Source organism: Colletes latitarsis, chromosome 6, assembly GCF_051014445.1.
Source record: "Colletes latitarsis isolate SP2378_abdomen chromosome 6, iyColLati1, whole genome shotgun sequence".
Lineage (NCBI taxonomy): Eukaryota > Metazoa > Arthropoda > Insecta > Hymenoptera > Colletidae > Colletes > Colletes latitarsis.
This window is the reverse complement of record NC_135139.1, coordinates 6,219,074-6,291,162: the sequence shown is the minus strand read 5'-3', so window position 1 is coordinate 6,291,162 and position 72,089 is coordinate 6,219,074. Positions and strand designations below refer to the sequence as shown.

The 72,089-nt window shown below is 35.3% G+C and overlaps 1 long non-coding RNA gene across 1 annotated transcript; it reads right to left on the bottom strand.

The window, feature by feature from the left end:
* Window positions 1-19,187: 19,187 nt before the first annotated feature.
* LOC143342766 (uncharacterized) lies at window positions 19,188-70,636 on the bottom strand. Its single transcript, XR_013079858.1, has 4 exons — window positions 70,382-70,636; window positions 68,398-68,768; window positions 68,121-68,204; window positions 19,188-19,619 (listed from the first exon to the last, which is right to left on the bottom strand). It is a non-coding gene; the product is annotated as an uncharacterized LOC143342766 (long non-coding RNA).
* Window positions 70,637-72,089: the final 1,453 nt, after the last annotated feature.

Here is a 72,089-nt window from a genome sequence, read left to right as displayed (position 1 = left end):
GTGCTCATGGGTACTTACACAAAAGTATTAGACAACATTTCCGTACAGTGTCAAATAAATTTATTAAAAATGGAAAACGAATTTTTAAGAATAATCGACAGGGGTAAGTGCCTAAAATTTCTGGCGAAAGTGAAAAGTTTCAAATCGTTCTGGAAAAATTATTTCCGGTTGCAGGGGTCAATTATAATTATTTTTGGTTAATAGAGATACTCCTGAAATTCTACGCACTTTTGAGAAAAAAATTCCTTACCGAAAATATAATGTCTGACCATGCATTGATATATTTCACTCAAATTTCATGCGTATCTTTAAACAATCATAACTTCTGGACGGATTGAAGGATTTTAATGATTCAGAATTCAAATACTGCGTATTAATAGAGTTCTAGAGCCCTAGAAAAATGGGCTTAAAAAATACATTGAATGTAAGGTCTATTTTTACTTTAACGTTAATTTTTAACTTTACTTTTAAATTGAACTTAACTTTTGATTGAAGCCTCAATCAACAAATTAGTATTCTTGATTTTCGTCTTATTTTGGCTTCTAGAATCTCCCATTAAAATTTTTCCCGTGGGTGGTCGAACACTCTGTATAACAATGATGAAAGTAGAGAATTTTGAGTTTTCACTGTCTTAGAACAGTCTAACATCACGCATAAAAAGTCAATTTTTATACGGTTGCATTTCCGACACTACTAGCCTTTTCTTCATAATTGATTCACTGTTAGAAGTAGCAAGGCTTCCCTTTTGGAATAGTGTTTGTTTTATAACGATTCGACTTACCGTTTTGGAAATATCGTAATTTAAATGAAGGGGTAATTTTTAAAATTCTAGTCTCTATCTTACAAAAGACTATTAACGCGTGTTAAAAGTACTAAAACTTTAGATGCATGCAGTTCCAAAATTACTAGTATTTCTTCATAATGTATCCACTGTTAAAAGCGGTAAAGTATTCTTTTTGAAATAGTTTTTGGTTTATTTCGATATGACTTTCCGTTTTGGAGATATCGTAATTTAAATGAAGTTTAAATGAAAGTTAAATGACGTAGTATATACTATTTACTACGAATACGTGCAGTCAACGACCTTTCCGAAAGCGTAGTAAGTAAGTTCATTGACCTCGTGACGTAAAGAATGAAAAGTAAACAAATGCTTCGAATCCTTATACCTCCTGAACAAACCATGCGATCGACTTGAAAGAAGTTTCATTTAAAAGGACTTTTCATCCTCTATCATATGAATATAGCACCTATTTTAATTTATGCTGCCTCCTGTGTTTATTTTTATATTTACTTTGAAATTTACAAAGAAATTTATAAAGAAGTTTCAGTAATTCTTAATAACTATACGTCTGGCGTGCAATAAAACTGGTTTATAAATTATTTATTTCATTGAAAATGAATTTAGATTTGTATACAAGATGTTTGCATAATTATTAGCCAGCATTTTTTCTTAAGTAATTGTTTTCCCTGGAATTAACTACAGTATCGACTTGAAACAAAATTCGTTTTCAAGCGCGTTTTGTCTTGTATCCGATGAAAATTAAAAAATTTCGATGTAGTTTGTAAATGAAGTTAAAGTACTGTGCACATTCACAGTAAAATTATTGAATATTTTTTAATATGCGACAGAAAAGAGAAAGATATTTTACTAATAAATCTTAAAGCACAATATTCTATCATATAATGCAAACATTAGGACGATTCTTCTTCCTCCTTGTGTTGTTTAGTTTGTAGATAATATATTATCTTGTCTCCCAGTAGTACATTCCACCAATTTCAATGACCATGAAATATGTTGTTTGGACGACGTATGTTCATTGTAGAGAGACACAAAATAGAATGTTCTCATTCCACAAATGGAACAGAACAGCCAAACAAGTAGACTTAAGCAATATTTGATCAGGCAAGTAGAATAGAACGCTGTATAGGGAAACAAGTGGAATCGCACAGTTCTTAGAAGGGGGTGGATACCTGTTGAAATAGAAGCAATTGTTTCGTGTTTACGGGGCTTGTTTTACAAATGCATCGTAAAAGAGCAAACGGAAGACTGGTCATTTGACCGGTCATAGTAGAAATGGGTGTTCATGAAGTGTCGATAGGTTTAGTATTAACACTAGGTTTACGAAATACGTCAATTTGACGCATTAAGATTCTAAACCTAACGTTACAGAACTCATAAATATTATTTGTTAGCAATTTATATTGGATTTAATTGATGTAATGATATGAATATACATTCTAATTAAAAGAAAAATTGCATCTTAATGTAACTATTAACAGAGCGAATTACAATAAAAATATACGCAACGAGTGTCCGTAAACCTAGTGTTAAGTAAAGTAGTTTAAAGTATATCTATGTTAAAATAAAATACAGTTTCTTTAAATTCTTAATATCCAGTTTTCATGACACTAAAATTAATGATATTATTTGGATTTTGATGTCTCTATAAACTCTTAATAGATTATAAAATCATAAGTAATGGCGCTAAAATGTTATAATTATGTGTATTTAAGTTAGCTTAATGTTCTTTACTGTAAAGTTGCCGCTTGTAGTAAACTTCTGGAAGTATCTCTTGCAATGTTCCAACAACTGTCTGCTAAAATTGCAAGACTCTTGTTATCTCTTTTTGCGATGGTAATGCCTTGGTGAAAATGTTCACCGTCTTCGTCACTTGCAGCTCTACAATTTTCAGGAAAGTAATCCAAATGAGAATGTAGAAAATTAAGTTATGATGAGATTTTGCGCTTCAGTTTTTGAGAGTTAGTAAATTAATTAAAAACTATTAAGTTCCGTGCTCTTTTGTTGTCCAAAAAATTTGTACGCGATATTTTAAAACTTTCCCATACCGCTTATTCATCACCTTGTACGATATTGTCAAATTCTTCGTCTTTTAAAAGTTTTAGAATCTGAGGATCGATAAAGACATCCTCCTTAATGTTGCTGTCACTCAAAACAGGAAACTTCTATTTTAAATAGCTAAAGGCTTCTTCATTAAGATTTGTGGCCTTTAGAAAATTCTTCGTTATCTCCAACTTTATACAGAAAGAGGAGAGTAAAATGTTTTTCAAATCTAGCAATGGAACATTTAGCATGCTTTCGACTCTTGGAAACATCAGAACTTTGTAAATTAAAGCTGCATTTCTAATAAAATAGTTTGCTATCTACACTATGATATCTTCAGTATATTTCTTTCATATCAGTAGAATAACTGATCAGTATCGAAGGGAGCATGCTGTCAATGTATAATACAAATTTTTGAATTAAACGTTGAACAATCTACAAATAACATCCACATTTCAGATTTGTGCTTAAATGCAACTTGATTAATCCATTTATAACTGCGCAGACCACTAAATTGTTTTTAATCGTGAAAAATGCAGTTCACTTTTCTATGTCAACGGTAAATATATAGAAACATTGACATCATTTTTTAAAAGATTCTTGAAATCTGGATCCTTTCGAAGAATTAGTTTGAGAATTCGTGTTAATTAAACTCTTTTTATTCAACTTAATATGTGTGCTACAAGACTATAAATTTCGAGGTTGGTCGAGCGCTTGTGAGAGCGCGATCCCTCTGGTGGTGAGCATGGGAGGTGGCACTACATATTTTAATTTTATATCGATGTAGCCGTGTTATATCATTCATAAATCTAATGATATATTGTTTCCAGTCGATTCCATGTTACAATATTTCAAATAAATTTAAAAATGTTTTCAAATAAATTTAAATCTTGTGGCGCTGCGTCGCTGCGGTGTGGAAACTCGCGAGAATCGTAGGAGGACAGAAAAGGAAAGGAGTGGGATATTGGGAAGTCGATTGAGGAATGTATATATAGCAACCGAGGGGTCGGTCGAGCGCTTGTGAGAGCGCGGTCCCTCTGGTGGCGAGCATGGGAGGCGACGACACATTAACCCCCTGCCAGTGCAAACGATACCGGATTAAGTCTACTATTTACAGGACTTATCGAATACTATGTACATTTTTCCTATTTACAATGTTTCGTTCCTCTTGGACTTGTTTTCGTCGTGTCTTGGTCTAGCACCTCTATCTAAATTGACGATCTCGGGAGATTTTTGATCCTGGCTAGAACTTCGATTCTATTACGCAGTAGGATATGCGTGCTTCTGCTGCCGCGTGGTCGTTCTCTGATCGTCTGGCGTTATTAAGCTGCGGCGAGTCTTCCTCGTGCTTTACATTGCTGGAGCCATCAAGCGTATATGCTGTGATCCCACTATGCGTGCTTACTTCTTCTGCTGCTGCTCCAAATCCTGCGAATCTATGTTCTCCTGGAGACGACGGCCTCGACAGATAGATTTAATCAGGGCGAGCGATTGAGTGAACGAAAGGCCACCTTAGGAGAGGGATTACGAAAGAACTATTGCTAGTACGATTAGATACACGTTGTTTGGCGCTGCTTGGAAGCTGCGTTTCCTGAAAATTCTTGAGCTTGCTTCCTAGTTGTGCTGTTCACCGTCCGGGTCACCAATTGTGGCGTTGCGTCGCTGCGGTGTGGAAACTCGCGAGAATCGTAGGAGGACAGAAAAGGAAAGGAGAGGGCGCGTTTCATCCGGACCTGTTAGTGGACTCACCAGTAAGGCATCTAGCAGGCCCTGCCTTAGACGACTGGAATATTAGGAAGTCGATCGAGAAATGTATATATAGCAACCGAGGGGTCGGTCGATCGCTTGTGAGAGCGCGGCCCCTCTGGTGGCGAGCTTGGGAGGAGACGCCACAACCTAAAGGGGTTAAATTACTTACAAAGTAAAAATCCTTATCGTCCCATCGGACGCTTTTCATGACGCGTCTCTAACGAACGATGCGGTTGTCGAATTTTCACGTGAAATCTCCGGTTACCAACGGAATCTTCGATGCCCGTGTCATGTAGGACACATGCTCTAAACACGAAATACTTAGGCAGATTCCCGACGCAAGCTCCTGTTTCGAAAGCTGTGAGATAACCTGCAACGCGAGCAAGAAGCGAGCGTCTATAAGGTGTACGGTATGCGAGTAACGCGCTTTTTGCAAATTCTTTTTCGAATCTCGCCGGCGCTCCACTCCCTTTCACGCGTCCCCGTTCCTTGCCAGCCGGCGTGTTCTCTGTTTGCCTTCTGTCGTTCGTTCGACGAAGACGAGATGCAAGCCTGCAATTCGACGCTTGTCGAACGGAACGCTTCGCTTCTCTTTTGGCGCGACATCAACGTCTAGGCTGGCTCCAAGCGCCACTGAAATATTACTCCCTGGCTCGCACTCGTCGCGAACACGATACTCTTCGTACTTCTACCGCGATTTTTCAAAGATTCTCGCACGAAAACGATGTCACCTTCCCTTCTACGATTCTTTGTTCCTATAGATTGTTGGATTGGCGCAGAGATTCTGCACGATAACAACTTGCTTCGTACAATATCCTTCGTATAATAGCCGTTTCGAAAAGTAATTTAACGATCATCATATGCGGCCAAATTATAGCCCACTTAACATTTTTGCTTATAATTGGATATATTGGTTAGGCAACTATGTTATTATGGATTTCACTGATAGTTGGCTTTAGTTGAATTGTTACCTATGTTGGGAATTCCAAAATTTTATATTATCGGACACTTCATTTATTTCCCATATTACTTAAAATGCTTAATTTGGTCATCTAGTAATAGTACCTTTTTGACAATAGGAATTTCCGTACCCTAAAGCCATTCAGCACACTTAATTAGTTTCACTGTAACTTGGGCCCATTTACCTGCTGTTTGGGACCGTGGACGCCCACCGTCGTACAACCTTTAGTGGGTGGGATTTCGAGTGTCGGGAGGACTGGCCCACGAGGGTTGGCTAAACTTCAGATTTGTTAATAGAATCTCCTCCAATTTTTAAAAATCAGTATGTAATCACGGAGCAGAAACGTACGAGGTCAGAATATTGAAAAGTTATAGAACAGAACTAAGTTATAGAATAGAACTCAGTGACAGTCAGAACATTGAAAGGTTACAGCCAGAACACTTATAAGTTACAGTCAGAATACTTGCAAAGTTATAATAGAACAGAGAACAGTTACAGATACATAGTATACAAGAGTCTAATAGAACAAATTTTGAACGGATTAGAAGTCAAGAAATTTACGAACAATTGTTAACATATTATCTTGTATATATATTTTTGTTAATACATTTAAGGTGTTTGTAAATAGTTATTGTACTTATCTATTTACCAAATAACTCGGCTCCATAAACATTGTGGGAGCCAACAACCTATTTATATACAGGGTGTTTGGCCACCCCTGGGAAAAATTTTAATAAGGGATTCTAGAGGTCAAAATAAGACGAAAATCAAGAATACCAATTTCTTGATGGAGGTTTCGTTAAAAAGTTATTAACGTTTAAAGTTCCGTCGTTTGCATTTTGAAACATTAAAATCGTCCAATCCTTTCAGGAGTTATAATGTTTTAAAGATATGCATGAAATTTCGAGGTGACATTTTTGGCCTAAAATTATATTTTCGGTATGAAATTTTTTTCTCAAAAGTGCATAGGAATTCGAGGGCATGTGTAATGACAAAAAATGTTTGCAACTGACCCCCGCAATCGAAAATAATTTGTCCAGAACGATTTGAAATTTTTTAATTTTGTCGAGAAATTTCACACCTTTTCAAATTTTTTTCTAGAAAGTGGATAGGATTTCGGTTGTATGTCTATTCACGAAATATGATTGTAATTGACCCCTGCAAGTGAAAATAATTTTTCCAGAACAATTTGAAATTTTTTTTTTCGTCGAATTTAGGCATCTAATTAGATTTTCGGTAGGGAATTTTTTTCTCGAAAGTGCGTAGGAATTCGGGGTATGTGTATTCACCAAAAATGATTGTAATTGACCCCCGCAATCGAAAATAATTTTTCCAGAGTGATTTGAAATTTTTGAATTTAATTGTTAATAAGTTCAATTTGTCAGTTCAATTTACGTAGCGAGTTACGTATAATTTACACTGTGAGTGAATGCAATGGGTCAGAGTTTCGGGCATTTATTATGAGTATCTTTCAGAAGAAAATAACGTTGTCATTTTAATAGAGAAAGAAAATTTAAATCAGATAAATATTTTAAAAAACATTGAACATGCAGAAAAATCTTTCAAACAAAATTCATGCATTTTTTCACGTAGAATATGATTCCGAAATAAAAAATATAGGTTTACGAAACCAAAAACAAAATGACCTTGAAACAACCTTGAAAATGCCTACATATTAAAAAACTATTAGTGCTATTTGAATACCTACTCAAAATACTAAAACATATGTGCCAGCTTATTTTTTTAAAATCACGTGTTTACGAGTTTCTTCACAATGTATACTATATTGCACGTTCTATTTCATGTAAATACACTGCAAATTGCTTTGATGGAATATGCTTTACCTTTAAAATGATGGAAAGGGACGTAGAATGGAGTTAAATCAGATAGGATAAAATGATATCTCATGTAAAATATATTTGTATAATGAATAAGTTATTTATTAATATTTTGTAATTCCACCTTTTTCTGTAGAGTTTTGAGTTGACGTTTTATTATTGAGACTAAACCTCTGAAAAAATATTGAAATTGAAAGACCAAAAAGGGAAAGACAATAATCGATTGACCAAACATCTAATGAAAAACGGCAGACGCGGCAGCTTGATCGAATTATTGCAGAAATTAGTAATCGCTTTAGACGAATTGAATCCGTCCACAACTTTAATTGAAATGTTGATGTTCGATAGAAGATGGAGGAAGTTTCCCGGCAGAAGTATGGCCATCCAATGAGTTTGCAGAGGCGAACGTTGCAAGCGAATTATTTTTATCTTCAGCATTCAGAAGTTTCATAACTATTCACAGGGACAGAAGTGCTAAACTCGCGATACGAGAAACTTTGCAACCTTCGTTTGCATTCTCCCTGCTTTATACTGGAAGAATTCAATTTCATTTCATATTCTGCAATTAATATTACTTTTGTTAATTTTCGACATATCTGTATTAATTGCTTTGGTATCGATGAGTAATGTTAGAAGAGGATTGAATCGAATTTGCTTGCAAAAGCAGAAGGAAACTTTGTAAAAGTTTTCGTAACTTCGAGGATTTTCTTTGTAATTACACACTTGATTCAGGAAGCGTTCACAAATCGTTGTATAATTACCTCACGAATGCAGCAACAATTTGTTTTAAAACAATAATTAATTATTAGTTTGAGTATTTCTGGGGGATAATAAATAATATATCAAAATGAAGTATAGTAAAAGAAAACCTTACTAATCCTTACTATCTTAAATCTTTACTGATGAGTAAAAATTTATGTTTCTAAACAATATTAAAAAATTCTGGAAACAAATTTATTTCACCATGAAATGCTCCGTAAGAAACAAAATTCTTGTTGTTTTTAATCTAACATGAAAGTAATGTCAATGAAACATTTTGTATTTATGTATAGGCAAATTTAAGATTAAATTTAAACAATGTACATGTATATTCCTCTAATTATAATAGTTAAACGATCGTAAAACTGTACGTTAATGAAATAGAGAAAACTTTGTATTTTTCTCGGCTGTAGTAATTCTCATTTTCAAAGTTGGAGAGCACTTTAATGTCCTTTATATTAACGACACGCCTGTACGAAACACAGCTTAATACTAGCATCGATCATAAGTACGCTAACGAGAACAAGAAGTCTGTTTAAGCCACGTCATAAGACGCTTGATTAAACAGCGAGACGCGGATGAGACTATTAGTCCGGCTACTTTTTCCTAACCGGGGCTAATTATCAACGATAAACAATTTTAATTTCCTACGGGTGGTTTTAGGAGTTGATTAAGAAAAAGGGGGGATCCTACCGTTGCATGTATTATAGTTTATTTTTATGGGGCCGTGAAAAACGCGGCACACAGCCGGAAAGTTTGTTTATTAATATAAATTGTGAAGAGTTGGACAAACACCAGACCATTCTTTCCTTGCAGACGCATTAAAGTTCTGGAGTTAAACGAATGCCTTTACCGTAATAAAATAGCGATCTTTCCGCGCCTATCAAGCTTTAAGAACAAACTTCGTTAGAATAAATGAATAGTACGATAAATGCTGCTTCAGTATTTATTTTACGACGACGTTATATTGCAGCCATCAAATTTACTGAATATATGTAACATAGACATCGAAAAGCAATTATCAGAATCGAATTACAGTAGAACCTCAATTACCCGAACTTCAGTTATCCGAATGCTCTACTATTCCATTTCCTTGGAGAAATTCTGAAATTAATTTTTTTTCACAATATGATATAAATCTTATATACAGGGTGTTCGGCCACCCTTAGGAAAAATTTTAATGAAAGATTCTAGAGACCAAAATAAGACGAAAATCAAGAATACCAATTTGTTGATTGAGATTTCGTTAAGAAGTTAGTAATGAATTTTTTTCTCGAAAGTGCGTAGGATTTCGAGGATATCTGTATTCACCAAAAATGTTTGTAATTGACCCGCGCAACCGAAAATAATTTTTCTAGAACGATTTGATATCTTTTAATTTTGCCAAAAAAATTTGTCCATTTACTCGAATTTTTTTCTCGAAAATGGGTAGGAGTCCGGGGGTATGTATATTTACCAAAAATGATTGTGATTGACCCCCGCAACCGAAAATAATTTTTCTAGAACGATGTGAAATTTTTCTTATTCGCCGAAAAAGTTAGGCACTCACCCCTGTCGATTTTTCTTAAAAATTTCTTTTCCATTTTTAATAAATTTATTTGACACTGCACGGAAATATTGCCTAATACTTTTTTGTAAGCACCCATGAGCACTAGTTCAAAAAAACATTTCATTGAAATATATTCACTATTATAGGAGTCATGGCCGTTTGAAGATTGGATAATTTTTATGGGGTTTTTCTAATTTTACGGGGTTAAGGAACAACTTTCCGAATATTCTTGGAATCCCTGCATATTCTCCACTAAAATACGCGTTGTTTGCCTCTTGAAACATTAAAATCCTCCAATCCGTTCAAAAGTTATGATGTTTTAAACATACGCATGAAATTTCAGTGAAACATGTCAATGGTATGGTCAGACATAAAATTTTCGGTAATAAATTTTTTTCTCGAAAGTGCGTAGGATTTCGAGGGTATGTGTATTCACCAAAAATGTTTGTAATTGACCCTCGCAACTGAAAATAATTTTTCCAGAACGATTTGAAACCTTTTAATTTCGTCGAATCAACAAATTGCTATTCTTGATTTTCGTCTTATTTTGGCCTCCAGAATCTTCCACTCAAATTTTTTCCAGAGGTAGTCAAATACCCTGTATATATATAAATGATAACTACGTCGCATAGGCATGATCGACTATAATTTACAAGTAGAAACAATATGGAAAATCAGTTATGTTATAAAAGACGCATTATTAAAAACAAATTGCTGAAGCACAAACAAGCACAAAGAAATTTTAATGAAAAAACGAACTCCGCCATGCGAAACAAATCGTGTTGTAGAGTTACAATTACTTGGGAAAGCTCTTAAACGTGGAAATTGTGAACAAATTTTTCATTACGAGGTACCTTTATGAGATGACTTTTTTCCGCTTTTTCGGTGCACATACCTCACTATGCGACGCCAAGTGCAACGTTATATTTACCAAACACCGAATTGCATGACCGCGTAAACGAAAAGAAAATCAGGAACCTAATGTTTAGATTCATCATACTCTAATACTATACTAATAATAAGATTTGTCGAAATTTCAGTTTTAATTTCTCATATATAACTGTAAATTATTAGTCATTGATAAATGCATTCCCAGACTTTAGTTTGAGATTATATTAATATGAAGTAATTTAAAAAGAATTTTCTCATCCGCTTATAGAATCATCTGTAATTCGATTCTTCTGAATTTGTACACTATATTCGATTCATTTATAAAAATAAAATCGAAGCCCGACACCCATCTTTAAAAATATGAACCATTCTGATACAGCCGAGTTTCAGTAATCTATTATTTGAATGGTAGAAACATCGTCATAAGAGTTTAAAAAAATTAATTTATCTATTTATTATTATTACAGTAAAAGAAATTAATTACCGGTAGCATTTCCACCGGAGAATAATTTCTTTTAATTTATAATCCCCTTATCGTATTTGTAATCGAACGATAAATGGAAATCGTCGTTCAATATGTAAATGCGCGTATCTAAAGGATCGAGGGAATCCCCTAATTTCGAGCTCAAGCAAACAAATATCTCCCTCATTGGGGAATCAAGGCAGTATCTCGCATAAATTTAAACGGAATCAATCAGATCCAGATGAAAGAGCCCCCAGGAAGAAAAAAGGCAACGGAGATTCGTGTACTTTGAAACAGGAAATGTTGTATTCCATCCAAGAAATAGTGAGATCCGATGATATCTGTGTTTGAAGTTGCCGTGGAAAACTGGAAGCCAATTTTCAAACTCCGATCCCCGCCTCCTCCTGTTTCCCTTTGCAACCGTTTTTCCTCGTTCCTTCACTTTCCTTTTCGTTTCCCGGTGCCGACGAAACGGAATCTTTTCAAACAACCAGTCAGGCTTACGCCTTCTCCTCCGTCGTCGGTTCGGTTGGAAGCTGCAGTTTCCGGCTTGGAATTTACCGGAAATAATATCGTTGCAAAACGTTAGCCGTGGAGCGAGTGTACGTACCACGATAAGGTTTCTCGGCATAGCGACGCCTTCGCGCAACTTTTAAACTGCCAAAGCCAGTTCGAAGTTTGTAGGGTTCGTTGTGACTCCCCCTCTCCTTTTTTTATCTCCTCTTTTACCCCTCTTCCGTCGTCGAGCTTTTACTCAAACTATTTCGGCGACTTTCCATTTTCTTTTCAAAAGCCACTATGTATTTTAATTCTCTATACCGTTCCTTCATTATCTCCATTACTCTACAAATTGCTCTTTTTCCCATCTTTAATGACACTTGTGTTTGCATCTCTCCCTCTGCCTTTTCGTACCTTTTTTTTCGTATCCCCACTCACTTCGTTTTTCGGTTTGTCTTTACCTCACAATTTTTATTTATCGATGTCGATTTCTTAGGTCTATAATGATCGCTAATTTTATTCAACTATTGATGTATATACATATATTTTCAGTTAAAATATTTTCATATTATAAGTAGTGGCTTCAAACATCTACAATATGAACACGCATATCAGTTGGTCCGAAATCAATTACTGTTATTCAAGATTAAAATTAAAACATCTCCTAAATTAATATTTATTTTCTTTTAATTAGTGCGCAGTGGCTTGCTGTTTTGAAGAAGTGAGTAAGCGAGATGACAGGAGGAGAGAAAAGGAAAGAAGAGGGGAACATTTTCAGAGATGCCAGATTCAGCACCCGGTGCCCTACTCACACATGGAAGATCACGCGTACGTGAGCTCGTGGAGTTTCGGAAAGTCGACAAAGGCAAACTGACACATGCCCTCTTTCTCGATTATTCCGAAGCTGCCCGAAGTAATTTCGGACCGCCTCGTGGGAGTCGAGAGAGAAAGGCTTACATTTGCCTTCTCGCTCTTGAACAACTGAAATCCGACCTCACGTCAACGGCATACGATTCGGAATCTCGACTGCCCAGGGTATTTTTACTTGCCTTTCCTAGAGTTCATTACTGAACTCTGCAAATTACTTCTAGTTTCTATTTGCCTCTGATGACCTCTGATGACCAGTGCTGACAAAAGTACAGAACTCCCAACAACTTTCGACACCACACAGCGACTGTTACTGACTGCTCCTGATTACTGCTTGCCTCTGCTGGACCCTGCTGACCATCGCTTATATTTCTGACAACCTATAACGATTACTACTGACTTCTGCTACCTTTGTTGGTCTTTGCTGATCTCTGTCAGCGTGTGCTTGTCTCTGCTGAACTTTCCTGGCCTCTGCCGAACGCTACTGACCACTGCAGGTATTTCTGATAATGTATAACGATTAATACTTACTACTGCATGCCCCTACAAGTCTCTGCTTGCCTTTGCAGGTTTCTGCTTACCTGTGCATGCCTTTGCTGGCCTCTGCTGAACACTGCTGACCACCCCTGATGCTTCTGACATCGTATAACAATTACTACATGCTACTGTTCGCCCCTGCTGATCTCTGCTTGCCACTGCATGCCTCTGCTCGTCTCTGCTGACCGCTGCTGACAACCTCTAATGCTTCTGACAACATATAATGCTTACTACTTGCTACTATTCGCCCCTGGTGATCTCTGCTTGCCACTGCTGGTCTCTGCTGACCACCGCTTATATTTCTGGCAACGTACAACGACTACTACGACTCCTGCCTTCCTCTGTTAACCTCTGCCAGTATCTCCCGACCTAAGCTGGCCTCTGCTGACCGCTGCTGACCACTGCAGACCACCGTTTATATTTCTGGCAACGTACAACGATTACTACTGGCTACTGCCACCCTCTGCTGACCTCTGTCAACATCTCCCGACGTCAGCTGACTATCGCTGACCATCGCTGACCACTGCTGACCGTTGCTGACACGATGTAATATACTATATGTTTATATGTATTAAAGTGTTGTATAATGTAAATCTATGGCAATAAATGATATAATTTCAAAGAATTCTATGTGTTCTCATCATTTTTACCCTTCTTTTCCTATCGAAATCATTCCCTTAGTTATAAGACACTCCGAATCTTTTAAAATTTTCCAAGTTCCCCGGAAAGATTTCAAATTTCCCGCCGCCAGGAATTTTTGTGAATTCCTGGAAATGACGTCATTTCTAAGAATTCCAGAAAATTCTCGGAATCCCTGGAACTTACCGGCGTCCCTGAAACTTCTCGGAATCCCTGAAATTTCCAAGAAGCTTTAGGCAACGGCAAAAATTCCGGCTTGAATTTTTCGGCAAAAATTTTAAAGAGCTATTACGTAATATTACATAATATTACACAATATTACGTAACATTACATAATTTTTGCCGAAAAATTCCGACCGGAGAAATTTTGAAGAGCTATTACGTAATATTACGTAATATTACATAATGTTACGTAATATTACGTATTTTTTGCTGAAAAATTCCGGCTGCGAAATATTTTAAAGAGCTATTACGTAATATTATGTAGTATTACGTAATATTACGTAATAGCTCTTTAAATTTTTTGCCGAAAAATTCAGGCCGGAATTTTAGCCGCTGCCTGAAACTTCTTGGAAATTTCAGGGATTCCGAGAAGTTTCAGGGACGCCGGTAAGTTTCAGGGATCCGAGAGTTTTCAGGAATTCTTAGAAATTATGTAATTTTCAGGAATTCGCAGAAATTCCTGGCGGCGGGAAATTTGGAGAGGGAAAGAGGGGTAAAAAATGATGAGAATACATAGAATTCTTTGAAATTATATCATTTATTGCCATAGATTTACATTATACAAAACTTTAACACATATAAACATATTATATTATATTACATCATGTCACAAGTTGTCAACAACGGTTAGCAGTGGTCAGCGATGGTCAGCTGACGTCGGGAGATGTTGGCAAAGGCCAGCTTAGGTCGGGAGATGTTAGCAGAGGTCAGCAGAGGCTGGCAGTAGCCAGTAGTAATCGTTGTACGTTGCCAGAAATATAAACGGTGGTCTGCAGTGGTCAGCAGCGGTCAGCAGAGGCCAACGGAAGCCAGCAGAGGCATGCAGAGGCAAGTAGAGTACAGCAGGGGCAAGCAGTAACAAGTAGTAATCGTTATACGTTGTCGGAAGCATCAGGGGTGGTCAGCTGTGGTCAGCAGAGGCTAGCAGTGGCAAGCAGTGGCAAGCAGAGTCCAGCAGAGGCAGGCAGTAGAAAGTTGTAATCGTTATACGTTGTCAGAAGTATCAGGACTGGTCAGTAGCGGTCAGCAGAGTCCAGCGGAGGCAGGCAGAAGTCAGTAGTAATCGTTATACGTTGTCAGAAATATAAGCGGTGGTCTGCAGAGGCCAGCAGAGGCTGGGAGAGGATAACAGTAGCCAGTCATAATCGTTATACGTTGTCAGAAGTAACAGGAGTGGTCAGCAGCGGTCAGCAGAGGCCAGCGGAGGCTGGCAGACATCAGTAGTAATCGTTATACGTTGTCAGAAATTCCAGGAGTGGTCAGCAGCGGTCAGCAGAGGCTGGGAGAGACTAACAGTAGCCAGTCGTAATCGTTATACATTGTCAGAAGTAACAGGAGTGGTCAGCTGCGGTCAGCAGAGGCCAGTGGAGACCTGTTGACGGGAGGTCGGATATTAGTTGTCCAAGAGCGAGAAGGGAATTGTGAGCCTTTCTCTCTCGACTCTCACGAGGCGGTCCGAAATTACTTCGGGCAGCTTCGGAATAATTGAGAAAGAGGGCATGCGTCATTTTGCCTTTGTCGAGTTTCCGAAACTCCACGAGTTCACATACGCGTGATCTGACATAGTGTGAGAGAGCACCTTCGGTGCCTTTCTGGCATTTCTGCATTTTGCCCTGGGCTTTAGACGTTGGGACATTCAATGGTCAGTCGAGGAATGTATACAGGGTGTTCGACCACTCTTGGAAAAAATTTTTATGGGAGATTCTAGAGGCCAAAATAAGACGAAAATCAAGAATACTAATTTGTTGATTGGAAGTAAGAATAGACCTTACATCCAATGTATTTTTTAAGCCCATTTTTCTGGGGCTCTAGAGCTTCATTAATACGCATTATTTGAATTCTGAATCATTAAAATCCTTCAATCCGTCCAGAAGTTATGATTTTTTAAAGATACGCATGAAATTTCAGTGAAACATATCAATACATGGTCAGACATTATATTTTTGGTAAGGAATTTTTTTCTCGAAAGTGCGTAGACTTTCCTGGGTATTTCTATTGACCAAAAATGATTGTAATTGACCCCTGCAATTGAACGATTTATATTTCTTCGTAAAAAATCGAACAAAATTTGGTGTCAAATTTTGGTTAGCTTCCGATGTAAATAGGAAATATGCAGAGTGGTAGCCACCCTTGAGAAAAATTTTAATGAGAGATTCTAGAGGCCCAAATAAAACGAAAATCAAGAATATCAATCTCTTGATTGCGGTTTTGTTAAAAAGTTACTAAAAAATTAAATCGAAAAATTTCTAATCATTCTAGAAAAATTATTTTCGGCTGCGAGGGTCAATTACAATCATTTTTGGTGAATACACATACCACCGAAATCCTACGTACTTTCGAGAAAAAAATTCTTTACCGAAAATATACTGTGTGACCAGAAATGTTTCCCTGAAATTTCATGCGTATGTTTAAAAAATCATAATTTCTGGACAACTTGGTATCCTTGATTTTCGTCTTATTTTGGCCTCTAGAATCTTCCATTAAAATTTTTTCCAGGGGTGGTCGAACACCTTGTATAGAAATAGATGGTTGGTCGAGCACTTGTGAGAGAGAAAGGTTGAGCGTAGCCCTTTGCTGGCGAGTGCAGGAAATGTTGCCACAAGTGTATTAGGAAATGTATAATTCCATAAAAAATTTATTTGTATTAGATTATGTGTTAAATCCATTTAACTTTCGTTTGAAACATTGATAGTTTCGAAAATATTCACGTTCTTATCGAGCGAGTCAGTCGAATAACAATTCTCTGTACCGCAAATTGTATTAAATGCTGAACGTTTGAGTCTGTGTGCAAAAACTAGACATTCGTGTGACTACGTAATTCGTGATACGTAATATGCAAATCGAAAGATAATCGATTACGAGTGATATAATAATCCGTTAAGCCGGCTACACACGTTCCGGTCGACCTGTCAGGTACGGCTGAACAAGCAAGCCTGCACAGGTCGGGCGGAACGCTTGCAGGACAAAATTGTGCAGTTATTTCGATCTATGCAGGTGGTCGGAGCAAATACGAAAATTGCCAACCAGACGAAATGACCAATCGTACTCTCATAAACGAGATGCGATCATTTGTTTTCAGCCAGAAATTGTAGTTTTGCAATCTATTATATGACATAACTCTGTATATTCACAAAAATCGAAGACTTTTGGGGTGGTCACGGTAGTTTATAACCGACCATTTTTTCAAGCACTCTTTACACACTGTATTTTCTTTTCTTTCCAAAAGACTTTTCGGTAGCTAAGAATAATTCTGCAATTGCTAGAGTGTTGTCTATCGAAGTCATCGTCACTCAAAAAATTGAATGAAACCAGAGCATGAGAATGCTCAATTTGTCGCTTCATATTTTTTCTACTAATGCAAAATATTAATCACTGGACATGAAACTATGTCTAAAATTTCACGAATCTTCAGGAAAATAGAAACAAACTATATTCTTATGTTAATGTAGTTATTAGTCCAGTACTCTTATGGGACAGATGTACAGTTTAGTTTATTAAAACTACATTTAGGCACTTAGCTAATATCTTTTTAACCCCTTAACGCTTATGCCCGAGTCTGACTGCTTTGAAAAACGATATTTGTTTAATTTAACAGTTTAAGGGATAACAATACTTGTTTTCCTTCAAATTGTACGTTAGATACAACATTGTAATTAACAAAAACCGCATTTTGATGTAGCTTAGAAACAAGAATACAGAAAACTGATCATTCTTGGAAAAATATGAGCGTCAAGGGGTTAACTATCGCTTCAGCTGCATGCATATTTTGTAATCACAAGGAAACTACAGACACATCGCTATTTTCTAAAGTATTGATAGTGTTACATAGCACCTATTTATAGATAGACTCTGTATATTCACAAAATTCGAAGACTTTTGGGGTGGTCACGGTAGTTTATAACCGACCATTTTTTCAAGCACTCTTTACACACTGTATTTTCTTTTCTTTCCAAAAGACTTTTCGGTAGCTAATAATAATTCTGCAATTGCTAGAGTACTGTCTATCGAAGTCATCGCCACTCAAAAAATCGAATGAAACCAGAGCATGAGGATGCTCAATGGGCATCCGGGTGACTTGTGTAGGCCTACCTGTTCATGCGTGTCTGTCAGGTTGACCGGAGCGTGCGCTGCCGGCTTAAGATCAATGCACAAACCGTGACCGACAGAATAATGATCATCAATAATCGAATCTGCAACTTCGGCGAATTGCATAATACAGATTCATGTATAATTTAACGCCACAACTGACGAATGTGCCTCGTGAATATTCAGCGGAAATTCATCGAAGACATTGCTGTTTGTTTCCTGTATTCAGAGGCCTGTCGAGAATCATGAATCTGTACTGCTCCATCAACAGCTATTTTTTCGTGTTAATCACGATGAAGTGAATATACACGATTACTAACACAGCCTCGTGTAATACGAGCCATCCAATTAGTACGTATAATTTGAGGTTACTTCTAGGCCGAATCGTAACCTTTACCACAGATTCGACCTAATGCAAATGCACCAATTTCGGCTGGTTAAGCTAGATATCGGCGTAGGTTTAACTCAGTGATCTGACCTGTATCTAATTTGCAGGTAAGTCGGGTGTTGCTATCCAACCAGCAATCACGAATATTTAGATACGTTAGTTTGTCGCAGCACCTATCTAACCTGTTAATTGCAGAAAATACTACTGGAACTTTCAGAGAAATTTGAAAATATTAACGGATTGGCGTTGAGGCGTTTCGAGCCATCAATATTTTTGAATACAATTTTGAAGAAAGTGGTAGATTACTTTTTTTTAAATCTACAATATAAAGTTAATTATTTAGCACTTTATTCTCGGTATCAAATTATCGATGTATTTTTTCGTGTGTTGCATGCTTCAAAATAATTGCAGGATTTACAGATGTAAGAAGTTTCTCGCTATATTCTTGCTAAGATCTTTTACTGATTTTTAAGATTGAAGCGGAGGACTTGTTTAAAATTTGATAGCTGGTTTATCTTTAAAATTTCATTTTTAATTCTAGATTAATTTTTAGAAAGATGTGGAATAAATTAAAGAAAATACAGCGAAGAAAACATAAAACTCTTTTTTAGGCCATTTCAAAGTTTCTCTAAAGATGCTTGTAAACGTTTTTTATTGCTCTAACAATAATTACGACACGAAGTAAGTTGCTAATACATTCCCAATTAACTCTCTAACACGTAAATCATCTCATAAGAGAAATTGAACCATTAATAGTATTTAATTAATTTATTTTAAGACAGGAAAATGAAAAATCTGAAAATACAATCAGTGTGTTAAATTATGAAGTTTAAAAATGCCAAACCGACAATAAAAGAGAAATTTTTATACATTATTTCACGTATTATATTACCAACTGTGTAATCTCTGAGGGAGGAATTAGGACTTTGAAAATATATATTTTGTATTTTTTTGATTTTAAAATGACAGAACGATTTATTTTCAAAACGACAGCTCTTATTTCGTTCACTCCTGTTAAAAAAAGGGATGTTCTACGTCGATAGGAAAACATTGAACAAGGATGAAACAGTTGGAAGGGTAAATAAACGCGGCGTAAGAGCACTCGTAAATGTAGACAGAAGCAAGAAGCTTCGTCCTTAATGGCTGGAATTTCGAAAAGCTCGTACTTAACTTGAGTCTGTGAAGTGATGCTTAGAATACAAAATTGATCTTAGCATGACATTATCACGTTGTGTCTGCGAGGGGTATCCGTTGGGGTGGTATGTCTAACCGTCTCCTGATTCCGCTTCTGACGTTCGTACATCCCCGTTGAATCTAAAATTACGACCACCTGCAAGAGGAAAATTAATACTAAGCGCTCGTGTGACGATGACAAGGAGAGTAAAAATGAAAAAAAAAAAAAAATTGAAAAACATCAACTTACGATGAAAAATATTGTAATGACGAAAGTTAACGTTTTATAATTCTCCATTACTATGTTTGCCTTTGGTCCAAAATATATCAACTCACAATAGAATAGACAGTAACATAGTTGAATTTAATGTTATTTATTTTTCTAGCCCAAAATACTTAAATTAATGTTGTAATTTTATAGAGATATTAAACGAGAAAAATAAAAGGAATTATGAGATTAAATGATTATATTTGAAAATTGGTAGCAAATAAAATGTCCATAATGTAGAGTCATAAATAGTATTTAATAAATTTTTATTTATAATTTATATTTCGTACACAAAATTGGAATGTGAAAATATAGACTGATAAAGGGTAATAAAATACATCGTTAATTATGTCACACAAAGAACAGCGATAATATAAAATTCACGTGATTAAAATAATATATGAATAATGGATTGAAGCTCTGCATAAATTTCATTTCAATTTATACTTTTGAAACACTCATTGAATAACGATTGATTTTGTTGACGAAATAGGTCGTTATTACAATTGTTAAGATAATTAATAATGGAACATGACTAAATTTGTTTAATGCACCGAATATTTTATCAAAGAGTAAGACTAATTCTCTATATATCCATTTTATTAATATAATTAAATGGAATTCTCTTTTGCGTGAAATATACATAAACGAAGACTGAAATTAGAGTAGCAAAATAACCATCTACTATACTGTAAACAAAAGAAGTAGCCTTTAAAAAGAATTAAATTATACCTTCATTATAATATTAAACATATTTTAGTTATTAATATTTCTGTATTAATTTGATGAATGTATTATTAATACTAACGTATAATATAAAGGTACAAGTAAAATATAAAAAAAAAAGAAAACAACGTAGTAAGGGACATGTACAAAATCAAAGTATAGCAATACAAAAATGGTCATCTGTATCAGAAAAAGTAAATAATGAACAGACGTGTCAGGGAGATCGTATTCAATCGCAAACGTATCTCTTTTTTGAAATTTATTAAAATAGAAACTTTGAGAATGTTTCAACTAATTCTTATAAAAAAAATGTTAATCTACAAAATGGCCCGATAACATTGGGCAAGCTTTATTTACAAAAGTTTTATAGTATAGAGAGGGCCATAACATGACAATGATAATTTTTTTTTCGAAGGTGAAGGGTTATCGGGAATTGCAAGATTATTTCTATTGCTTTCAATGGTATTTTAGTAGAATTGTGGATTGGTTCTATTACATAGCAATGTTGCGTTGCTGAAAACTGTTTGAATTTTTGTGAAAACTTTATTCTGTGTGAATAATACGAGAAATCTTCTGCTTAAATATACATTTCTTTATCTTTAATACAAGAATTTGCAAAATTAATTTTATCTTTTCATTTCATCGATGTTTTCCTATCTTGGTAATTTGATACTAGAGTACCAATTAAGTTGTGAAAATGATGGACAGATGAGTTAATTACACGATCTTTTGTTGCGCTTTAATAATCGGAAGCTACGAGGGTGGTCCCAGAAGTACCCGACCTAACAAAAAAAACACAAGAAATTTGGGAACAAATATCTTTATTTTTCAACATAATCTCCTTTTAGCTGGGTACACTTTTCCCAGCAGTGTTAAATAGCTTCGATACCCTATTTATAGTGAGAACCATGAGCTCCTCAAAGTAGCTATTAACCGCAGACTCCACCTCCTCATTATTGGAAAATCTCTTACCACCGAGCCATTTTTTCAAATTTGGAAGAAGAATATAATCCGAGGGGGCTAAATCTGGCGAATAGGATGCGTGAGGGAGCAATTTGAACTTTAACTCCTGGATTTTGGCCATCGCAATAACGGATGTGTGAAGTGGTGCATTGCCTTGGTGAAACAATACTTTCTTGTTCGCCAAATCCGGCCGTTTTTCCTTGACTTTGTCACTCAAACGCTGCAATAAATTCGCACAATACTCGCCGTTGATTGTATTTCCTTTTTCAAGATAAACAATGAAAATTATTCCACGCGCATTCCAAAAAACTGACGCCATGATCTTGCCAGCAGGTGGAACTATTTTCGCCTTCTTTGGAGCTGGTTCTCCCCTTACAGTTCATTGTTTCGACTGTTCCTTCGACTCAGATGTGAAGTGATGGACACAGGTTTCATCCATGGTTATGAATCGACGCAAAAACTCGGCTTTATTTCTGTGAAACATCGCCAAACACTCGATTGAAACATCCTCACGACGCTGTTTTTGTTCCATTGTGAGCAAGCGCGGCGTCCATCTTGCGCACAGCTCTCTCATATCCAAATTTTTAGTCAATATGCGTTGTACAACACTTTTTAAAATGCCTACCATGTCTGTAAGCTCGCGCACTTTCAGTCGACGATCGTCCAATACCGTTTCGTGGATTTTCTTCACCATTTTCGGTATGGTTACTTTATTTGGTCGACCACTGCGGTGTTTGTCAATTCTGCCATCCAATATTTTAGTGTTGTAAATGAAAGAGGAGACTCCCCTAGAGTAGAATCTAACTCAATTTTGATATTGTTTGGACTGAGACCTTTTAAATGAAAATATTCTATCACATAACGATGACCAATTTTTTCCATGTTTACAAATTCACTGAGAGCGATCACTATTAATGGCTGTCAAACAAATACTAAACAATGTAGCGTCTTCAAACTTGAAACTTGAGCTTTGTAAGGTTCTAGGACCAGCTTCGTATCTTAAAACGAGTCGTAGACTATAAATGTAATTAGAAATTCAGCTTTAACAGGTTTTTCTCTTATTAACATTGTCCTGGCGTGCGTTGCCTAATGTCGTCAGCTCGGGTCGAGTCCGTTTAAACGCGTTTGCTCGTAGTTGCCCGAGAGACGGGCTTTACGATCGCTCCATACTTTCCGCTCGTAATTTAAAACGGACGCGGGAAACGTGCGACCGTTCGTAATGGAGATTCAACGCGTACAACCGGTGTTATGAGCGACGCCGTCCCGCGACACGCGGCTTGCCCTCGCCGACCTTAATTAATATTCCGCGTGTAACGGGCCACCATGCAGTTTCGGTGATTTTTGTGCGTTTACGCAAAACGACCGTTTATAGCCTGGTCACGATCTTCGCTACTGGCGAACCGCCGGAGGTTGGGAAATTGCGTGTCGTAAAAAACGGAGAACAATTATAGAGGGGGGGTACCCAAGAGATTCAGTGTCGAATAATAGTTTTCAAATTAAAGAGAAGGAAAGAAAACATTTGATCTAGGTTGCTCTTATGAAAGGAACTTTTTACACACTTAATTAAGGGGTTAATGCTGTCTAGACTGCCACTTTTTCGGCCTTTTTTGTGATTCTTATTTAATAATTATTTAATAGTAGGGTGTCTTTTACTGACATTTTGCAAATATATTTATTCATCTTATAAGTATATATAGTATTTTTTTCATCAAAGAATATTAAAAATTGTGAGAGTTATAACTTCTTGTTTAGAAAAAACATGTTTAAACTGGCTTCCATGATATTTCAAGATTTGGCAGATGGATTGACTGATTTGAGGGAGGGGGAAGTTTGAGAGTTCTACCAAGTGTTCTACAACATAGTAGCTTTAGTCCTTGTCAAGCTGCTGAAATACTAAGACAACAACTTTAACAGTGGGTCTGAAAGATCCAGTTGTGTTTCAACGTCAGAAAATCAGTGCCGCGAAAAATAGAAAGTTGAAGTATGTATAATTTAAATTAAATATTTGTGATGTGAAAGTTTGTGTGTGACGTAAAAAATGAAAAAATTGTCCTGTTTTTCTAGTTTTAATAATAATACACGGCTGTGAACGGCAAGCCGACTGTTTGTAGCAATGTTCTTTTGAGAATAGCGATTTGCAAGGTAAGAATATATAAAATTAATTAAACAAAATTAATATGAATAGAAAAGTCTCCACAAATTACTTGCTTTTATAAATCTACATTTATATTATGTATGAGCGGAATGGAAAGATACCACAAGCCAATTTGTCAAGAACATGCTGCTAAAGTCTACTGCAATTGTGTTAACTATAATATATAAATTTTGATAAATTTTTATATGAATTATTTAGTAAATATTAACAAAGAATTTTTTAGAACTTCGTATATTGCATTTTTTCATTATTTTAAATCTAATTTTCATGTAAAAACCTCTAACATTTTAAGATATTTACAATTTTTTCAGGTTTCCGTGACCGCCATTTTTATTTGTCAGTTTTAATTATTTTTTACAAACTTTGTTCATACTTAAAAGATATTGTATTAAACGCCAGAAACGATTACTTGCACTTTTTCTTATTAAAAATATCATTTTTACATGTCAAAACGATCATGGCGTAAACGTAAAAATTCGTCTACTTTCATCTTACAAAGTAATTATAGTTTTTGTAATGAGTCGTTCCAGTATATATTTTCTCATGAAACACAACTCATGACCTTTCGTGTGGTAAAACCCTTTTATCTTTTATCAATAAAAAGATATGATTTTTTGAAGAAGTGCCACATAGTATCTATTCATCGTAGATCAATCTCAATCTCCCTATTTTTGGCTCTTTTGGTACTTTCATTTTCGAATTAATAAGACATTGTGAGTGAGTACAGTAATAAAACACAGGAATGGCACTTATGTTGTATACAAGTTCAATGGATCTGTTTACAATTTTCTAATATGTGCTGTATATTTTAAAACATGTCTGTGGTTCGCCATATTCGGTTTTCATTTATTATAGAAATATGAAATTGTGTTCACAGCGATGGAATGTGTCCTTTAATTAATCAAAAAGGTGATACTGCGTTTCAAAGCCAGATACATTCGGAAAAATTCATGCGTTGAAATCATACCAGATTAGCGTTGCAAACACGTCGTATAGCTGTACGAATTCTGAAAACGTGATAAAAAGTCGTCGCATTAATCATTAGTTTTCTTTTAAAAACGGTGGAACGGAGTTTGAATTTTTAGTTTAAAATTTGTATTCTATTAATGTTAATCCTTCTAGGCAGGCGAAAGGTTATTAAAAATAATATAGAAATTCATTTAATGTTATTTTTTAGTTTGTTTATGTTTCTGGAAGTTAATTACAGCTTAAAATTGTCAAAAGTTAGTAAAGAAAACGTTTATATGGGTAAAAATGTGTAGAGTGACAGAATATTTTATACTATTGCAAACGTTTTAGTGTAACAGCATTTTAGAATATTACATTATTTTTAAATATTGTAGGAATATGTTTATAATTCTATATTAAACTTTGTATTATTTTTTAAAACATGTATTTTCTTTCTTTCGTATTTTTCTATTTTTGTTTAAGGTATATTATATTTATTAATTCCATAATTTCTGGTGTCATATTTTTGTATTTCTATTTCTCATATGCTTGAAGATTTGTATGTATCCAATAGGAACTATAGCTGTAACAAGTTATTTTACGAAATGTCGTACTTCTATCTTAGTGTTCCCCAATCTTTTTTGAATCATAGACGTTTTCAATAAACTATCATAGCAGATTTTATTCTCTATTCCATTAATCTGTGATATAAATAGATTATTTCTGACATTGCATAGTACAGTTAAAACAGTAGTTTGTTAGGTGAATTTATGATTCATTTCTAGAAACAATGCTTAAAAGACGATGCATCAAAGTTTTTAAATGGAACTTGTACATTTTAAAGAATAATGTAGTTCGTGGACTTATTATAATCGAAGTGTACCTTTATATTATGATAAGTGTACGTTTATAATCTTGAATAATGAAATGTGTTTCTCGTTTTGATAAAAAGTTAATATTCCTTTTAAGTATCATTATCTGGGGAAAGATGATTCCAGCGTAGCGACGCTGTCAAAGCAAGAGTCACCGCAATTCCAATCCCAGTTTAAATTCAACGCGATATAATCTATTGTAATTGAAAATTATGCCGCACGACTGAGCCACGCGGAAAGCCTACCCGTATCCCCTATCAAGAGTCGCTTTGTCCACGAAAGAAATGAAAAAATTCCTTTGGAACAAAGGCAATCGATCCCGCCATCTTGATTATTCGTCACAATCGTCCCATTGTCAGCAACACAAATTAATTAATTTCCAAAAATTACGATTCTTAAGTAAAATAAGTTAAATACGATATGGTAGTTAATAAAACTTCACACATTTTAGAAGTTAATTTCTATCTCTTATAGTATTCTTGAAAAACTAACATGCGTAAATTAAACAAGTTTGAATCAATTTCATCTTTCATACTTACAAAATATAATATTGTAGAGAGATTGAAAAATTAGTCCAAGGTTAATGAAAATTGTGTGTCCTCACAACACGTAGGTTGGTTCTTAATTAGTAAGATCTCTGACACAATAAAGGAAACGACAGAAGGATTTGTAACATGTACGACTCGATAAAATGAGATGTTTGATATACAATAGTGCAACTCACAGCGTGGAAACGCATGCTCGTTATTTTTAATATTTTTGATAACATTATAGATACTCATCAACTGACATTTTAAAATCATATGACTGAAGTTTTACGTTATTTTTTTGTTTTGTTTTAAAATGAATGACCGTGTATACGAATTTCGTTGGAAAAATCAGAGTTTATCGTTCAGAGTGTGTAAAGGAACGAATTGCTGGGTAAAAGGGAATCGAAAATCGCCATTATTCGACCGTCGAGAAAGACACAAATCTCATGTGTAGCGAGCTATAGGATCTCGTTCCCATTATTCCAGGATTTTGTGTATTACCCATAACGAATACGTCCGAGGTCATAAAATAGGAGGCCCTTTATCTCCCTTTATGGTCACACTACAGGTTGTTCAATGAGACTCTTACAGCATTTGTTATATCTGGCTTCCGATAAAACATTTTCATTGTATCAAATTCCGTTGCGATACGTACAATCGTAATATCTAAATGAATAACTAAATACGATAAAATTAAATTTAGTGTTATAAATTGAATATCTTTCATAGTTTAGTTGCAAATTATTTTGTCTTCACTTAATTGATTTAACAATAGCTTACGTAGTATACAATTCGTTTCTTAAAATGGAGAAACAACTTTAGACTTTACATTTAAACATTTATGTGTGTAAATAAAAATATGAAATATTTCCTTTGATTTTATTCCGAAGAATTAAAGATGTTTTTATATTAATTATTCACCTATCGTTAGGGTAAATTTTACTACAAATTTTCTGAGTGGCCTGTACTTGTTTAGATACTAATTGAAACAATCTATATCACTTTGTTAGAGTATGTAAAACCAATTAGTAAAATCATTAGTATGAGATATTTTAACTGTAAATCGTATTTTAACTGTAACTAAATGAATGGAATCGATAACTTTAGTTCAAATGAAAACCAGATTTACGTTAACACTGGAAACTGCTATCGAAAAGAAAGAATAACTTGGAAAAGAGGTCAGACAAGGCTGAATATTTATACACACATTTCTTATTATTTTCCTGCCCTGCATTCATTCTTGAAGTTATAAGCACATTGTACAAAACATCTTGTATAGAAAAGAATTTCTTCATGAATGAGTTCTTAACAAGCGTAAGAAACTTTTAATGATCTGAATTTGCACTCAAAACAGTTTTTAAAGTACTTTATACGTCAAAAGTTATAAACTGATACGGCCCTCTTCATTTTGTATCTTATACAGTAACTAGAGGGAAAGTTGGAAATGCACATTCTTCTCGGAGGCAATATTATTTGACCTAATTGTCCAAACTTTAAGGATTATTTGTAAGAATACGATTCAATTGCGATACGTGGTTTCTCTTAAATCTCTTATCCTCTTATCGAGAAAAATACGTAGAAATAAAAAGATTTATTTGTCAAAGTCGCGACAAATCTTTTTTTAAACCATTTTAAAAAGCTACAGAAATATTCTACATATTATACTTGAAATCCAATACTTTTTATATAATTTTTAAAATCCTGAGAACATTCTATACACTCAGTTTTTGAGTTGTATTCAAAATATTGACAAATATTGTAAACTTAGAAACAAATGATTGTAATTTTTGAAGGAAATATGAGATCAATGGTAAGTTCATACTTAAGCTTGAATCAAATAATGGATTATGTTTCTTAAATGTTATCACTACAAGATTATTTTTCCACTAATTGCAACAAGAAAAAGCTCGGTCTGATTGATACGTAAATTACTTAAATATATGATATTCTGATAAAATGCTCAAATCCTCCTTCGTTTCTTAATAAATTATTTGATAAACTTGTTTCATCATTAGACTGCGTATGTTTATGCATTTATAGGAAATATTAATTTTAAAAAAACTACAAAATGCATTTAATATACAACAATATAAGAAATACTTAGAGTAACATACTCTATTATATTTAGAGGGTTGTATAATACATTTCATTAATTCTATTAATAAAAATAGGAATTTGCATAAAGATCTGCAGTCTATTCATTATAAATGCTCTTTTTTCAAAAATTTATTTATTATTATTATGTTTCTTACATTTCTTTTCATCTTACTATATAAAGGGAAAAGAAATTCTCCATTCACGCAGCGATGCACCCCCTTTTAACCCTGTGACCTTCTACGTTGGAAGATGACGAACAAGAACTCCCCCTTCCAGTACGTCGCTAGGGGGAGTATTGAACTCGAAATAAGTAGCCCTCTCATCATTATCCGAACCATAAAGAAACAAATCTGGGAGGCCTATCAGAATCTAGTTGGCGTAAGGAAGTTTTCTCTTGGGTCGTTTTTACTAGTGGCGTCTAGTACAACTCCCCCAGGACAAAACTCGTTCTGTTTTCACAGTGCGAGTCAATTTAAATGCAGAATATACAAAGGATGATACATAATAACTGTTATTTAAATTAAAATATTTTGTAGGTTTTCAATCAGAAATTAGTGAATACTACCCTTACGCATTATACAGGGTGTTCGGCCACCCATGGGAAAAATTTTAATGGGGGATTCTAGAGGCCAAAATAAGACAAAAATGAAGAATACCAATATGTTGATGGAGGCTTTGTTAAAAAGTTATTAACGTTTAAAGTTCCGCCCGTACTGAATTTTTTTCTCGAAAATGCGCAAGATTTCGGGGGTATGTCTATTTAAGAAAATGATTGTATTTGACCCCCGCAACCGAAAATAATTTTTCCAAAACGATTTGAATTTTTTTTTTCCGTCGAAAACTTACACACCTTCTCGAATTTTTTTCCAGAAAGTGAATAGGATTTCGGGGGTATGTCTATTCACCAAAAATAATTGTAATTGACCCCCGCAACCGAAAATAATTTCTCCAGAACGATTTGAAATTTTTGAATTTAATTATTAATAAAAACTTTTAACGAAGCCTCCATCAACAAATTGGTATTCTTGATTTTTGTCTTATTTTGGCCTCTAGAATCCCTCATTAAAATTTTTCCCAGGGATGGCCGAACACCCTGTATAGGCAAGTTTAATCTTTAAATATTCTTTTAAATTTTCAAGCGATTCCATAATTTTATTCCTGTTTTGTAACCTGTTCGAAAATTTTTAAGCTGCGGCTCACATAAATAATTTGACGGAATTTATTACAGGAACAATCTTCAATTATATCCACGTTCGTGTGCGGTGACCGTGCTAAATCAACATCACGTCTCGCGAGTGTATTCTTCCGCTGCCAATTCGCAACTCCGCAAACTTTCATTTAGCCAGCTCCGGACCGGTCCAGACCGTACAATAAAACGCGAGAACGCGGCTGTGCTTTGGAATTTAATCCCCTTGCCGAATGAAACTCGCATTAGTCGGAACACAATTTCACGCTAATTTTCCAGCCGCAGTCGCTCGTCTCGAGGAGACGTCGCAAGAAGACGAACGTACCGACAAATATCTTTACGTTTACTAAATCTCGACCCTTTACAAAGTCCACGGGACAGAGAGATCGCATCTGTTCGCGGCGTCGCGTCATCGATCGTCCCCGTAACCGGTAACAACGACTTTATTCAAAATCGACAAACTCTATGTGATTGTTACCAGTTTTCTTTGAGTCTATGAGGAGCAAAGAATTGAGAAATATACAGTACTGTCTTTTTTTTTTGCCTTAACCTGCGTTAGGAATATTTACGACGAAATCGTCCAAAACACTGTTTATGTTTTTTCAACTCTTCAAAGCTTCTATTTACCGTTATTTGACAGATTCAAAATTTATTATTGAAATTTAAAGAGAATTGTATTTGGAATAAATTTGAAACACACCAAACACACAATCTTTTTACACAAATTAATATCATATAAAAATCACGTCTGTCTTTCACACCCACTCGTTTCATTCTCCTGTTGTCTCATTGTCCGTGGTTACTCATTCCTTCTCGAATAAAACACTTTCAACCCTTTTGCACACAAATTAACATTCAATAAAACAGCGCGGCACAAATATTCAATACAAATCTCCTACATAACTGTTGTTTTCACTCTCTAACGAAATAAAGAATTTATTTACCAAACTTTAGTAAATTACTGTTTTCATTTGTCATGTTCGAGTTCATAGAGATTGAAATATAATACGAAGAACGAGTTAAACGTAGGATTAAAGCCTCTCGTTTGAACGAGAACTCAAATTATTTGAACGTAAAGTTATAAATAGTAAGGGTAATTGGTGGTCTCGTATTATACGAAGCCACCCGATCGAATTCATATAAATGGAGTTCTACTATATTCTTAGATGCATCACAGTTCGCGCCGAGCCCCAATAGAGAACGAGTCGAGGCAAGGTGCGTGGCGCAAGTGAGTCCACTGAATCTACCAAGGGCAATTTAGCAATTAAACTACCCGAGGAGAAGAACCAAAATCGACCAGACGAGGACCTTTCTCAACTGGAAGTGTGATAGTTGCATCCAACGACGCAACCGCTACCGTCACTCGCTACTACCACCAACGACACCATCGACACCAACGCGTCGCCATTGGTAAAACCGCTTCCAGATTTACGCGCGCGGCAGTCGAGTCCGTGATTCTTGTATGGACGACGATGGAGGGGCCGGGACTAGTAAGAAGGTTATATTATTGCCGCGTTTCGAGCTTCACGGACCATAGAGCAACAGATCGTGGCAGTAACTTAAGAGGCAGCCCCGGTAGTAACGCAGTTTACCTTTGCGGGAACGGAAGGCTGACGCTGTGCAACAACGACCTTCACCACGAAAGATGGAACGGGCCATCGAGTGTGTGTCTTTCCGCCGAGCCAAGTTTCATTGCCGGTGCTTGGTCTTCGTTTTCAGCTAACTCGTTCTTTTGTTACAGAGCTCCAAACGAACGATCCCTATTTACATCATCGAAATATACTTCCGGACGGGAATGGGATGCTTTTTATACAACGATTTCGTACAACGGAGAAATAAAAATGATCGTCCTGTTTCGTGCTCTTTTTGTGGTTATTGCGTTTTATTTTTTGGCGAGCGAAAGGCATGACGTGATTGAAGAAACTGGTCTTAAAATATAGGGCACGGTGAATTGGAATAGATTCTAGAATTAAAAATTTTTTAAAAGTTTTTCATTACGTGATTGACACCTCTCGCACTCGACCGACCATCTATTGTTGTTACACGTTGTTACTAACTAGTGATTTTTGCGTAAAGTATTCTAATTAAAAAAAAATGAAAGAGAAAGAAGTTTTACTGTTTCTTATGACCAATAGGACAGTGTATATTAATTTTATATATTTACAGAAATAAAGTTAACCTTCAATTTTCTTCAGTTTTCTTAAGATTTGTCACGACTTTAATAAATAAATCTTTTTATATCTATGTATTTTTCTCGATACGGGGATAAAAAATTTAAGAGAAAGAAAAAAATGTGTCGTAATTGAATCGTTTTCTTACAAATTATTCTTAAAGTTTGGACCAATTAGGTCAAATAATATTGCCTCTGAGAAGAATGTGCATTTTCAACTTTCTCTTCAATTACTGAAAGCATTTGTCAAGACGAGTTCATTCGTGTACTATATGATAATTTTCGAGACCATAGAAGAGCAAGAATAAAAGAAAGATTTTGAATGTTCCATAACGCTATATTTATAAGAACTCGTTATTAATAAGATTACAAAAGATGTTCAATATGACTTCTTTGTGCACGCATATACGTTTCACTTCTACAGATTACGTTTTCAATTGCTGTCGCTATTGTTGTAGGAGGCACATGCTTGTTGTATTTTAGTTTTTAATTTATTTATATATGAGGGTGGTGTATCGTAAATAATATTGAATTCCTCATTCAAAGATATCAGGTTCAGAGATCTTAAGGGCCGTTCCATTTATTTCCGAACTTCTTGTTTAAATAATCTTTTAGAATTCTGCAATGGTAGTAACGGACAGTGAAATAAATTCGTCTTCACAAACGCTTTCAGATGACATAAAAAAATATATAACATCCCATTTAAATATGTGAAATTGATATAAACTGTCATATTGGTCATAAGAAACTGCACAACTTCTTTCTCTTTCATTTTTGTCTAATTACCGACTATCGGGTTGCCTTATTGATGTGTCAAGCCCAGGACAAAAAGCTCCTCTCCTCTCCTTTCCTTTTTTTTTCTTCTGCTATCTCGTTTACTTCTTTCGTAATAGAAAGTTACCACAATTATCTATCTGAAACTACATGCTTTAACTCATTGAGTTACTCTGACTCGAAGAAGTACAAACATATACCCCAACTGAAGAAAGCAGCAGCGTTAAATAAAAGACTATGATAGTTTTTTTATACGCGCTAACCAAGCGGCGTGTGTGGCGAGCACGGTGCAGCAGAAGAAGGCAGCGTTGTGATTTTCGCGGCTGCATAAACAAAGAACAACCAACAACGGTCAGAAGGGAGAACGAACTCGCAGTATCATATTGGACGTCGGAGAGGAAATACAGAAATCATAACCGTGCCTTTGTACTTACAAAGGAACGACACGAACTGTCCGACTTAGATTTTAATGTGCTTTTGCAGAATTATAGTAGAGTCATCCCTTTTGATGAATATTAGGTATAGATATTCAGTAGTTTTTAACATATAAATAATTAAAGCGGGAAAATTATAAGTTCTGTATAACTCCATTTATTCACAAGATGTCTCGTAAAATTTAATATTAATTTAGTTCATAAGTTTTTGTGTATATTATGCAATAATATGAACAACTTATAGAATTACTATGTGAGCGTCATTCGACTCTGGCGAAGGCAATTCTTCTAATTGCTACAGTATTGTAACAAGTACTCCTGCTTTGTACATATTTTCTTTCAATACAGAAATACACCAAAACTGAATTAATATTACATTTTACGAGACAACTTGCGAATAGTCGATGGGGTTATACAGAACTTATAATTGTCTCACTTTAATTACAGGTATCACTCGAGTTATACGGTGCTTGAGTTACGCGAATTTCGAATTACGCGGAAAAAAATTACAGCAATGCTCGAGTTACGCGGTTTTGGAGCAATTTTATTTAAAAAACAATATACAGGGTGTTCGGCCACTCCTGGGAAAAATTGTAATGGAGGATTCTAGAGGCTCAAATAAGATGAAAATCAAGAATACAAATTTGTTGATGGAGGCTTCGTTAAAAAGTTATTAACGTTTAAAGTTCCGCCCGTACTGAATTTTTTTCTCGAAAATGCGCAGGATTTCGGGGGTATGTCTATTCACCAAAAATGATTGTAATTGACCCCTGCAACCGAAAATAATTTTTCCAAAACAATTTGAAATTTTTTTGTTTCGTCGAAAAATTTAGGCACCTAATTAGATTTTCGGAAAGGAATTTTTTTTTCGAAAGTGTGTAGGATTTTGGGGGTATGTGTAATGACAAAAAATGATTGTAATTTACCCCCGCAACCGAAAATAATTTTTTTAGAATGATGTGAAAATTTTTTTTTTTCGCCGAAAAATTTCAACACCTACCTGATTTTTTTTCTCGAAAGTAAATAAGATTTCGGTGATATGTGTATTCACCAAAAATGATTGTAATTGACCCCCGCAACCGAAAATAATTTTTCCAGAACGATTTGAAGTTTTTAAATTTAATTGTTAATAACTTTTTAACGAAGCCTCCATCAACAAATTGGTATTCCTGATTTTCGTCTTATTTTGGTCTCTAGAATCCCCCATTAAAATTTTTCCCAGGGGTGGCCGAACACCCTGTATATGTAATTATAGATGAATGTTTTTAAATAAAAAAGATAATAGATATTTCACAATAGTTTGTATATATTTTAAAATATTTCAAAGACTAATTCTGACAATAAGTCTCGACTTACGCGAAATCAATTAACCGCGTAAGTCGAGGGTTATCTAATACTGCACATACACCAAAAGGGATCACTCTGTTATCATTCTGCGAAAGCACATTACATCCAAGTCGGACAGTTCGTGTCCTTCCCTTGTTAATTCCCTTCTTAGATCCGGTAGTCCATCCACCCATCTCTCGTCATACAAGAAAATTTTTACAGGTTGGCATTTTAATGAAATTTTATTATTAGAACGATTAATAAGATACAGCCGTTAAAGCTTGGTGAAACACTTTAGGAACACCTTGCATAAATGAGACTTTCTCGATACAACGGGCACTCGTTGTTCCGCGTCAACTCACTTTTCATATTCGAACAAACCCCGCCATTTTGCTCGCGCGTCAGAGACCAATTAATTTCTGAAAATTTAATACGTAACTTTCCTTGCGGCGACCGAGGGACGAACAAAGCAGTTTCCAGTAACGGCACTCGTCGAACAGAATTTCAGGCGCAATTATCAGCGCGCGCGTAACAAGAGGTCGGGCGAGGTACGTGCGGCTAATTAACTAAAAATTAGTCAAACCGGCGGTAGGTGATGGAGTCGTGGATACGCGGCGTGCGTTCACGACATATGTGTACACTTTGCATACCTGAAATTAATAATAAAATTGTTAGGCATGAATTGCGTACGCGTACGTGGTATGTTCACGAATTCTTTAGGTGTTTCGACGATGACCCGGCACGTTCTGAAAGTATGGTTACCCGATCCCTAAATGGTTGTGGATTACGCGACTTCGTGCCACCCCTCTTACTCTTTCGCTTTTGGCGAGGGGAGCTGAATTAGTAACCGCACTTCGGACGATAGTTCATTATGCTAATTAAAGTTGGGCAAATATCCGGTGAGTGAGCGGCTCGTATTTTCGAGATACTTTTCTCTGTTTCGCTGCAATGCTTCTGCCTCTCTTCGTCGCCCCTTTTTACTGGCCGCCTGCCGCTTTCGGTGATCTTAGGCGCGGCTACAACATCCGTCCGCACATTTTTCTTCGAACCGAATCCGACGGCTGCGGTCGAGGGTTACGCTTTATGCGAGGCCTCGATGCCCCTCGTTCGATCGCATTACGGAGAACCTGGTAAAAATTCGAGTGGGAATAACCATTAGCTTAATGTTTTCCCTCGGTTATACGCGTATGTTGTTTTCTTTAATGTTTCTCTTGTAAAATATTACGGGATACGGAAAACGCGGATGAATGATAAACGAAAGGGTTATGTCTACTCTCCCCGACAAAAAGATAGCACGCTAAGTAATTTCGTTACTTTTCGCAGATGTATGTAATTAAATGATAACAACTCTTGTATTAAACATCACAATGATGTGGTTCGAATGGAGAAGATTATCCAGAACTTGTTGGAACATATTAATCTAATGTGAACTTTCTCTGGTCCATCATCTCTTTAACTAAATCAAAATTATGCAACTTGGGGGGCAACGTCCTTAGTGAAAACACTAACTAGCGATTGCAAACGGCTTCGCTTGGTTTCTTAGCTTCGTATACGTGGACGATCAGAGGTGTTCTAAGCTCTTCAGTGGCGAGATCGAACAGAAGTTAGATATAAGTAACTTTAATATTTCACAGTATAAATTAAAATGTTAATTCAAATCTTGACAGGGATGGTATCCATTACTTGATAGTCAACCCCATGCCGTACAATGGCGAGTCTAGTCATAAGTTCTTGATGTAAAATTTCACAATGAGGCTACTGATATGAAGACTTATACAAGGTGTTCAGCCATTCCTGGGAAAAATTTTAATGGGAGATTCTAGAGGCTAAAATAAGACGAAAATCAAGAATACCAATTTGTTGATTGAGACTTTGTTAAAAAGTCATTAATGTTTAAAGCTCCGCCTGTAGACATACATCCAATGTATTTTTTCAATGTTTGAATTTTGAAATATTAAAATCCTCCAATTGGGTAAATTTCGGGTAAACATTTTTGGCCACACAGTATATTTTCGGTAAAGAATTTTTTTTTCGAAAATGCGTAGAAATTCGAGGGTATGTCTATTCACCAAAACTTATTGCAACTGACCTTTGCAGCCAAAAATAATTTTTTTAGTACGATTTGGAATTTTTTAATTTTGTCAAAAAATTTGTCCACATACTCGAATTTTTTTCTTGAAAATACGTAGGATTTTGGAGGTATGTCTATTCACTAAAAATGATTGTAATTGACCCCTGCAGCCAAAAATAATTTTTTTAGAACGATTTGGAATTTTTTTGATTTTGTCGAAAAAGTTCAGCTATTCGAATTTTTTTTTCGAAAATGCGTAGGATTTCGAAAGTATGTTTATTCACTAAAAATGATTGTAATTGACCCACACAACCGAAAATAATTTTTTCAGAATGATTTGAAACTTTTCAATTTTCAGGGTAACAGACAGTTGTGGTCAGACATTATATTTTTAGTAATGAATTTTTCTCTCTAAAGCACGTAGAATTTCTGGGCTATGTCTATTGACCAAAAATGATTGTAATTGACCCTCGCAACTAAGAATAATTTTTCCAGAACGATTTGAAATTTTTTTTTCGCCGAAAAATTTCAGCATAGTCGAATTTTTCCTCAAAAGTCCGTAGGAAATTGGGGGATGTGTCTATTCACCAAAAAATGATTGTACTTAACCCCCGCAACCAAAAATAATTTTTTCAGAATGGTTTGAAATTTTTGAATTTAATTTTTGAATAACTTTTTAACGAAGCCTCAATCAAGAAATTGATATTCTTGATTTCCGTCTTATTGTGGCCTCTAGAATCTGCCATTAAAATTTTTCCCATGGGTGATCGAACACCCTGTACATTAAAATCAGCACATTTTTACATTTAGGAGGTATTTGTGAAATAATCTATTCCTTTTCGTGACCATTCTTCGTACAAACAAATTTAAACAAATTTAAATAGTAGGCGTTTAAAAAATTATTTGGAATTAAATCATACGTCAATTGTTAAGTGGTGTTTTTATCGTATCTCACGTATTATGGTTCATCTGTAACAAATCTTTAACACTAGAATTACCGACAATTATAGTGTATTTATTTGTACCAAAGAAATTGAAATGATAGATATAAATTGGAAATAAATGTTTATTCATTCTCTTATAGAAAATTATGTTAAATTATCAAAACTTCAGTCGAGTTTTTTGCAAGTTTTATTACAAATTACGAATGAGTCATTTTTACTGCTTTGGGAGTTCTAGTGTTAAAAACGGCGATCTATCTATCGTTTAAAACTTCGGGCCAGTTAGTACCCAATATCATGTCCAAGATTTTTTATGTCATCGTTGCACGAAATTATCTTTTATCTGCACAGAGATTATCATAACAAAATAGGACGGCTTTATCCACCACAACTAACCTACTTTCATATCAGCATTAACAGCTTAGTAGCATCGAAGAAGGTTGCCAAGATCGACACTACTTACGCGGACTCCAGAAAGGCTTCTAATTCAGTCTATTACTTTATCCTGTTATCAAAATTGCTAGCGTATAGCATTTCTGGAGTTATTCGCAGTTGAGCAGTTTCTTATTTGGTAGATCACAAATAGTTTAATTCATCATTCGATTCAGGGTTCCCACTTTGGACTTTTACTATTTAATTTCTCTTGTTTCCTAATGAGCTAAAACTGTTTCTAGACTAGAATTTTAGCGTGAAAGGAATTATCTCTTTTTTAACGCAATCAATCGTCCTGTTATGCGATTCAGTCACAGGAGATCTAGACTTATTGTTAATTTGAACTATAACATCTACGGTGATCAGAGATTTTTATGTAACTAGTGTTTTGAACAACCCTCATATTTATAGGCATTTGGACCAAAGCTTACTTCTGTGGAGTGTAGAATTTTTAGTAATGCTCAGTTAAGCAATTTGAAATTTTTTTCGTGCTAATTTTCCAGACAAGTTGGTTGTAATTTTAATTGCTATTCCTAATTTTATAAATTTGAAATTTAATATTGCCATCGCACTTTTTGCATATAAAAAAAGTTTAAAATTGCAGCAAATACAGAGATAAAACTGAAATATCTGAATTCCATACTATTATTTCGTGGTACAGTAATCTTCTTTTGCAGCTTCAATTCCTTTACAGATGCACTAAAAGTAGTATAATACTCCATCGATTCTCCGATTAAAACTCTGCTTTCTTTTTCATGATCTCGATTTTCGAAGACTTTCTAATTTTCTTAAGTCTCTCCAACCTTTTTTGCGATCGCTTACTTATTTAGAAAACGAAAAACTACGAAAACGACTGTTCAACTGCATTGCTCGACGTTACCTCCTCGGCAGACAGTGTCTCTGAGTTTCGTGTACGTTGATCCAAAAGTCCTTTGAATTTGCTACTACGCGTTTGTATAAGATTCTTCGACATACTAACACAAGTATATACCTAGGCAAGATTTAATAGAGTATTCACAAGCAGATAGAAAGAGACAATGTTTATCTCGAGGGGAGCAATCGTGCTATTGTTGCGCCAAGTGCTTCAAATAGATTTAAAGTTATACAGGGTGTTCGGTTACCCTTGGGCAAAATTTTAATGGGGGATTCTAGAGGCCAAAATAAGACGAAAATCAAGAATACTAATTTATTAATGGAGGCTTCATTAAACAGTTATTAACGTTTAAAGTTCCGACCGTACTGAATTTTTTTCTCGAAAATGCGCAAGATTTCGGGGGTATGTCTATTCATCAAAAATTATTGTAATTGACCCCCGCAACCGAAAATAATTTTTCCAAAACTATTTCAAATTTTTTTCCCCCGTCGAAAAATTTCACACCTTGTCGAATTTTTTTCTAAAAAGTGGGTAGAATTTCGGGGGTATGTCTGTTCATCAAAAATTATTATAATTGACCCCTGCAACCGAAAATAATTTTTCCAGAACGATTTGAAATTTTTTTTTTCGTCGAGCACCTACCCCCCTGTCGATTTTTCTTAAAAATTCCTTTTTTATTTTTAGTACTTTTGTTTGACGCCCTACAGAAAATTTGTCTAATACTTTTTTGTAGGTACCCATGAGCTCTGCTTCAGAAAAAAGTTTCATTGAAATATATTCACTATTGTAGGAGTTATGGCTGTTTAAAAATTGGACCATTTTTTTGTGGTTTTTCTCATTTTGCGGGGTCAAGGACCAACTTTTCGAATATTTTTGCAATTTGTACATATTCTCCACCAAAATACGCGTAGTTTGCTTTTTTAAACATTAAAATCGTCCAATCCGTTCAGAAGTTATGACGTTTTAAAGATTTGCATGAAAATTTAGGCAGACATTTCTGGCCAGAAATTAGATTTTCGGTAAGGAATTTTTTTCTCGAAAGTGCGTAGGATTTCGGGGGTATATGTAATGACCAAAAATGATTGTAATTGACCCCCACAACTGAAAATAATTTTTTTAGAATGATTTGAAAAATTTTTTTTTCGCCGAAAAATTTCAGCACCTACCCGATTTTTTTTCTTGAAAGTGGATAGGATTTTGGAAGTATGTGTATTCACCAAAAATGATTGTAATTGACCCCCGTAACCGAAAATAATTTTTCCAGAACGAATTGAAATTTTTGAATTTAATTGTTAATAACTTTTTAACGAATCCTTCATCAACAAATTGGTATTCTTGATTTTCGTCTTATTTTGGCCTCTAGAATACTGTATTAAAATTTTTCCCAAAGGTGGCCGAACACCCTGTATACAAATAATTAGTTACTTTTGTTAGCAGACACATATTTATCTCAAAAAGAGATCCTAGTTTTTTCTAGATTCTAATTTTTTGTAATAATATGTTTTCATAAAAGTTGTTTCTCCAAATTTTTATTTCTATTGAAAAGTTATTATTTATGAAAATAAATACTACTATTTGTCCTTGAGAGTTCTACTTACAGTAACCAAACCTATCTTTAGGTGTTATGACCAAACGAACAAAAAAGAACATACAAATTCTTTTAGTAAATTTTAATTTATTAATGAGTAATAATTATGCAGAATAAATTATGTCCAATGCATATTGTATAAATTGGAAACAAATTTCTTGTAATCGTTTATTTTAATGTATTTGGAATTTTATAAACATATGTGATGCAATTCAGTTAACTCATATTATTATTTTATTTAAACTCCACTTTCATTTTTGTTTTTTTTTGTAGTTAGAATAGAATTGCTTAACGTTTGAAATTGCATTTTATCCTCCGGAATCGATATGATATTAAATGAGATAATAGTCATTTTTTTTTTTAATTTTTGGCGTTAAAATTTAATAAAACTGATCTAGCCAAAAATAAACTCGTTAGTTTCATAACAAACAATTTTCTAAAATTAGAGTTTGCCTACTAACCCCATTATATTGTCCATGGAAAAGAAAGGTTTAGAACCACTGTTTTAGAACAAATATATTTTTATAAAAATTCTGTTACAAGACAAAAAGTCATATTAGTAGATCTCACGAGATTTCAAGTTATTAAACAATTGTTTATAACGAATTTAGAAGACTTTCTCGCCGAAACGAAATGAAATGAGAGTTTTAATGATTTTCAAGGAATACCCACGACTGGATGTAATGCATTTAAAATGTAGATATTTTGTGCGACACTATAATTGGGTTTCAATGCAAAATTCGAAAAAAAGGAGGAAAATGGATGGTGCACCGGTTTCCACTACGCGTTTCCAATGTTTGCACGGCGGAAGCGTGGCCGGTAGCCTCGGCGGAAATAAAATTTTTGGCAACATTTCAATGACAACGGCTCTCGGTGGTTCGTTCACCACGCTTTTTAATTAACCGACTACAAGTATTCCTGGACGATGATAATTTTCAACCGCGCCATGGTAAAGTGAACCGCTCCAGGAATGAACCGCGCTACTTCCGCGCGTCGATTTACAACTTCCCTTTAAGATGAACATTTTTCGTGGATGAAAATTATCAACGAGCACAATAATCTCTTTGTACGTTAAGAGTATAATTTTTTGTCAAATCTTCTATTACTTGTCACTGGGAAATAATTCGTCAAATGTTTTGATACATTAGGATAGTATCACCAAAAAAATTTCTATATCACAAAAATGTTATCAAACTGAGCTGCATCTACGTCGTAAACAGAATGTTTACGTTGCTCTTTAGCGTATCGATAACACTTTTTCGGAGCGTCGAACAACGAAAAACAAATAAATATTTAAACGCGCGCGAATAACGTTATCTGCGAAGTTATTAAAACTCGATGTTACGTGAAAATATAATGAACTATACAATGACTTAGTATGTAGTATATTGGTTCTGGTTCTAATGCAACACTAAGCGATTCCATTAGCAGCCTAATTTTCTGTGATGAATAATGTACGCCGATAACCCCTGAACAACGAACGTATCTAATTATCAATTTATTCTCGAGCCATTACCACGATCATTAACGACAGTAATCGACAATGATATACACGTACTGGTGAAGCTGGCTTGAATAATCTAGATTCCCATAAAGGTTTCATTCGCGTTCACCAAATAATCAAACGAAAAAGGAAATAAAGCTTTCAAAACGAGTTTTAATCTGCTTATGTTCTAAATAACAGCTCTTTCCTGTTTTGTAAAAAATTAAACTTATTCATATTTATCTTATTAATTAAATCCTAAATATGAATATATAGTAAAAATCCTGACCATTAATTCATATCTATAAACAACAAGTATATTGATTCGTCGTTGGTGTGATGTACATAGTATATCATTGTCGATTCCTGTCTACTTAATAAAAGAGTTGTAAATTATACAGTAGCTCACGAAAGTATTTAAATGCTTCCAATATACATTATTAACAAATAGAATTAAACATTATGTTTAAGTTGTCAAAATAAGATTGTAAGTAAAGTCACATAGGAGACTCGAGAATGCATACGTAAAATTACAAACACATATAGAATTTACAGGGCATTTAGTGTAAACATACTGTTTTCGGACGTTACAAAAGTATTCAAACGTACGAATAAGTCTTTACTAGTTTGGTGTTAATATCTGGTTCGTCCTCTTTTAGCATCAATAACGTGTCTCAGCTGGCTTTCCATACTGTATACAAGTTTTTCTGTTGTTTTCTTTTTGATGGAACACCATATTTCTGTCATTTTGTTTTTCAACATTTCTGAGTTTTCATCCAATTTCAGCCCATAGATGTTCTGTGAGATTTATGACAGGACTTTGCGAAGGAGTTTGTAGTGAATGCAAAGTATCGTATTATACAGAGTGTTCGGCCACTTTTGGGAAAAATTTTAATGGGAGATTCTAGAGGCCAAAATAAGATGAAAATCAAGAATACCAATTTGTTGATTGAGGCTTCGTTAAAAAGTTACAGAAACATTTCCGGCCACACAGTATATTTTCGGTAAAGTATTTTTTTTTCGAAAGTACGTAGGATTTCGGGGGTATGTGTATCCACCAAAAATGATTATAATTGACCCTCGCAACCAAAAATAATTTTCTCAGAACAATTTGAAAGTTTTTAATTTTGTCGAAAAATTTGTCTACCTTTCTGAATTCTTTTCTCGAAAGTGCGAAGGATTTCGGGGGTATATGTATTCACCAAAAATGATTCTAATTAACCCCTGCAACCAAAAATAATTTTTTTAGATCGATTTGAAATTTTTCAAATTCGCCGAAAAATTTCAGCACCCACCCCTTGTCGATTTTTCTTAAGAATTCGTTTTTTATTTTTAATAAATTTGTTTGACGTCCTACGAGAATTTTGTTTAGTACTTTTTTGTAGGTATCCATGAGCTCTACTTCCAATCTAAATTTTATTAAGATACATTCACTATTATAAAAGCTATGGACGTTTAAAGCTTGGACCACTTTTATGGGGGTTTTATAACATTACGGTGTTAAAAAATAACTTTTCGAATATTCTTGGAATTTCTACATATTCTCCACTAAAATACGCGTTGTTTGGTTTTTGAAATATTAAAATCCTCCAATCCGTTCAGAAGTTATGATGTTTTAAAGATTTGCATGAAATTTCGAGGAAGCATTTCTTTCTCGACAATGCGTAGGATTTCGGGGTTATGTTTATTCACCAAAAATGATTCTAATTGACCTCCGCAACCGAAAATTATTTTTCCGTGAATGATTTGAAATTTTTTAATTTAATTTTTTAATAACTTTTTAATCCCTTAACGTTCATGCCCGAATTTAACTGCTTTGAAAAACAATACTTGTTTAATCTAATGGTTTAAGGGATGATAATATTTGTTTTCCTTCAAATTATACGTTAGATACAACATTGTAATTAACAAAAACCGCATTTTTAGAAACAAATCCAATAATGAAAACTGATCATTCTTGGTTAACCCGAAAAATATGAGCGTTAAGGGATTAACAAAGCCTCAATCAGCAAATTGATATTCTTGATTTTCGTTTTATTTTAGCCTCTAGAATCTCCCATTAAAATTTTTCCCAGGGGTGGTCGAACACCCTGTCTACGATCCATTTCTTTACAATTCCAGCCGTATACTTAGGATCGTTGTCCTGTTGAAAATAGAAATCATTCAGTAGGTTCACCTTCATTGCACTTTGTCTCAAAATTTCTTTTAAAATATTCAGATATTTGTACTTATTAAAAATTTCATCAATAGAAACAAGATTTCCCGTACCATTCGCCGCCATACACTCTCACACCATGACTGAGCTAACTCCATATTTCACAATTGGAATCCTATTCTGCATTTGCAATGCTATGTTGCATCGAAAATATTAAATTTACTCTCAACCGAGAAAATAACTTTATTTCAAAATGAAATATCTTTGTCAACACACATGTTTGTTAGTAATATTTTTTTCAGTTTTTAATTTTTTTATTATATAATATACTGTAGATTTACTTCGGTTTAATAATTTGGCAATTTCAAGATAAAAATTATTTTCATTGTGCAACTTCAATATTAATAAACATTCACATTTACTGATTTCTGACTTTTTCGTGCTCATGATTAAAATAATTATAAAAAATTATACTCTACGAAATCTGTATGAACCATACAATGTCTCGGAATTGACTAAAGTGTAAATGTTTACATTCCATTCATTAGAAATACGCTTCTTGTTTACACGTTCGAATACTTTTGTGACGATCGATATTGGAAATAAATGGTAGAATAAAAATAAAATATACAGTTCAAAGTCTTTTTAAACTAAACTTTATCTTTATTGGAAACACTTGGAAGGGCACGTCTGTTCAGTTCGGAAGAAACTGCCAGAATGAAGAAAGGTCAGTGATGAAAAATTATAAATAAGCCAAGGAAGGGACACGGCTGCACCCTCTTGACTTGTATCTCAAAAAATGAAACGCAACACGCACTTTGATGGTTTTTGTAAATGAAAGAAAACTTTTTCTTTTTGAAAGAGGCAAACCAACAACCGAAAACGGTATGTTTACACTCAATGCAATGTAAATTCTGTATGTGTTGTCAGATGTGTTTGTAATTTTACGTATGTATTCTCGAGACTCCCATGTAACTTCACTTACAATTCTTTTCTGAAAACTTAAACCTAACTTGTGTATTCATTTTGTTAACGATGTAGATTGGAAACGTTCGAATACTATCGCGAGCTATTGTGTTTACCCGCGTTCTGTCAAAGTCGATAACTCGGAAGTTTAAGATTCGGTGTCGTAACAAAGTTGTCGAGCACGCGATTTTGCATGAAGTTGGATCGAAATCGACAGCTCGCCGACGAACGAAGCTCATAAATAATGCGACGATCAGCAGGAATTATCGGCACGCCAATGAGCGTGGCCGCTAATCAGGAACACGACACACGTCGCAGACTGGATTTTACGGTCGAAATCGACATCGGGTACGGGCTTTGCACGTCAACGCGGCGTACAGCTAATTCCCGGCCCGTGGCGCCTTTCTGCGAGGAAAGTCGTCCGTCTCTCGGGCCGATCGCCTCGCTTTCTGGCTCGGGAGTCGTGGCGATAGAATTCACGAGGAATCAATCGATGTTCGTAGATCGAGCTTTCCACGCCCTGATCGGGATTTCCTACGGCGTTTCGCACGTTCACTGGCTCCCACGGACAGGGAACACGGCCGAAATGTTTAACACAGAGACCGGCAGCTCGCACCCGCGCGAGAGAGTGGTGGTACATAAAGACAGCTTTCGCCCGTTATCGAACCCGGTTCCAGCCTCGACTCTCGCCCCCTCCATTACCAACCCCCTGCTCTGCTCTACCCCTACAACCTCTATCTACTGCCCTTATCGGCTCAACAAATTTAACTTGATTTCCTATACGGACTTTGCGGAGCTCCGGGGAAATACAGAGCCGGCTTCGGCCCGTCTACGTCTAAACTCGCTTTACGATAAGGGATAAGCCTCACCCCATATCCAGAGGCCACCTTTCCTGCTACCACCCTCCTTCTGTCTTTCTCTCTTTCTCTACCACCCTCTATCGTCGTGTGGTGGTAATAGTGGTTGTGCTCGAGTACACCACTATCACCACCACTGCCAACAGTATCTCCCTCAGACTTTCCATTCACCAATATCGAAACCTCTTGACCCAACCACCCAACTTTTCGTCCGCCGAGGGTGAGAAACCCAATGAGAAGTTTTCCAAGTGGCACGGCCTCCTTGCGCCGAAAAAGATCCAACGGCCAATAAGATTTCTCGAGGACGGAACGAACGTGTTGCCGAGCGTGATGCTGCTGTCGTTTTCCGCGTAATGACAGGTTCTCGTGCCAGAACAGGTTCGAGATCTTTCCCTGTTTCTTAAATAAAATAATGCTTGAAAAACTGATGCAATCTTATCTCTGATAACTCAAGTGGAATCATCTTTGCTACTATTTACGTTTCTTCGGCTCGAGTAACCGTCCACTCGAGAGGTTTTCTGGTATCAAAACAAAAACTAGCTGGCGGTATACTTCGAAGTAAGGGTGCCCGCGAATTGGCATCACTGCTACTAATGTCGACCAAAACATTTTGTATCTGTCATTGTCTTTTAATGAGAGTATTATGGATGGATTGGCAAAATATAAATAGCAGTTAGAACAGTCGCATTTATAAAATATAAATATTTTTAGTTCGCTTTTACATGTCATATTTGCAATATGAATAGTACTCGATTTAGGCATAATCTATTCCACTCTCGCATTCGGACGGTTCACGTGTGGCTAATGCTCAGCCTGGAATATGAGATGTTGGTTACCTCCCGTACTCGCCAGCAGAGGGGCGCTTGACCTGTATCTCTCTTACAAGTACTTGACCGTCCATCAAATGTCCCAGTATCTAAGGCAGGCCCTGCTAGGATTGTATTACTGATGCATACACTAGCAGGACTAAGACAAAATATTCTCCTGTTCTTTCCTTTTCTTTCTTGCTGTTATCTCACTTTCTCCATATAAACTCGAATTTTAATTATGCAGAGAATACTGTATATGTGTTTATACAATTTGTCAGCATTTTCTATGGCTAAACATAAGATGAAAATATCACGGACATAGATCCGTAAACATTTCGTTAATAAGTTGTAACAAAAGTATGAAATATGAAATGTGTCCTAGGGGAAGGAGTTTGACTCGTTGTTGGGAATGGATACGATGTTTTATGATTGCTCGAGTTTATTTGTTTGCTAAATGTTCAAGGACGGACAAATCCTGAACTGTCCACTAGATTGCCCGTGCCATAAATCGACTGTAAAAAACGCGATTTCCGAACAGCAAAGAAAAGGATAAAGAGTCCCAAATGGTGAAAAAGGCAAAGATATCTTTTCCGTGGAGGAGAATTTCTTATTCCATGCTCGACCTTTCTTGAGCTTCCTGGGGCTGGCTAGCCAATCTGAATGGCGAGTTCAAACCTTTTTTTTCGTTTTCTACACTATTGTGACGCGTGACCCATGTGGCTAAGCGCTATCGTGTAAAAATATGAGTTCGTGTTTCAATTTCAGTTGGTGTTGGATCAATTGTAACTTGTTGACAATATGACACAGCTGTTTGATTCTCCCTTTTGAAAGAGAGTAGTGAATTATATATTTCACAAACCACTATACTGCCACCATATATTTCACATACCACTATACAAAAACTATACCGGTTTTGATCGTAATAATTGCTGCGGTTTTAGCGTGTCTCAGAGAGTTTTATCAACATCAAACTATTGTTAAAATTGTTTTCGATCGTCATACAGTAATCATTCGTTGCTATAGATAATAATTCTCCCGAAAAATGGGTCTCTACTCTGTAACTGTCCCACAGATAGACTGACCAATCACCGGTGGAACGGAGAGAGAATTCAGCAGTCGATTCAGTCGTGGATCAAGATACAGTAAAATTGCGATTATCCGGCATACTCAGGACTGGAGGAATGCCGGAAAATCAAATATGCCGGATAGTTGGACTATACCTACATATGAAGTGATAAAAATGAGGAATATAATTACAGACGAAGTATTAGATTCAATGTATTTTTTCGACCCATTTTCCTAGGACTCTAGAGCCCTATTACCATTGAGTGAGAACAGAATCACTGAGATAGAAAATGAAATTACAGAAACATTTCTGGCCACACATTATATTTTCGGTAAAAAATTTTTTTCTCGAAACTACGTAGGATTTTAGGGGTATGTGTATTCACCTAAAGTGATTGTAATTGACCCCCACAACTGAAAATACTTTGAAACTTTTCAATTTCGCCGAAAAATTTAGGCACCTACCCCCTGTCGATTTTTCTAAACAATTCGTTTTCGATTTTTAGTAATTTTGTTTGACGCCCTACAGAAAAGTTATGCAATACATTTTTGTAGGTATCTATGAGCTCTACTTCCAAACTAAATTTTAATGAAATCCATTGACTATTGTAGGAGTTATGGTTGTTTGTTATGGGGGTTTTCTCATGTTAAGTGCTTAAACAACAACTTTTTGAACATTCTTAGAATTTCTAAATATTTTTCGCAAAAAAACGCGTTGTTTGCATTTTGAAACATTAAAATCCTTCAATCTGTGTAGAAGTTATGATGTTTTAAACATACGCATGAAATTTCGGGGAAATATTTCTGGGCAAACATTATATTTTTGGTAAAGAATTTTTTTTCAAAAGTGTGTAGGATTTTGGGGGCACGTGTATTTATCAAAAATGATCGTAATTACACTCCGCAAACAAAAATAACTTTTTCAGTATGATCTGAAATTTTTTAATTTCGCCAATAAATTTATCCATCTACCCCCTGCCGATTTTTCTTTAAAATAAGTTTTTCATTTATAACAAACACACCCATGGGTAATGTAGTAATACAATATATTAATAAAATAAAATATATAAAATTCCTACGCTTTATTCGTTAATTGTTTAGTATCGACGTCACTGCTGGATGCATGCAGCTGTGACTTCTTCGTTTATATGAAATATAATGGTTATTCGAACATTCCAGATAACCGGGTGTCAGATAATCGGTACTCTACTGTAATATAAATAATAACGCTTAGATCTAAGTAGCTGAGCAATGACCTGTTGAACAAACGAGCATTTACGGGCTTGCAAAGTCTACGGTGGCAGTGCACAGCTTAATCTGAACACGAAAGTGTGCGACGAAATCGTATCGATTAACGAAAACTTACAAGCTGCTCTTGCGGAAAAGAAAAATACAATGGAGACTTGGAGGCTAGAGTATCCGAACAGACCATGGGCATGCCAATGAGAGACCTTCGACGGTAGCGTCGCGAGGTTAAATCGGTATAGGGGAGCAGGATCGAGGATGAGCAGACGTTAGAGTATCATGTCGGGTCTGTTTATGGACATTGGCAGGCCACATAGAAGGGAGTGGTGAACCATTTTCTACATCCTCGCCACCCCGGGATGCCGTCCGGACTAGGGTTGCCCCATACCGGAAGATGGCTAGGAAACCGCAAGCGAACGACCGCGGATAAGGCTCATTATGTCGAAGTCGATTCAATGCAGACTCGTCAGTTTAATGAGAGCATCTGTTTCCTACGGTGAGCGTTGCTCGAATTTATCGAAGCTGCCCACATCGTGGCTTATTAGTCCGTGAAATTCCGCCGGGACTGTCTGTGTAGACTCACCTTTCCAAGATTCTCTATTCTACAGGTGTCTCGCTTGAATCGAATATCTAAACTCTTCCCGCTGCTATAGAAGGCAAGCAAAACATATGTACATTTCTTGGTAAAGAGAGAAGTTTCCTCGGGATCGTTTTAAAGATTGTTGACCAGATCAATGACATTTTTTTGCATATTAACATTCGTTTTTTCACGTATCACATTTCATATATCTTATATGCATTTCTTCAAAAACAGATCCATGGGTCAAAACCTTAGACCAAAAACAACATTAAGTAAAAATTTACTTTATCTTTTCAAGATAACCACAAATGATTGTAAAAGCTGCATGACTGAAAATTACCCAATTCAAAGTGAATTCTGTAATTAATTTCCTTCTCGCGTATTTTGTCCATTAACGATAAAGCAGATCTGAATCTAATCAATTCTTCCTGTAATTGCAATTTCATTCTCTACGTTTAAACGAAGTAATTTAATTTAATAATTGGTAAGCGCAACAGCGTGGCGTGCTGAATGGTACTAACTACGTGCAACGTTAACGTAAACTGTTCAAAGGAATATTTGTCTTCTATGCATGTTGTTAACTTAAGACATTGATGTAAATAAGGATAATTGAGGCGGAAGTGCGATCTGATCCCTTACTCTAAGTACATGTATATGTCAAATTTATTATATTATGCAAACTCAAAACTAATCTATTCTCTAACAACAATGTTACATTTATCCTTTCTGATACTTATCTTCTCTAGATTTAAAAAACTGTACAAGGGTTGCACTTTATCTTCTACGCAAGTACAGGTATTAGCATGTTAATTATATCTTGATAAACAGGGTGTTTACTCAGCTGGGAAAAGCTGTCTATTTAAAACAGAGATAAATAAAAATATTAGTTTGGGAATACATTGTCACTCGTAAGTATTAAGACACTTACTCGAAACGTTGTCAATCTTTGAATTATTGAAAATATTAATGAAAAAAAAATCGTAAAATATTCTACCTGGAAGTATTTTTAAGGCTGAAGCTCTCTACTTTCACATTCCTAAAAGACGTCATTTTGATTCTATCGAAAAAATCGAAAAAATCGAAAGAAATAAGATGAATAGTATTCTAAAAATTGATTTTTACAGAAGAATTCAGAAGGTGTATTACTAATTGTTGCATAGATTTAGAAACAGAGTATGCTGAAGACTAAAAAGATATAAAATCATTTTCTTGACGGTTTAGTTTTTTTATGAAGCTAATCCTGCAATCTAAATAAGTGCCATATTATTAAGTTTAGTAATAAGAAAAATAATATAGTTTATAATTATACTCTAAATGGTATCATACTAGCCTCGCTTAATCATGTTAAAGATCTTGGTATAACTTTCTCTTCTAACTTATCTTTCAAAATTTATTATGAAAAAATTATTTTGCATAGTCTTTGCTATCTGGGACTTATTTATAGAGTTTCCAGATGCTTTAGTAAAACTAATACACTCAAAATTGTATATTGTGCTTTGACAAGACCTATTCTAGGATATGACAGCATAATTTGGTCTCCTTATTACAAAACATATATCGACAACATTGAGGGAATTCAACAGAAATTTTCTCGTTTTGTTGCTAGGCATAGTGGGTGTCCCATGATTCTTGAATCACATAATTATGATGAGTTATTAATACTAATCTTCATAAATAATAGAAACAATGCAAACATTGCATAATAGAAGAAAAATCACAGATATTATGTTTGTAACTAAGCTAATCAAAGGTCATATTTCGTGTTCAACAATTACTCAATTGTTTCCTTTGTATATACTATCAAGATATTTAAGAAATCACTTTCTATTTTATTCTGAAAGTTACAACACAACGCTTGGACCTCAGAATTGTGTATATTAGTCATGCAAATTTTGTACACACTAAAACTGATTTAATTGAACAATCATTAGAAAGTCTAAAATTATCCTTGCAACGTATTGTAAATTAATTTATTTTGTTAAATTTTATAAGCTATAATATTTGACTATGTACATCTGTAGTTCCTCACATATTACATCTTTGTACTAAAGGGGTCTATTCCCGTTAATAAATGAATAATAATAACTTCGTACACGCAACGTGTAGCTAATTTTAAAATAAAAAGAAATTATAACAATTTTTTAATAACTTTTCAAATTTATTTAATTTTCCGCGGGTGTCCTGATAATTGTCGAGGCGAGCGTAGAGTCCTGTTTGCGGTCCAGGTAAATTAAATCACGAGGAGTCCAAGGAGTCGCTACTGGTTCCTCGCGTGCCTTGCAGAACCTTGCCGCATTACCGGTATATTAAACATCGTACAGTCAGTTCGAAATGACGGCTCTCCGGAGAGGAACAAACGCGAGAGTCAGAGGGACAGGGGAAACAACGAACGAGAGAATGGCGTATGGTTCACGCAGTCTGGCGCATAGTCTGTGTATAATTCAGTCATATCCATGCTAATCCCACCGGCCGGCTCACGTTATTTTCCATGATGGATGCACAGCCACCGGAGAATTGCCCTTTTCATTGAAATACAACTAAAATTAAACTCATTTGCTGCCCCCGTGGATTTATGGTATGGGTTACGATATCACCGTATTCGTGTTTCTTTTCTTCGATTAGACACTCTGTACGTCCATCCAATGGCGACGATCAACCGCCATCGCAAACTCGTACGATCGCTTGATCGGATAACACATGGAACGACAATAAGATCTCTCGAAATTTTCATCGATACGAGGGTCGTTCAATAAGTCCTTAGAAAATCCAAGTGCTGGCGTTCGTAGCATCGAAAATGGTTTGTTTTTAGTAAGCATCATGATTCACTAGACAACTGTCAAAGTGTCAGTTATATCCACCACATGGTTTCATTTTTATTGTCGATTGAAGCAAGAAACTTCCTCTTGTACCAAAACAATACACGGGTGCACACCTGTGCAGTTTCGATGGTTAAAATCATGGAATTAAAGTTCGAATTATTACATCCACTGTATTCACCGGATTTGGCCCCCAGTGACTCCTTTTATTTCCAAACTTAAAAAAATGGCTCGTTAGACAACGGTTCACGTCGAACGAGGAGGTCACCGCCCAAACAAATGCCTATTTTGAGGTCCTTCCGAAATCTTACTTTTTAGATGGCTTGAAAAAGTTGGAGAAACGCTTGGAAAAGTGTATAGAGCTAAAAGGAGATTGTGTTGATAAATAAAAAAAAATCTACTTAAAATAATTTGTTTTTCTATCTTTTTGGAGGGAAATATTTGTATCGAAAATTACGTGTCAACTATTTTTACTATAGGTCTCGATTAGTGTGTATAATAAACCTAAAACTTGATCGCATTATTCGAATTTCCACTGTTTGAATACTTGAACAAGCCTATATAAACTAATCATACGACAGTTGAATAATTATGAGAACTGATAACAAAATATGTAAAATATGTGGAAAATTCGTAATATATTTAGTCGTTTGTTCTTTTCATGTAAAACATGCAATATGAATAGTATGTTTTGTATAAATATTTGCAGTATGTTTATAACGACTATAAGTTGTCAAACATCAGGTTGTGCAAAGTAAATGAAACACTTTTAAATTTTTAAGTAATTTTCATATTTATATTTTGTCGATATAGACAATACAGGTTATTAGACGAGACGTTTTAGTCGAAAATCGTAAGGCGATTCGTCAATTCTGTCGCTCAATAGATAGAGACGTTACAACAGATGTGCCGGATACTTATTCGACAGATGTGTCGATATTTTCCCATACAAAGGGCACGATATAGAGACATCCCGGGTAATATCGGCAGAAAACGTTACGAGTCGTAAGGAAGGTTTCCAGTCGGTTTAGGGTGGAAAATGTCGACTATCTTATACGCATAAAATGTTAATCGGCGCAAACGTGGGGTATATGTATAAAAAAAAAAAAAAAAAATAGAAGGGAAAGATACGAATTCAAATATCGAGAAGGATTTAATATTGTATCTACTTACATACGTAAAACTGATGCGTGTTGAAAATACATACGCTACTGTTCATAAATCATTGGACATTCCGTTCATATTGGAAAATGCAAATTAAAGTACAGATACAATTTTCTAAAGCAATTTTATTATTTTCCTTTGTCATGTTTATTCGTTTTGAGCTACTACTTCACTATAAATTTTATAATGTACGTATAAAATCGAAATAAATATGCGATAAGTAAGGAAACAAGTGATGGTGAATGCATTTAAAATCAAATAAAATCTGGTAGGAAATATTACAGGAAGGTCGGAATGAAATTAATAAACAAAAATTGTAAAAGACAATTATCGAGAGAATTCCACCATTAATTTAAATAATCGTTTTCAAACAAAGCTGATAGTCATAAAACGAAAATTTTAAATTGTTTGTTAACATTTTGGTAAAATTCATGACATACGGTATGAGTTACATTTACATTATAATGTAATGAATGAACTTTAATAAATAAATGTTAGTTTCGTTTTACAATAAATATTGCTTCACAACGTTAATTCATTTTTATTTCACATTCATTAAGTGTCCTGTGACTTGTGGACGGGAATGTATACGTTTACAGTGTACAGTTTACGTAGATCATATTCGAGAAATATATTTTAGAGAATGGAAATACAATTGCACTAGATACAGTAATCGAAGAGAAAGAAAACTACTGTTACACATAACTTGTGCGTTAAAAGTTACTTTATGACAGCATAATTCATGAATATTTTTGACACTGACGTATAAATTTTTAAATAATAATGTATGATGTAATACGAAAGGAATTTATTTGAAAATCCTGATTTGATTTCCTAGTTCGACTATGATATATGCTTTATGGATACCAACGACTTTACGTTGCGCCGTGCATATCGAACGCAATTTTCATTCATTGCGCGTACCATTTCAAAAGTATTGCACGGTAAAATCGCGAGTTTTCGATTGATCAAGTTACAGTCTTTCCTACCTGGCCACGTAACAGTCTCATTTACATATCGTTCGCAAAGATACCGTGCAACTGGGATTCGGAAATATATAGATCCGAACAAAGTGGAAAGTGGACTTTGTGACAAAGAGAGCATTCAAAAAGTGGGTCAATTTTCCCTTTCTGATCGTCGGCGAACCATAGCAGAAGCTGATCGGTCGGCTTTGTGTCGATTATCGAAGATATTCCATCCCTTGGTACGTTGGGTTCGCCAATACAAAGAAGAGCAAGAAAAAGAAAAACAGCCAGAAAAAGGAAAAAGATCGTCTCGATTCATTTCGAGCCGGTCCGATACCTCCACCCCTCACTTTTCATCTCGATTTACTACGAAAGAGATCCTACGCTCCTATTTCGTATGTTTCTTTTTCGTTCCTCGCTTAATATTTCTTCCGTGGTTCCATGTTACGCGTTCGCAAAAAATTCTCTCCTTCTATTCCTAAAGCATTTCGACTCGTAATTTTAGTGAAATTATTTACCATTAAATACACCACGTGGGTGTTTTCGTATAAAATAAAAAATTAAAAAAGTAATAAAATAAAGATTGTAAGAGCATGTATATTTATATTGAAGACATGATTGTGCTTCCGAAAGTCATGTTAAGAATTCCGGAAGCATACGCATGCTTCCAATACATTAACCGATTCGTTAAATAGAAAATATGTAGCAAAGATGAAAGGAAAGAATCTTCAGCTCTACTATCTTAGAACAATCTAACAACGCGTATTAAAAATAGGTAACTTTTACATACATGCAGTTCCGAAACTACTAGTGTTTTATTCATAATTAAGCTACTGTTAGAAGTGGCAAGGCCTCTCCTTTAAAATGGTTTTTAGTTTATGTCGATCTGACTTTTCATTTTGGAGAAATCGTGATTTAAATGAAGAAATAATTTTTAAAATTCCACTCTCCGTTTTACAAAAGTCTATTAACACGCATTAAAAGTACTAAAACTTTAGACGCGTGCAGTTCCGTAACTGCTAGTATTTTCTCCATAATTGAGCCATCGTTAGAAATAGCATGGCCTCCCCTTTAAAATGATTTTTGTTTTATATCGATTCGACTGTCCGTTTTGGAAATATCGTAATTTAAATGAAGGGGTAATTTTTCTAATTCGACTATCTCTGTTTCCATCTCTCGCGTTGGATCTCTCTCTCGCATGTGAGTCGTGGCTGAGTGACGTAGTATTTACTACGAGCACGTACGATCAATGACCTTGCGAAGGCCGTAGTATTTCCAAGAAGAGTTCATTGACCTTGCGTCGTCAACAATGAAAAGTAAACAAACGTTTCAAATCCTTATATCTCTGGAACTAATAACACTATCGACTTAAACCAAGTTTCATTTTATAAGTCGCTTCATCCCCTACCCGATGAACCTATAAACTATTAGTATTTATGCTGTCTTCTATGTTTATTTTGAAATTTATTATATTTACTATTTACTATTTACAATTCCTATTGATTATAAGTCTGGTGTGCGATAAAACAGGATTATAAATTGTTTACTTACTGAAAATGAATTTAAACTTGTATATAGGATGTTTGCGTAACTACTAGTCAGTATTTTTTGGTAAATAATTGTCTTCACCGGAATTAACTATGGTATCGACTTGAAACAAAATTTGTTTTTAAGGACATTTTATCTTTTACCAGATGAAAATTGAAAAATTTCGATGTGTATTCGGGTCAACGAGACGAGTCAGTGAAGAAAAACAAAGTGTTCGTGTAATATCCACGTGGTCGATGCTGTGGTTGCAGTCTTTGTCTGCCAAAAGATACCTACGAATCACATTCAGGAGCGTTTGTTCACGTTTGCTGACTCATCTTGTTAGCCTAAGTATAGTTTGTAAATTTTGTGTTTGAAGTTAAAGTTAGAGTAAAATTATTGAATATTTTTGTACAGATTTTTAAAATGCACGCTTTAAAATAAAATATGTGGCATAAAAGAGAAAGATATTTTACGAATAAACTTGAAAACATAACTTTTTATAGATATAATGCAAAAACTAGACGTGCTTTGCCTCGTAAAAGAGAAAAAGAAGGACTGCCCATTTGACCAGTTTTGGTAGGAATGGGTATATATGAAGTGTCGGTAGGTTTAATGTTAAAGCAAAAAATATTTGTAATTTTTTGAAATTTTTCTCTCTCCTACAATTCTATCAAGTTCATCAAGTCCCACACACAAAATACACAACCTCTACTCATATACTTACACCAATCGCAGTATTTCAAAGTCGGCGTTATACCAAAACGTACTAATATACATAAATTCAAACGAACTGTCATACACACAAGACATTTTCTACGTATGCGTACGATTTCTCAGACAACTCTTCTGAAACATAAAGTATTTCTTTTTTTTTTTGTTTAAGCACGTACGTAGTCAATACACATAAATAACTAGAACAAATTTAATTAGGTGCACGAAGTACACGTAAAACCTTTAAATTCATTAATGCGCCTATGCTACAGACATCGTCGATTCCTTTGAAAAAAATGGTAGTTTTAGTATCATTAAGCGAACTGTTGCCGAAAAATAAAATCTAGTGAATCGTGAACCTCTGCCAACGTGGTTTGTTCGGAAACTATTTGACAGGGGTTGTATTAAGTACCTCACCCCGAAACTTTTATTGGAAAAAACAAATTTTATCGTATTCTTTTAGGATTTAATTATCTAATACAGAAAGAAGGATAGCTAGGGCGAGGATACATTCAATTAAATAGTCGAGGGGGAAAATCAATAGCGGGGAATGAATGGAGAATTTTGTGGAAGGGATATTTTACAGACCCTTCTCGAAGAATTCGTTAGGGATCCTCCGGTTTGTATTGTATATTCGCATACTTGCACACCGTGTTCTTCTGTGAGCGTCGGAATTCACGGTCCCCCCGACTCCCTTGAAATGGCCACTCTGGCCGTGGCGACGGCCACGGAAATTTTATTCGCTAGCCAACGGCGAGGGAAACGTGCGATTGTACACGCGTATGAAATTGCAAAGACTGTCGGGTAACGCCTCTTTCGATTACTTGGTACACTGTGAAACAAATCAAGCAGTTGACTATGTACGGACATTTGGATGCATTTCCTACGAAGGGACTGCAATCGGTACACTAGCGAAGAGGTACTCTTTTTGTTCATGCTACTTGGATCGAATCGTGATGCAACAGTTACTTTTACCAATAACGTAGGGAATGTTAAATGAGTCTCGGAATTTCAATCATTTGTATTCACCATTTTTATTTTTTTAGTTTTCTGGTATATAATTTTTCTACAAAAAATTCACAAGTTTTACCTTTCTCTGGTCTGCATAGTGGTTTAACTCTTTAAATGGGTTTCATTTTTGAAAAGGGTCAAGAATCGATTTATTGTTTTTCGTATTTTTTGAGAATAGATCCTCTTTATATTTAATAGTATGTACTCTGAAGCGGTACAGAGAAATGTAAGTAGAATTTATTGATTCTCGGTGTGCATAGACAAATTGAAAAAGGGTATGTTAAATATATAAATAGTCTTTGATGCAAGGACCTTGTATGTAAGGCAGTGGAGACAAAGAATCTATCTCTGCCGTATATTCAACCAGCCAGAACGTTGGATCGGAGAAGTAATATGATCGAATTTACGAGAATAGCGGGAAAAACGAGGAAACGAATCTTGAATACACCGAATAAAAGAGGGTAGTCTAAAAGAAAGACAGGAACCATAAACCACATTGCAATAACCAAAGAAGGGAACCACCAAAGATTGCGAGAGCAGAGTTTAGATTGAATTGATAAAACGTGACAAGAATGATATAGATAACATAAACGTGAGAAAACTGAATAACTTCGTAGAACAACATGACGATTAGAACGCTAGAATTCGAGAAAGATCAGGGTAAAGTCTACTTTAGCATTGATTTTGTAGATTTCTTCTTCTTCTTCTTCTGGTTTTCTTTTACGTCACATTGCCATCTGGGTCATTAGCGACGATTAATGGTGCTGCTTCTCACATTTGTATCGTTAAATTTTGTGCCATAGATTTGTGTCACTCACAAATTTCAAGGTATTCCTTATATGGTCCTTGGATCTTATCGTATTTGACCTGATGCCATAAACCTATCTTTGCTGATCGAATTCTCTGTATTCGTACAAAATGTGGTTTGTTTTCAGTGGTGTGTTTCCACATGAGTTACAGTTTGGTGGGTCTCTTTGATGGGTGGTGTTGTTTTTTAGTTTGTTTCCTGTAGGCATATTCTGGTGGGTATTGTTCAAGGATAACTTGTAGTTGTTCATAGTGTTTATAGAAACCATTAATATTCCATTATATTATTTTTTCCATTATTGTATAATTGTAGTCTTTACTTTTCTTTCGTTTTTTTACATAATATCGGAGTCTGATGACAAGTCTGTAGTATCTGTAGAGTCGTATGGTGGATTGGGAGTTAGTTTTTTCTGTAATCTATGGATTTTATTTTTAATACTACGTTCTCTTAGGAAAGGATAGATTTTTAACAGCATTTTTATTAGGGAGGATGTGTCCTCTGTAAATTCTTTAGTTGTTTTAATTGGGTCAGTTGCTTCTATTGAGTTTTCTATAAAACTCTTCAATTGATTATAATTTAAAATGTAATTTTCTTCTGGGCGTTCAATTTCTTGTTCGGCTGGATTTAACATTTCTTCTATTTTTTCATGGTTATAAATCGAAAATATGGGCCTTGTCTGTTTTTTAACGGTAATACTTTTTTTTTGTTTATATTGGGCAATGGTGGTTTGAATTCCATGTCGTTGACATATTTTGGTGGGTTTTCCAGCGATGTTTGCGATATTTGCGATAGAGGTCTTTTCATGCCAGCTTTGGTGATAGATAATTTAGTTAATATTGATGCCTTTGCTGGTTCGATTTCCATTGCGTCAATAGTAGTTCTTAGAATAAACTGTAGGAATCTCTCTCTCTCTCTAAGGAAAGCCATGTGCCGAATAAGTAGTATTAAGGTTAAAATATAAAGATATCAAAAGTAAAAGGAACCGAGTTAATTTCTATACACCCCCAAATGAACCTGATGGAAGGGATCTAAGCTGTGGAGAAAATGGACTCCAAACTCTCTTAACTTGTCTTCTGGTTGAGTAACCACCTCTTCGAAGACATGCGATAACTGTTTGGTCGTGAAGAGTCGAACTTGTAATTGAACGCATCTTGTAAATTGAACGGGATAAACAGTCCTTCCTACATTCACGCACGTGTAGTAAAAAAGTTAAATACAATCCACTCATTGTTGAATAAAAGTTTCCACGAAATCACAAATCATTTTACCAATATTCATTTCAATCCCGGCCACACAAACTCGAGCACGAACAGTATGTTGCGATGCATTTGAATGCAATTGTACGAAAACTCTTGCAAATAATTATACAGTAAACGTTTCAAGCGAATCAAATTACTGGGAATAACAGTTGTTAATTAGACTTTTAATCGGTGTTGAAGATGAAACAGAAGTTTAATGACGTACGTATGTACGTATTTGTATGCGGTAAGAGTCTGGCCTGAGAACAGTAGAGAACTCATATATGACCATGAATATTGCACGTGAAATAAGCACATTTCAATTTCTCCTACGAAAGCACATTTCAAAACTATGCTTGTCTGGGAAATTAACTGCGTACGAAAGCGCGGCGCAACTAAGATAGTTATAGCTGACGTAATCTGATCGAGCTCGACTTTAACGCTAAACCAGATAATTAATTCATTACCAACATTTCGCTCTAATTGCTGGCAGAAGGGAAACAAGTTCATGCATAGTTTGTATTAATACCCGTGTATGTAAAAATAGCATCTATAAACAAAATTAATCCATACAGAAACTACAGATTATTTGTATCACTAGAAGATTGCATCAAATATTATAGCAGTGGCATATAGTAAGGAATAATTAATTCGAAAGTCAATATTTACTGTTCTAATTTAATGATTCTAATCGCTAAGGAGCACCATTGTTCTTTTTATCATTGAGGTTGAGTTTAATAGGACAATTATTGCTCTATCTCTATTCTACTCATTTATATACATACAGGGTGTTCGGCCACCCGTGGGAAAAATTTCAGTTTCGAGAAAAAAAATCGGGTAGGTGCTGAAATTTTCCAGCGAAAAAAAAATTTTTCAAATCATTCTAAAAAAATTATTTTTGATTGCGGCAATCAATTACAATCATTTTTGGTCATTACACATACCCCCGAAATCCTACCCACTTTCTAGAAAAAAATTCGAGGAGGTGTGAAATTTTGCAACGGGTAAAAAAAAATTTCAAGTCGTTTTAGAAAAATTATTTTCGGTTGCGGGGGTCAATTACAATCATTTTTGGTGAATAGACATACCCCCGAAATCTTGCGCATTTTCGAGAAAAAAATTCAGTACGGGCAGAATTTTAAACGTTAATAACTTTTTAACCAAGTCTTCATCAACAAATTGGTATTCTTAACTTTCGTCTTATTTTGGCTTCTAGATCCCCCATTAAAATTTTTCCCAGGGGTGGCCGAACACCCTGTATATTGTTAATAGAATATTCTGTTCTCATACTCGATTAATCACGTTTCTTCGCAAATTAATATATTATTTTGCATCTCCTCTTTTGAAAAAATTAGAGATTTGATTGTATCCTCTTCTTCGCGTAAATGTTTCGCCTTATTTATTCTGGTACTCGAGAATTAATTAGACTGTAATGTAAACAAAAGATGTCACGAATGGATTGTTAATTTAAACAAATAAGTTTTTTTTGTTTAAATCATCGCATTTAATCGTAAAGTGTATTATGTATTTTTTTCTGTTTTATAGGTGCTAAACTGTTCTTTCATTTAGCAGTACAATATACACAAATGCGTTAAACAAACCCTACGCTCAGCTACGTTCCATTGTACAGTCGTTAGTGAAACAAATAATCTGAAAGGTCTTACGCAATTGTCATTTCATTCCATTGTTCATTAAAAGTTTACTACAAATTTTTTGTTTAGGACAGAAAATGGTTTTTACCAACGTACAGTGTTATTATTCGAATCAATTTTAATTTTTACCGAAGGAATTTATATTGTACCATAATTTCTATGTTGCTAGATTAAGGACAAGTTAGTGAAGCATGATTAGATATTTGTTCTAAATGTTTTTCTCACTCGCTATCAATGTCAATGACTGAATACCAAGTATGCAACGAATTCTATAGCATCCTCAAGAATAAAAGAGGTATTCGCTTTCGTTAGAACAGAATATAACGAAAAGTATCCATAAAACATAAAAAAGTTAAATTACTTAATTTATCAGAACATGACGTTTACTCTCTCTTGTTTCAGAGCGCATATCTTGAAAGACAAAAGCCGTGGCGCGGAGTTTCTCGGACCAGACTCGAACTTTACTTTCGCAGAATGGCGCGTCGCTGTTCGTTTGAAACTTTTTAAGGTTTCTCAAGAAGAAAGTGACAGAAAAATCCTCGAATGTCCGTGAAGTATGAATCCCGCCGTCGCGGTGTTGCGTGAATTATCAGTTAGGACTAGACAGAAGGCAAGAATGACGGGGAAAGGTTAAGCTGTCGCTTGGCGGACGAGGCTAATGAAAGCTTAGCCCTGTAATACAATCTGACGGGAGGCAAGCTAGCCATCTGACGTGATAGGTCAGTTCAGGCTAGTCTGAGTTTGTCGGGAAGACAAGTGGATTAGCCGAGGCACCGTGGATGGCGGCCATATAACAGACGATCTTCGACTTCCCTTTTGGTTTTGTTGTACTTCTTCGACGCTGAATGTCGACCTATGCTACCGCGCGTTCGCCGTAGTCGATGTCATGTACGATTTGTCTCTCCCTCTTTCGAAGCGTAATTTCGACGTACAGACGTGGAAATCAGAGTGACAGCGACGCAGTAGTATCAGCGAGAAACTGCTCGGCAATTCACAGGGTTGGTAACTGACATATTATCGAGACGTCTCGATTTCGTTGTAGTTTGATAGAGTGATATTACTCTTCCCAAATTCTTTGTGAAAAAGATAGATCTAGTCGTATTTGTTCCGTCCCTTGAATTCAATTCCTTTTAACCTCTGTTTGTAATTGAAGCTATGAGTTTCCAAACAGCACAACTCCGCCAAACATCATTGTGTGAGAAATAGTTTTTTTATTGTATATCTTCTTCAATATTTCAGTAATTATTTTTACTCTTCTACTATAATTTATATTTTTAACGTTGCCAGTTAACCAGCTTTCTTGTACAAAGCGTTGTATATTGTAGATTTCTGTTAACATAACAGCTTTGGCCAATGTATTTCTAAAATAAATTTATTTATCGTCTCAAATACAGACATTGAGGACATCGTTTATAGTTTCTCCAGTACGTCTATATTTCCAAGCATGGGCGATGATTTAAATCAACCGATAACAGATACTTTTATGTTTAAGCATTTTGTAAAAATATATGAGTAGTTTATAGTTGTTCTAACAGGTTTGCTTGACATAGATTTTTAAGTATCTGATCTGTATTTCACATCTATTCTTAAAGCAGAAATTGTACTGTCGAACAGGTATCTCGATTCATAATTTCTGTGCCATTTTCGTATAACTTGTGAACTATAAAAAATACTGAAATAAAATTTTAACTCGGAAATTGTTGTTTTTATCATTATTATTACCTTTTACTATGTGATTGTTTAGTTATTTAATTCTTTATATTTGAAATATATGGATCGGATGTTAACAGGAATCCAAGTAGTATATTTGAGTTTATCACCATTCTTAAATTGATTCCCTGTGTGTAGTTACGGGATATACAGGGTGTTTGGTCACCTCTGGGAAAAATTTTAATGGAAGATTCTAGAGGCCAAAATAAGACGAAAATCAAGGATACCAATTTGTTGATTGAGGCTTCGTTAAAAGGTTATAGAAACATTTACACACAGTATATTTTCGGTAAACAATTTTTTTCTCGAAAGTACGTAGGATTTCGAGGATATGTGTACTGATCAAAAATGATTATAATTGACCCCTGCAACCAAAAATAATTTTTCGAGAAGGATTTGAAATTTTTTAATTTCGCCGACTTTGTCCACCTACTCGAATTTTTTTCTCGAAAGTGCGAAGGATTTTGCAGATATGTTTATTCACAAAAAATGATTGTAATTGACCCCCGCAACCGAAAATAATTTTTTTAAATCGATTTGAAATTTTTCAATTTCGCCAAAAAATTTCAGCACCCGCCCCCTTGTCGATTTTTCTTAAAAATTTGTTTACCATTTTTAATAAATTTGTTTGACGTCCTACGGAAATTTTGTTTAATACTTTTTTGTAGGTATCCATGAGTTCTACTTTCATACTAAATATCATTGAGATACATTCTCTATTATAAAAATTATGGACGTTTGAAGATTGGGCCATTTTTATGAGGTTATTCTCACTTCACAGTGTTAAGGAACAACTTTTCGGAAATTCTTCGAATTTCTGCATATTCCATACCAAAATACGCATTGTTTGCTTTTTTAAACATTAAAATCGTCCAATCCTTTCAGAAGTTATGACGTTTTAAAGATTCGCATGAAATTTCGAGGAATCATTTCTGGCCAGAAAAGTCTGCATGGAATAAACTTATCAGAAACTGAGTCGCTAATGATTCCCAAAGTCCTCGTGAGAGAATGTTAAAAATGTTCTCAGCGTTGTCGCGTCGCAGAACGGCGCCAACTTGTTTTTCGTCGACTGAACACGCATTATAATTTCTGCCGTCGGGGGATACTTACCGTCTTTTCTCGTGACGACACGCGGCATGCGTAGTTTCGTACCCGCGCGATACGGACCCTCCGCACGCGGTTACTTAATTCTACCCGACACGGCACGTCGTTTTTCCCCGAAGCGTTTACACGTCGCGATCAATGCGCCGCGTGCAACGAAGCCAGGAATTCCGTGTTCGAAAGTCGTGTTTCTTTGTACGACAGCCTGCCCATTTCTACTTATGTGTATCAAGTCCACGAAGTGCTTCCTTTTTTAAATGCGGCATCGCATGCAATTGTATGACGCCGGTTGATTTATCGATCGCATAGATTGCTAGACTCGACTCATGCATTGAAATTGACATATTCAACGTACCTTTTCTTTCCTTTGGTACACGATTATAGTGGAGCGACGAGGACCGAGCCGAGTAGAGAGGGGAGTCGCGAGGCTAGCAGAAAAACATTTCTGTTTCTACCTGTGCCGCTATTATACGCCGCCTACCTCGCCGCTCAGCTATAATCGTACCTTTAGATGGAAAGAAATCGGATGAGATCGACCGATATACAACTGCCCGAGTATGTAGGATAGTCCGACCACGGACGAGGTATACGAGTAGTTGTTGCGTCCAATGTATTTTTTGCGACGCATTTCTCTTGAGGCTCTAGAGCCCTATTACCATTTTCGTGTCACTCGCAACATTATCAACAGACTATAGAAACGAATACAAGAGGAGGAAATGAGACAGGAAACGAACAGGCATTCTTTTGTTTTATAACGGAATGAAAGTCTGATCCAGAGTATTGTGGCGTCGCTTCCCATGCTCGCCACCAGAGGGGTCGCGCTCTCACAAGCGCTTGACCGACCCCTCAATTACTATACAGGGTGTCCCGTAAATAGTGTAAGAGCCGGAAATGTGGGGTAGCTGAGACGATTCTGAACAACAATTTCCTTTGCAAAAATGTCGGATGGAGCTTCGTTTTTGAATTATTAACGAAAAACACTGACGAATCACGGCGCGTTCCTGCCGCACGCTCAGGGCCGTCCGAACTAAGAGAGCCACCGTGTCGGGTAAGTTGCAAGATGTGCATCGGAGATACGTCGAGGAACGAATACAAATAATTAAAAATACTACCACTGTAACTGTTACCTCTGCGGATTGGATAAATCAGTCAGCTAAATCGAATTTATTAATTATTTGTATTCGCTGTTTCCAAGGAAGAAGAAATAAAATATGGGAAGATGCTCTCGAAATTTTTAGGAAATTAATTCTTTGCACCTGAGTGACGCTTCTCGCCAGAGTGTGTTAAAATTAAAATAAGAATTATTTTCAGAAAATTAAAATAAATACGGTAAGAACCATTTGTAATCGTTTGTTATTAAAAATTGTACTGGAAAAGCAGACTGGATTTGTGCGTACCGAAACATTCTTCGCATGCAAGGGGTTAATAGAGAATTAATTGAAATTCGCCTTACCCATTTACTAGCAAGTTGCTCTGCTGCGCTGACAATAAGGTCCGGTTAGTGCACTCCTGTCGATCACGGAAAGGTCGAAGACCCCAATAAAAATCAGCTGATGGGACGGCCCGGTCACTGCACCCGCTTCTTACCCCGAAAATGTAAAAGTGAAAAGTGCTAGTGACCATGCTGTGAAGTGTTTTCGGGGTAAGAAGCGGGTGCAGTGACCGGGCCGTCCCATCAGCTGATTTTTATTGGGGTCTTCGACCTTTCCGTGATCGACAGGGGTGCACTAACCGGCCCTATTGCAACTTGCAAGTAAATGGGTAAGGCGTATTTCAATTAATTCTCTATTAACCCCTTGCATGCGAAGAATGTTTCGGTACGCACAAATCCAGTCTGCTTTTCCAGTACAATTTTTAATAACAAACGATTACAAATGGTTCTTACCGTATTTATTTTAATTTTCTGAAAATAATTCTTATTTTAATTTTAACACACTCTGGCGAGAAGCGTCACTCAGGTGCAAAGAATTAATTTCCTAAAAATTTCGAGAGCATCTTCCCATATTTTATTTCTTCTTCCTTGGAAACAGCGAATACAAATAATTAATAAATTCGATTTAGCTGACTGATTTATCCAATCCGCAGAGGTAACAGTTGCAGTGGTAGTATTTTTAATTATTTGTATTCGTTCCTCGACGTATCTCCGATGCACATCTTGCAACCTACCCGACACGGTAGCTCTCTTAGTTCGGACGGCCCTGAGCGTGCGGCAGGCACGCGCCGTGATTCGTCAGTGTTTTTCGTTAATAATTCAAAAACGAAGCTCCATCCGACATTTTTGCAAAGGAAATTGTTGTTCAGAATCGTCTCAGCTACCCCACATTTCCGGCTCTTACACTATTTACGGGACACCCTGTATATTCCTTGCAGGCCCAGGCGGAACGCGCCCCCTTCTTTCCTTTTCTGTCCCTCTACGAATTTCCCGAGTTCCTAACCGCAATAGAGCAGTGTCACAGTATCAATTAATTTCATTGGAGACATCAATCGGTTAATACTTTGACTGCCACGTCACCCATACATATATGGGTGACAAGACTTCCCCCCCCATTATGGAAACTAAAACAATTCATTCTAAAATTGAAATTGAAATATTAAATAAATTTGTATAGGATGAAGTTTAGTGTGGTTACGAAAATAAGTAGCGAAGACAAATTTTAAGTTATGCAGTTGTCAATTGTCTAAAATCGAAGTTTTAGTTTTGTAAAAAATTGTACGGTTTTGGTTTATTGCGGTCAATGTGTTAAGGAATGCGGTTGACAATTTAGTCGTCAGAAGTAAGTCACGATTAATAATCAGGAACAGTCGTTTCTGACTGTGGAGAATCACACCTGATACAGATAATTCAGATGCTTCGTCATTCCTGAACACTACATCAAAAAGTAAACGCGAAAATATAATCACGACACTAAAAACAATTGCGATCGAATTCCTACTGCAACGTGATTAGTATTCATATTTCGCAACGCTACTACAAACTGAGATTAATGTTTATGCGTAACTCTACCTTGAAAATGTAAACACGCAAAATTCTCATCGTTTACAATTCTAAATGGAATTAAACAATTAATGTAAATTATTTGCAATATTAACTAGGTAAAGAAAGGCGTATAATTCGTACTTCGCAATGCTAATAGTAAACCGCTATTAGTTTTTATTCTCGACACTACTCTGAAAGAAAATGCGAAAAATATTCATTGCTTGCGACTTTAAAAGTAATCGAAATATTTATATTTCCTAGCACTAATATGATTCGAGATCAGTTCGTATACGCGATACTACTTTAAAAGCGAACGCGAAAATATTCATCGATCACGACGCTAAAAGTAATCACGGTAAGTTCAATTTATGTATGTATAACGAAACGGTATATTCAAAGGAAAATACATTAATACTGAAAAATAATATTTTTAAAGAAAATTATTGAAATTGAAATTTTATTATTTAAGAACATAGACATTAATCAAGATTTTACAGTAAAATAGTTTACATTGAAAATTTTGGATAAGTCATTTATTAAATAAATTTACTAAATTATTCATTTAAATACTCACATATTTTCGGTCGATTCTGTCGTTAAAGTAAATTTTTTGAAAGATGAAAATAGCATATAGTGTGTTTGGCTAACTCTGGCAAAAATTTTAATGGTAATTCTAGATGCCAAAATAAGACAAAAATCAAGAAAACCAATTTGTTGATTGAGGCTTCATTAAAAAGTTATTAACGTTTAAAGATCCGTCTGTAGAACGGCGATCTGCGAACAGCTGCGTACGCGTCATAGTGGTTCTCACTCAGAAAACTGTGAGGCTGTCGATATGTCAGTAAGTAGAGTTTCTCATGTTGAATGAAAACCATTATCGCATGCACGTAGCTGTTCGCAGGCTGCCGTCTTACACGCGGAACTTTAAACGTTAATAACTTTTTACCAAAGCCTGAATCAACAAATTAATATTCTTGATTTTCGTCTTATTTTAATTTCTAGAATCTTCTATTGAAATTTTTTTCCAGGGGTGGCCGAACACTCTGTATACGATGCTCGTTACTTTAATTCGAAAATCGATCAGTTGTGAAATGTCTTTTTGTACCTAATATATTATACAACATCATACGTTGTAATCATTAAGGAAGTGATCAATATTCAAGAAGTTGTCTTCCTAAGGTTAACAAGTTAATGAAAATATTCATTTTATGAATATGTGATATATTAAAAAAACACGAAATACAAAAAGATCCTAGCCTAAATTAAAAAATAAAACAATATACATATGTTATTACTCTCGGGTATAAAAAATACACGCGGTCACTATACTCGCTAAAAATACTAAGTATACAACCGATCATCCATGTCGATTCGGATCTTACGCCCTGCGACGTGATTGGGGGCCGAAGGAATAAAAATTGCATGCAACTCACTAATCGTTGACTTTGATGAAATAATACCTCTGCGACGAGACCTCAGCATCATCAGCGAAGTCATCTCCATGGTCCTGCTGATTCCCAGAATATAGGGACAACATCCAGAAACTATAAAGACAAAGAAAAAAATTATCATCTATGGTAAAAATGATAGTCATTTCATAATTTAGTACAAAAGACTCTATGTTTAAAATTAATCACAGGTTTCTGATAGTTTAGTAGATTTTAAACTGATAGCAAAATTTGAAAATATCTAAACGCGCTTAGAAAAATGTAGGTCATGTTAGGTAATGTTACTTACGTTTTGCACTTGTGCAGCATCGCCCAAAACTTGTCTTCAGTGATGCACTGATTCTAATACCGGTAACGAGCAATTCTAATTTACAAACAATAATTGAAAACAATAATAAAGAGAATTTTTATATACACTAACGCGATTGAAAATCAAAATCGACGAACAAGTGTCTCTACCATCGCGATTCATAAAGCGTAAAAAGCCACGATGCTCTGGAAAAAATTTATAAACGCGCAATAAACACTGACTCGATCTCCGTGTGTCTCTAAAATCCAAACGATAATCTACTGGAAGCCATTGTGCTTTGAAAAACAAGAAATTCTAGACGAAATAAACACAGACTCTACCGACCGCATTGCGCGCGGTCATCAAAATTTCTGAAAGAAGAAAAACTATTAACTAAGCACACATGCAAACTTGATGAAAAGACATAAAAAGTTTATAAATATACAGGGTGTTCGGCTAGCCCTGGGAAAAATTTTAATGAGGGATTCTAGAAGCCAAAATAAGACGAAAATCAAGAATACCAATTCTTTAATTGAGGCTTCTTTAAAGTTATTAACAACTTAATTCAAAAATTTCAAATCGTTATGGAAAAAATATTTTCTGTTGCAGGGGTAAATTATAAGCATTTTTGGTGAATAGACATACTTCCGAAATCCTATCCATTTTCTAGAAAAAATTCCAGAAGGTGTGAAATTTTTCGGCGAAAAAAAGAATTTCAAATCGTTCTAAAAAAATTATTTTTAGCTAGGGAAGTCAATTACACTCATTTTTGATCAATAGACATACCAACGAAATTCTATTCAGTTTCGAGAAAAAAATTCCTCAATGAAAATATAATTTCTGGCCAGAAATGTCTGCCTGAATTTTCATGCGAATCTTTAAAACGTCATAACTTCTGAATGGATTGTACGATTTTAATGTTCAAAAAGCCAACGCCGTGTATTTTAGTGTAGAATATGTAGCAATTATAAAAATATTCGAAAAGTTGTTCCTTGACCCCGTAATGTTAGAAAACCCCCATAAAAATGGTCCAATCTTCAAACAGCCATAACTCCTACAATAGTGAATATATTTCAATGAAACTTTTTTCTGAAGTAGAGCCCATATGTACCTACAAAAAAGTATTAGACAACTTTTCTGTAGGACGTCAAACGAAATTACTAAAAATCATAAACGATTGTTTAAGAAAAATCGACAGGGGGTACGTGCCTAAATTTTTCGACGAAAAAAACAATTTTTCATTAATTCTGAAAAAATTATTTTCGGTTGCGGGGGTCAATTACAATCATTTTTTGGTGAATAGACACACCCCCGAAATCCTACGTACTTTCGAGAAAAAAATTCAGGAAGGTGGACAAATTTTTCAGCGAAATAAAAAATTTTTAAATCGTTCTGGAAAAATTATTTTCCATTGCAGGGCTCAATTATAAGCATTTTTGGTAAGTAGACGTACCCTCGAAATCGTACACATTTTCGAGAAAAAAATTTGAGTATGGGGACAAAATTCTCGACAAAACTAAATAATTTCAAATCATTCTGGAAAAATTATATTTCGTTATGGGGGTCAATTTCAATTATTTTTGGTGAATAGACATACCCCCAAAATCCTACCCACTTTCTAGAAAAAAATTCGAGAAGATGTGAAATTTTTCGATGGAAAAAAAAAATTTCAAATCATTTTGGAAAAATTATTTTCGGTTGCGGGGGTCAATTACAATAATTTTTGGTGAATAGATATACACCCGAAATCTTGCGCATTTTCGAGAGAAAAAATTTGGCCCACAGGTGGCCAAACACCCTGTATACAAATACTCGCGTTCGAAATGGCGAAACATTATGTGTTTTAATTGCAATCATGGACTATAATAGAAGTAACAAACAAGTTTGTTATACATACGTATCAATATTGTATGAAGACACCGATGGGGTGTGACGAAGCGAAATAATTAGCGAGTAGAGACGGTTAGAAATAAAAAATACGTACCTAATTAGATGTGAAGCAGTCAACGCACTTATCACACCAATTTCCACGAACGAATGAGGAGCCCAAAGCGTAGTAGCCGTTAACCGTTGCGAAGTAATGAGTGGGGGGTGGTGTGAGGTTGTCAGGTTGTCTAATATCTCGATTCTCGATGTGTATTTTTGAAGGAAAGGAATACCTTATATCTCGAATAATGTTATTACACGTAGAAGCTGTGACTGTAAAATAAATACACAAAGGTTTCAAACAAACTATTAATTATTTGATGATTTATTATCGATATACTCTTGCGACGTCACAATGCAAACCAGCCTGTCATTGGCACTGCTTGAACACTGAATATCGATCTGTTATACGACACATAAGTAACTAGATCGATTGAAATATATTAATTCTAACCATAGGAGCATAATATGTTTCTATAATATTGTATTATATTATAATATTCAAATATTAATAATTTATATTCCGTGTATAGTATATTTTCTAAAGTTATTTGTTTTAATTTTCACTAGACTCACATAAAAATCTGCCTTAATTCTGCGTCGATAATATTGGGTTTGACACACTAATGGTATGAACTGTAGTATGGGCATAGACGAAGTATGGAATAGACGTCGCTAGCAGTATTCTTTCGTAACACACGGATTAAGGGCACAGACAATGCATAATGTAGACGTGCAAAATAATAGTTTTTCGTGTCCACGGACAAGGAATACGTGAGCCCCGCTTCGAGGTTAAGTTGAGCGGTTGGCGGCGGAGAATGTAAACACAGACTAACCTAGCTTTCAAAACGCAAGCGTATCGGATCATTGTTCCTGGCTTAGAAATGACAGCAGTGGTAAAAATAAAATTAAATAAATACTTTTAAAAATATTCTAGAATACACAAGAAATAGGCACAGATAAGTAATAGACTGCGACAGTTATTTAGTGGGTTAGTCAGTGTCCAACAACGTAAAGTACAAACTTCGTGAAAAATAAATGTTCTTGCGTGTGCTATATATATTTTTTGTCTGCTACGTTTAAGAAATATGAATTTGGGAAACATATTCCTCATCCACCAAAATCAACTGTAAAAGGTTTGTCTGTTGCATTTATAAAATTTATACGAAAAGCATTCCTTAAAATTTCGATTAAAAATCAATATAATTATGTACATATTATTGAGTACATATTTTGATCCACCGAGTTACCTATGAATAGCACAATAGATCGATATTTTATCTTTAAGAAACACTATCGAATCTATCGAATACATCGAAAGACAGATACTACGCATTGTAACGCTACGAAAATATAACGTCAATAAAACATTTAATAATTAATAGTTTGTCTAGAACCTTTATGCATTTATTGTACAGCCACAGTTTCTACGTAGGATATCTCCGGGCACGTACAATAACAATATTATTTGAAATATAAGGTTTAACCTTTCCGTCAGAAATAAACACTGAGAATCGAGACGTTGGACTACCTGATTGCCTCACCCTACCCCTCACCCATTAATTCCCACTGGTTAACGACTACCTGTGCTCTGGTATCGTCATCCGTTCCGTGAAAATTGGTGTGGTAAGAAGTTTGTCGACAGCTTCGCGTCTAATTAGGTACGTATTTCTGATTTCTAAACGTTTCTAATCGCTATTATTATGATATAGGTACATTTATTTCAATGCATCTGATCGAAATTTGTGCTTTATTTGAGTTACAGC